Genomic DNA, 72,089 nt, shown 5'->3' on the forward strand with positions numbered 1-72,089 from the left:
ATCTTTAATATTGGCATATGAGAGTAGTGTATATGTGCATTATAGGGCCACAATATAGTTTGATGGCTATGATGTTTTGGATATGATGGTGGATATATGACCATCTCGAGCACTATGGAGATACCATCATTTGAACAATTGGTGATAAGTTCCATATACGACCTCGTGGGACTCTTTCAATACCGGATCACGTCGTGTTTGCTTCCTCATGGGGATACCTCTATTTATGGTTAATCTGGCCTGGTCTAAGTGGACCGTGTTGTCTATCTATTTTTTTTTTTTCTTTTGGTCCAATTTTATGTATTTTATACATCCAGCACACAACATTCTTCATATAATGGGCACATATTGGGCTCCTTACATGCTTCAGGCACTTTCACACATAGTTGTCATCATATTTTGCACTCCAGCACTTTACATCACAGTGGCACTTTATATGCAATTATTTTTATGAATTTAGCCATATATATATATATATATTTATCACTCATGTTTGAGCCTGCTGATATTTGGCCATATTTAACTTATTACTTACTCTCCATATTAATCATCAATGCCCAGTTCTATTGTCAGGCATTTCTTCCTGTCGATGGAACTCCTTGTTATGTATCATGATTCACATACACTATATTTATACATGTATTGGTATATTTTTATACCGATTGGGTTAATACACCAACATAGGGTATGGTAATTAAAAATTTATTATCTACTAAATATTATAATGATGTAATTATTATGTATCTCTCAATCACGTCACGGTGTTTATTTTGTTTCTTTTTGTCTTTCACCCATTTTTTTCACTGTTTGTCTTCACGAGCACTCCACTGTTTTACATATGGTGTAGTAAGCGCATCACGATCACTTATCCATTATTATTTAATATTATAGCATTATGGCATGTCAGAACATCATCTGTCTTGCCAGGGCTTCCCAAATATTCATGAGGTATACTTACCGAGGGTCCGTCTCCTGTTTTGCCCGATTCCAATATGGACGGCTGGAGCGCATTGCTCCGGCGCGCATGCGCGTTCCGAACTTCCGGTCCGTACTTCCGGTGAACGATGACGCGCTAGTGATGCGCGCCATGTGTTTTCCGGCGGTCTGGGCCTGATGTTTTTGGGACGCGCGTGGTGACCGGACCAATGCGCTCACACACGCTGCCGATCCAATCCCTATCCACCAAGGTAACTTTTACTAATTCTCATTAAATTTTACACAAAGTGTTTCTATTGGCCCTCGTACAATCTGTGGGTGTCTCCTTGGCCATATATAATCTCCTCTTGCCCTACTGCAGCACATCCCCTTGAGGAAGCGACGGCGAAACGTACGTCGGGGTGCTGCGGTGGTGGTCCTGTGAGTTGTTCTGGCAGAGTGGTAGGCCTTTGTATATGTAATGCCCTTTTTTCCTTTGGGCGAATTGACTATTGGGCCTGGGTACTCTAATAGATACGTGTACTGCAATCTTTATATTTACTTTCTTACCTACTTAGGTGAAATTGTGTATTTATCTACCACCACCGCCTTTGTGTGTTTGTTGTTATGTATTTTAGTGATGTTTTTAAATTGTATTGTCCCTTTTTGGTACCTTGTGGTGAATAAAATTTGATTAATGTATTTTTGTTGCTCTATTGTGACTTTTGTGATGAATTTAGTCCTGATTACTATTGTTGGTATTGTGTTTCGTGCTTAGTAGAGGGACACGTTACTTGTGTAATGGTTATATCTTCATTTTGGTATTGATAGTTTTATCCTCCAGAGCTGAATTCATAATTCTGCTGGTTACTATTAGCATCAGTCAATAGTTGTGCTCCTGTCTTAAAGGGGTTGGCCACTTTCAATAAATCTCTTTTATTAGACTCTGCATGTATATGTCCCAGTACCTTTGCCTTCTTTGATAGCTTAAGCCTTTGCCTGTTCTTACCATGATGCCTTCTGCGTACATACAGAACTTACTGTTTCTGACTCCTTCAGTCCGTCCTAATGGCTTCACTTATTGTGCCTCTTTCTCTCACATTCCGTCTAACTGACACAGGGAGGGGGAGGATGAGTCATAATCTCCTGCTGCAGCTCCCCCTATTCATCCTTGTTGAGACATGTAAACAAAGAGAGTTTGAAGACTAAGGTGATTAGCAGGACTGCTGAATCACTTGATGAACATTTAGGGATTATTTTTAAGGCAGTAAAGGCAATTTATGTAAAAGGGTGGCCAGCAGAGCTTCCAGACTCTTAATGATTCTATTGTGGCCTTTACATGTCAGAATTGAAAACAACGCCAGTACCGCACTGTCGTAGACTTCAGCTATAGTTGGCTACAGTTTTCTGGTGCAGGTTTTGTAAATTTGGTTAGCCAAGGTATCCTCATTTGTACCCACCTTGTTCCCTCCTCATTTGCTTTTTTGTAAAAGTGGCTCTTGTGGCATATAAGGGGCAAAAAGCACAATTTTAATGATTTTCAGTGAAAGTTTTTGAATTTCTCATGCATGGTTCCGTGTCGGCCCACTCGCCGCCAGTCTCGCCTATCCCCCAGTTGGGCGCACCCCTCCATTACGCACCTCCAAACTCCATGGAGGTGGCAGAAAGGGGGAAATACCGTAATTGATAAATATCCCCCATTGATTTCTATGAGCTCATGCACATGGCTCTGGTTTCAATGCATTCAGGTTCCAGTCAATTTTCTGAGCAAAACTTGGGCAGTCTTGATTGCCATCATTGGTGTGAGACTTAAGGAGGGTACTTTACACGTCGAGACCCATGGGCCACAATGAATCACAGATCTATTGTGTTCTGTGGTCAAACCGACACGGGTGCTGTAATTATAGTGCCATGACATTAATGGGGAGGGGGGGAAGGGGTGTCAATTGGTTGTGCTGAAAACCTCTCAGAGACAACCACGGCTGGCATAAGACAGTGGTTTCTAGTATATTGTAGGAGTTCTCAGACTCTTTTGGATCCATACACCCTATGAGTGACTGAAAAAGCAGTAACAAAAAGTAAAACAAAAAAAGTATAGAAAAAAATTTAAATTCTGATCACCTCCCTTTCCCTAGAATGTATATAAAAATAAATGAAGATAAACATGTTGTGCTGACTAGTCAGCAGGGGAACCACAATAGGGGGTGTGGGGGTAGCAGCAGAGTAAGTGTAAGACCCAAATACCACAGCACAGACGCACCGGCATTATAAATGACACATAATGGTGGGGGGTCGATTACAGATTTGGGTTGGTGCATAGAAGCTTCAATTATGCCAACAACCGGATTGATTATCTTAATTTTCTAAGAGAGAACATACGCATTTATGTAAAATGCAAATGTCTTGTGTTCGGCTGCAGTTTGATTACACAGTCATATAGTCAGAACTATCACCCGGTATATACAATGATAGTCTCACGCAGAAGCTCTGCCCCCGGCCATACGGCACATCGGGTGTGAAGTTACATTACATACACGTCCTCTATACTTTGATCACAGACATCACTAATTTTAACAGCGCATATTAAACAGGATAATAACTAAAGCCAGTAAAGCATTACAATAAAACAGCGGCTGCTGGGAACCTGTCTGACACCAGGCGGTGGAGAAGTAGCTCAGGTGCTGAGTGAAACGGAGCATGGACCAGATGGCATCCTACAGGGTCTCCTTGGTGTATACAGGCCGTCCCCGGGTTACATATAAGATGGGTTCTGTGGGATGTTACTTTTCAATTTGGTACCAAACCCAGACCCAAACAGAATTTGTAAAATTTGCTAATTTTAATGGGTCTGCAGATCACTAGTAATGAGCTTATAGGACCGATCACAGCTGCCATTCACCAAAGTTAGGTGTTGTTCTGGACAACTGAAGAAAACTAGCGTGAAGATTGGCGCAGCAGCTTGTGACACGTGTGATTAATCCCAGGCTTCTGCACAAGGGTGTAACTACAAGGGTAGCAGTCATAGCGGCCAGTATGGGGCCTAGCTGTGTCAGGGGGCCCGGCCTCCCAACTTGGCACAAATCTAAATAATTGAGCACAGCACAGCACACAATTTATGTGTGTATAAGGTTGTATAATGTGCCATTTGTGTGTTTATGGGTGTATAATGTACTACATGGATATATAATGTATTATGTATTTGGGTTAATAATATACTGTATGCATGGGTATGGGTGTATAAAGTACTGTTTGTGTGGGTATGGGTGTATAATCAGTCACACGGCCATGATCAGTTAGTAGCTCGGTTTCAAGGACCGACCATAGTACAGAGGATGGGATGCTCATATGAGATATGGAGTCCCTGCTTCCCTGATTGGTCACCGTTTGGAGTTGCTTTTCTTCATGGATCTCTTGCAACATATATCACTTTGATGTTAGGAGTTCCATCTTATGTACTGCAGTACTGTGCCATCTGTGAAATGCTTATGGCATGTGTAAGGGGAATGAGGACCCCATTCAGAAGTATACTATGGGGCACGGGCATAACTTTAGGTGGTGAAGAGGTTACGATCGCACCGGGGCCCAAGAGGTTTAGGGGGCCCTTATGGTGTCACTTTCCCATATGAGAAGACTATTACTATAAACCATACATTATAGTCGGGTGCCTGGCACAGACTTTGCACTGGGGCCCATCAGCTTCTAGTTACGCCACTGCTATGGGGCCCAGACTTTCCTAGTTACTTCACTGCTACTAAAAATGAAGATTCTACTTATTTGTCACATTGGTCCCATTTACAGGCAATTCCCTGCCTCAGCCCTGGTAAAATAACTGCATCAGCATCTTTCCCAAATCCCTGAGACCTGATATATCACTGCTGCCAATTTTTCTACATAGACGTTAAGACTTCATTTTTTACTAGAACATGGACTGAACAATCCCATATTCCCGGGTAAGGAATGAGAGAGTATAACAATAGCCGTGTATAAATGAGCCGTGGTTACTGGTGCGTGGCTTCATTTGTTGTGTAACTAGCGCTTACATTGATCACTCCGTACGCTTTGATCAACTTTCTACATGTGGAGGTCAACTTTTCACTCGTCTCTTTGTCAGGATCAATAGCTTCTTACTGATCACTCCTTCACTCACCCAGAACTAATACTTTTGTTGGAATGTTTTACTACACCGGTCACATTCAAGCACTTCATTATTGGGCGAGATTTTCTATAGTTTCACTACATAAAAACGATTCTAGTCAGTTTCTCAATTTCCAATGATCAGGTCAGTAAGGTCAAAGGATATGTTACCTCTCCAATAATGTTTAGTTTTTTTATGGCACAAAATTAGGCAATTTTTCAAATAGTCTTGATAACAATTTCCCTTTGTATCTGTGTATAGTTTGTGTCTCCATGGTTACAGACTACATTCAAAGCCTGTGCTGTCAAATCTTAAATCTCTCCCTTGGCATTGTGGAAGGCTGGACCCTTTAAAGATGAACACTGAAAAAGTTTTTTTATACCAACCAGATAGATCCTTTACTGTTACGTTTCAAAGAACACCATCCAGCAGGTTGGAGCCTGGGCCCACCGGAGGATCCTCTGGTGCTCTGGTGGGCCAGTCCGACACTGGCGTCCAATACACATTTCAGAATATAGACTTTGATAGATGCTTGGAAATAAGGAAGCAAGAGACATGGTCCCAGGAAAACCATGCCTCTTTTAGCAACCTTGTAAGGCACCACCCTTGGAGCGTCAATGGCTATGAGTCTCCACAAGTGTACATGGCAGCCTTAATTCTCAGTGTCTGTAAGGAGAACTCTAACTTCCAAACAAGTTCCCTACACTGTACTGAGGAGACCCAATCAAGTTGAAACAGTGCTGTCTACAGTTGGAAATGTGTTCCTTCTGGAATAGATATACTGATTTGGTCCTAATCCTGCATCATGTCATTAGGCCTCCTGAAGGTCATGCTTGATGTTAAGGGAGCTGCCTCACAAGGTAGCTTAAAGAGGTGTTTGTTGAAATTAACCAGGGATGAATTCTCAATAAATCTTTGTTTCTTAATTTCTTCCTCATAAAAACAGTAACAGACAAATTGTTAACATCAGAGACTAGTAGATCCACACATCTTACGTGTTTCAAGTCCTTACGACTCTTAATCATAGAGTTGTTGTTTTCCTTATCCTATCCTGGAAAACCTGTATGCATATTTTCCAATTCCTTAGGCAGACGAGCAGATTGCCGCATCCTGACGAGTGCCATGGACTTCTATTGTGGCCGTGATCTGGCCGCACCAATTGTGGCCTTCCGAATGAACCCTAAGGGTGTTAAACTTTACTGCAAAAACATTGCCTCTGACTAATTCAATTCTTTGACTCATCTCTAATAGTAGCGAATAGAGATGAGCGAGCACTAAAATGCTTGAGTGCTCGTTATTCGAGACGAACTTTTCCTGATGCTTGAGTGCTCGTCTCGAATAACGAGCCCCATTGAAGTCAATGGGAGATTCGAACATTTTTCCAAGGGACCATGGTTCGGGAATAAAATGTGTTATTTAATTGAAAAAGAATGTCTTCTGATAAGTTAGCAGATGTATGCAAACATCTGCGATCTATTCTTCACTGTTCCGTGCGTATATTATTCTCCCGACAAGTTAGCAGATGTGAAGAACAGTGAAGAATAGAATAAAAACAGTGAACACAGTGAACACCGGATCATTTAAGTGAAAAACACACTGAAAAACACAGTGAAGAATAGATTGCAGATGTTCGGCACATCTGCTTACTTGTCGGGAGATACGCTGTCCCGGGATCCGCTCCTCTTCTTCCACTGAAGTCTCCCTGATCTCTCTGCCCTTCCAGATGTCTCTGTTCTGGCTCCCCGGTGTCTCTGTTCTGGCTCCCCTATGTCTCCGTCCTGGCTCCCTGATGTCTATGTCCTGGCTCCTCAATGTCCATGTCCTGGCTCCCTGATGTCTATGTCCTGGCTCCCAAATGTCTATGTCCTGGCTCCCCGATGTCTCCGTTCTGGCTCCCCGATGTCTCCGTTCTGGCTCCCCGGTGTCTCCGTTCTGGCTCCCCGGTGTCTCCGTTCTGGCTCCCCGGTGTCTCCGTTCTGGCTCCCCAGTGTCTCCGTTCTGGCTCCCCGATGTCTATGTCCTGGCTACCTGATGTCTATGTCCTGGCTCCCCGATGTCTCCGTTCTGGCTCCCCGATGTCTATTTCCTGGCTCCCCGATGTCTATGTCCTGGCTCTCCGATGTCTCCGTTCTGGCTCCCCGATGTCTCCGTTCTGGCTCCCCGATGTCTATGTCCTGGCTCCCTGATGTCTCTGTTCTGGCTCCCCGATGTCTCTGTCCTGGCTCCCCGATGTCTCTGTCCTGTCTCCCCGATGTCTCTGTCCTGGCTCCCCGATGTCTCCATTCTTGCTCCCCGATGTCTCCGTTCTGGCTCCCCGATGTCTCCGTTCTGGCTCCCCGATGTCTCCGTTCTGGCTCCCCGATGTCTCCGTTCTGGTTCCCCGATGTCTCTGTGCTGCTCACCGTGTTCTTCAATTTGTTCTTCACACATATATATTGTTCTTCACATACTATTTATACATCTGTAATCTATTCTTCACTGTGTTTTTCACTGTGTTTTTCACTTAAATGATCCTGTGTTCACTGTGTTCACTGTTTTTACTCTGTTCTTCATTGTTCTTCACTGTGTTTTTTAATTAAATGCTCGATCTCGAGCAGGGGAAATACTCATCCGAGCAACGAGCCATTTCGAGTACCTTAATACTCGAACGAGCATCAAGCTCGGACGAGTATACTCGCTCATCTCTAGTAGCGAACTCTTAATTGTTGGATGTCTCCAACACAGGGCAGCTTGGAGGGCCTTGTGTTCTCAAGGGGGTCTCAGCAGTGGAACCCACTACATTTAGAAATTGATTCCCAACTTAAAGGGGTTGTCAGAGAGTGTATTAAAATATATTTGTAACTTGGGGGGGGGCTGTAAAAAACTTAGGCTTACCTCCTCCTCTGCCCTGTTGCCGCCACGAGTCCGGGCCGTGCCTCTGTTTGTTTACAGGGGCAGACACATATTGTTACGACAACTTCCGCCCAACTGGCACATCCCCCCATCCACTACCACCTCGCCCGATACAGAATTAGTTTCAATACATTTCAAAATACTTATTGAAATAGATTTGTAAGTGAGATGATTTCACCTTATGAGTTTTTCTTCTAATTTGCACATTCTCGTCATAATAATAATTGATTGTAGCAGCTGCGCTTTCTCTTATTACATCTTCTTCACATATAAAAGCAAAGGAGTATTGGATTTTGGCAGGGTAGCACATAGTTTATCAATGCACAATTACTGTGTAAGCAGCAGCAGCAAAACAACAGAAGTGATCAGCTATATTTAACCTTTTAATGACTGGGCGTGTAAAGGTCTTGAAGGATCTTCTTTTACCTTTCAACTAACTTTGTAGAAATCAGTAATGCACTTTGTGTACATAAGGGGTAACACTGTTTCTGGTCATTATATGACTTGATGTGATCTTTTTCCAGGAGATCTAATTTCCACTGACTATTTCTAAGCTATTTTGTCTGACAGCTACTGGGTGGACTAGCTGCTGGGTGGACCTTGCTGCTGTGGACCTTGCTGCTGTGGACCTAGCTGCTGTGGACCTAGCTGCTGTGGACCAAGCTGCTGTGGACCTTGCTGCTGTGGACCAAGCTGCTGTGGACCTAGCTGCTGTGGACCCAGTTGCTGTGACTCACAGCTCCCCCGGCATACTCTATAGACTGTATAAATGGTCTGATACGTCAGAGAGCTTCTCGATGCTTATTAGCAGGATGGAATTCAGCAGAGATTTCAGATTTGAAGGCAGGTTAGGAATGAAGGAGGGAGAATCAGAAGAGCCAAAGTAAGTTAACAACAAAAACTTTGCTTTGATAAGATTTAATTAATAATTAATAATAATTCCTTTATTTTTATAGCACTTGTGTACCAGTCTTAAATGAAACCTGTCACCACAAGCCTTCTTTTTTGGTTCCTCCATGTTCCCTTGGAGAATATTATAGACATACCCAAACAGAACAACTCCGATCTCCTGTATAGCTCCCCCCCCCATCCCTTCCTCCCATGGATGTCATACACACAATGCCCACCCCGCCTTCTCTTCTCTCTGACCACATCAGGCAATTTTCGCTTCTGCACGGTCGGCATCTGTTGATATCTGCAGTCGGACATGTGCAGATGAAGTGGAGTCGGTCTCACTCCATCCGTCTGCGCATGCGCCACTCTACGCTTGGGGTTGCTAGGCAGTGACTGGCAAAACCAGAATGGGAAATCTTGAAATTAACAGATCCAACGTTTTAGTAATTCCTGCACTGCCCTTGCATCCCAGAATTGATAAGCCAGTAAGGGCTATGTTGTGCCCATCTTGGCCCAACTCCTTCCTGGTTTTGGGCGCGCATAGCGGAAAAAACTCTTTAAGTCACTGGTTCACATCAAAAGTTCTACTTTTTCATAACTTGTTCAACAAAAAACTGGTGCACAGGAAATGGCATATTGGGGGCCACTTAATATTGTATTACAGCCAGGTTTTTGGTGGCCATTTTTGTTCTATTTGCATCAGGTGCTCCTTATTATGAGTCAGCATCACAATTGAACTTCTTTTCCAACAATCACAACAGTTTTTATTTTTGTCTCTGAATTCTCTACTCGTTTTTCCTCTTCTCGTTACTCCGACAATTTTTGTGGCACGATTTTTGCCGCAAAATAAGACCAACCAAAAGCAAGTCTACCAAAGTTCTATGTCACCTTCATGTATGACACTTTCGGCCATGTGCCAATTTATTAAGCCCTCGTAACACAATATAAAATCAGTCTAAAAGACCACATAATCCGTGCACCACAAAAACAGACCTTGAAAAGCGAATAATGAATGCCCCTCATTGGTGCCATGAAAAAATTGGCTCGGAATACTTCTTGCCTCGTGCTCTGGCACATGACAGCCCCGCCTGCTCAGGAACAACGAAATACAGGCAGTCCCCGGGTTACATACAAGATAGGGTCTTTAGGTTTGTTCTTAAGTTGAATTTGTATGTAAGTTGAAACTGTATATTTTATCATTGTAATCCCAGCCAGAACTTTTTTGCTCTCTGTGACAATTGGATTTAAAAATGTTGGATTGTCATAAGAATCAGGAGTAACAATAAAGCTTCATTACAGACACCTGTGATAACTGTTACAGCTGTTTATTGTAGCCTAGGACTAAAGTACAGTAAATTACCGACATCCAGAGGTCCGTTTGTAACTAGGGTCGTATGTAAGTCGAGTGTTCTTAAGTAGGGGACCGCCTATACATCAAGAGGCTCTGACCTCTTGACATATTCGGCAGGGTCCTGCACAGCAATTATTTCTACGTCAGCTGAAAATTTACCGGCTGCAGTGAGTGCGCAGGCGCGGGGACAGGAACGGCCCACTCCGGCCCACTGCTCACCGGTTGCTAGAAACCCCAGAAAAGTGTCAGATTCACAAGCAGCAGCACCATTTTGTGCCAAAAAAGAACAAGCCGTGAGTCTCGAAAATCCACAAAAATTGTGTTGCCAACACTTAATAAATAAGGTTCAAGAGGCACAGCGAGGGGAATAAATACAAATTAAGGCAGTTTTCTGTTTGAAAGGCGATGATAAGTGCTCCCCATACAGTCTAGACAATAGACATAACAAAGTCATTACGTTTTAAGGAAAAAACGTTCAACTTTTCTCTAATTGGATTTTTTGTTTATTCCTCAGACCAGATATAATAATAAGTAGAATAATCAGTCTTGTTTGCCGCTGTTGCATATGGCAGGTGTCTCCGCTCTCTCGCCCTTTACACCTCCTATCACTAGTTACATTGGACGTAAGACCTTATATCAAGTAATTATTCTCATCCTTCTCTCCTTTCCTTCCATTCGGCTATAAAGAGGACAATTTCCTATGCAAAATCTATATCATCAGTCGGACACTGATAACTGGCAATTGTTTCCAGAAACTTGTCTCAAAGAACAGAAAATACAACTATGATATTGACTGAGTAGGAGACATATTCTTAAAGGGAACCTGCCACCAGGGACCTCACTAAAGAAAGGTTACAGAAGCCCATTACAGCTGCAGTGCAAATATGTCTTTCTGCTTTCTATAAGCATTTGGATTACTATATAATTATGTGTTATAACTTACATTGCACCCTGACAGAATCCTCTGTGTAGTCCCAGGGGTTGGGCTTTGGTTTGGATGGATTTTAAAAAACAACATGTGAATTGTCTGTGCTGCTCACTCCTCAGCTCTCAGCCCCCAACTTTGTGCTCCTGTCCAGCTCCTTCCTCCAGCTCCTTCACAGAGGTCACAGCCCGGTGAGCTGACATCAGTCCCTTTAAATAGTCCCTACCTGTTCTACAATAACCTCATAGCACTGTGTAAGACACTGTGAAAGCTTCCCTGCAATAACTTCCCTGTTTCCTACTGATCTGTCATTTGAGGAAAACATTGTATTTTAATGTTTATGCAAATTAGCTTGGTGCACCAGGAGCGGTGTTGTGATTGCTGGTTCACCTGTTTTCTGCTTATCAATGGGGGTCATCTGTCTTTAGTCTGGGCATTTTTTCACAAGTTTTGGACTTGTGTGATTTATCAAGGAGAGTGATTTTTATCTGGCAGCTCAACCTGTTGGTTTTGTGAGACTTTTTTATAAAAAAAGAGTTGCATAAAAGTTGCAAATTCTTCTGCAAACCCTTCTAAACTTTTCCCTATAGCTGCTTGGGAGTGCAGTTTAATTGTGCAAAGATTTGCGACTTCATAGTACAAATGTGGAAATAACGCAGCTTTTTTATGCGTCCACTTCTGGATTGTAAAGATATATCAGATGCAACACTGAAAAACTCACAGCAAACTGCTGAGCAAGAGGAAATGTCTCTAAATTTTAAGCAAGTTCTCAAAAATGTTGTAAAGGAAAGTGAAAAAGAAAAAAACCAAGGTAATTGACCCCCAATGATTAACAAGTTATATAGAAATAAGAGGGGAATTGATCATGCACTGGCTCTCCATAGATGGCGTATAATGGAAGCCCCACCCCCCTGTCATGGCGGATGCATCAGGAGGCTTATACCCTACTGAAGTAATAAGAGGGCGGCTACGTCATGCAGGGCCAGGCCTAGATTTGCGCAAAAGCTTGTGAACGTACAATTTTAAACGTTTGCATGTTATAGCGAGGACATAGGCGGAATATCCAGTGCCGACCCACTACTCAGCAAGGGCCACGCAATTACTGGTGGTGTAACAAAAAGTGCGCGTACAAGTCCTGATAAATGCCCCCCAAGGTGTGGAAAGAATAAATCATGTGCACCAGCAGTTATAGCCCCGCCCTTAGTGCACCAAGGGTCTGCTCTGCATGAAGAACAATAGAATTCTTTCTTTCACTTTTTTCTTTCTTTCTTTCTTTCTTTCTTTCGTTGGGTCTTCGTTAGTTCTTTCTTTCTCTTTCTTTCTTTCCATCATTCTTTCTTTCTTTCTCTTTCTCTTCATGAATCCTTCCTTTCTCTCTCTCCTTCTTTCTTTCTTTCTTTCTTTCTTTCTTTCTTTCTTTCTTTCTTTCTTTCTTTCTTTCTTTCTTTCGTTTGTTCTCTTTCTTTTTCTTTCTTTCTTTCCTTCTTTCTTTCTTTCTTTCTTTCCTTCTTTCTTTCTTTCTTTCTTTCTTTCTTTCTTTCTTTCTTTCCTTCTTTCTTTCCTTCTTTCTTTCTTTCTTTCTTTCTTTCTTTCTTTCTTTCGTTCTCTTTCTTTCTTTTTCTTTCTCTTTCCTTCTTTCTTTCTTTCTTTCTTTCTTTCTCTCTTTCTTTCTTTCTTTCTCAATTTTGTTTGTTCTCTTTTTTTAATCCTTCCTTCCTTCCTTCCTTTCTAGCTTTCTTTCTTTATTCCATTCATTTGTTCATCCTACCTACCTTCCTCCCTCCCTTCTTCACTCCCTCCCTCCTCCCAACCTTCCTTCCTCCCTCTCTCCCTCCCTTCCTTCCTTCCTTCCTTCCTTCCTTCCTTCCTTTCTTCTTTTCCATGTAGCATTTCTCAATTATCCCTTCAGGAAATCTGTGAATGACAATTGGCCAAAGCATCTGTCCATGTTATGAGCACAAATGACCGAGCATTAGACTGTGTCCCTGACTAGTGGAGTAATAATTTATTCTCACATCTCCAAGAGGAATAACACAAACAGATTCCATAATCCGGGCTCCAGCGTTATTATGTACAGGGGAAAGTACTTGGTAAAACAGACACATCAGGAGAGCGGACAGATCCTTGTATAATTCCCCATGAATTACAGGACTTTGTGTTTTCATAGTTTTCTGGTGTCACGAGCTTCAGTTTCGTCACGTCCCCTGCAGTCCACAAGAACCATTATTCAGCTTATATGTAGAAAGATGGAACCGTATAAATGTATTTTTCGGAGTAAGGCAATTTTATTTTGTTTACCGTCTAACAAAGCACAAATTCTAAGCCTCTGAATCACTTCTGACTCTACCATATAATTATAACCCATAGAGAAGAAGTCTAAGTCTGCCGGAAATCAGAGCTTACAAATACCAGGACCTGGAGGAGCTATAATACACAATGATAATGTACTGTACCCGATAGAATTACCATTGTAATAGCACTTTATACTGTGCACATTATAACTGTCCTGCTCTACAGCTCTGTACTGTATACTACAAATTAACAATTGTTCCATCTTGTCCCTGTACTGTGACATTACTGTGTGTATTATCCCTGTACTGTGACATTACTGTGTGTATTATCCCTGTACTGTGATATCACTGAGTGTATTATCCCTGTACTGTGACATCACTGTGTGTATTATCCCTGTACTGTGACATCACTGTGTATTATCCCTGTACTGTGACATCACTGTGTGTATTATCCCTGCACTGTGACATCACTGTGTGTATTATCCCTGTACTGTGACATCACTGTGTGTATTATCCCTGCAATGTGACATCACTGTGTGTATTATCTCTGTACTGTGACATCCCTGTGTGTATTATCCCTGTACTGTGACATCACTGTGTGTATTATCCCTGTACTGTAACATCACTGTGTGCATTATCTCTGTACTGTGACATCACTGTGTGTATTATCCCTGTACTGTGACATCACTGTGTGCATTATCCCTGTACTGTGACATCACTGTGTGTATTATCCTGTACTGTGACATCACTGTGTGTATTATCCCTGTACTGTGACATCACTGTGTATTATCCCTGTACTGCAACATCTCTGTGTGTATTAGCCCTCTACTGTGACATCACTGTGTGTATTATCCCTGTACTGTGACATCACTGTGTGTACTATCCCTGTACTGTGACATCACTGTGTGTATTATCTCTGTACTGTGACATTACTGTGTGTATTATCCCTGTACTATGACATTACTGTGTGTATTATTCTGTACTGTAACATCACTATGTGTATTATCCCTGTACTGTGACATCACTGTGTGTATTATCTCTGTACTGTGACATCACTGTGTGTATTATCCCTGTACTGGGACATCACTGAGTATTATCCCTGTACTGTGACATCACTGTGTGTATTATCTCTGTACTGTGACATCAGTGTGTATATTATCCCTGTACTGTGACATAACTGTGTGTATTATCCCTGTACTGTGACATCACTGAGTGTATTATCTCTGTACTGTGACATCACTGTGTGTATTATCTCTGTACTGTGACATCACTGTGTGTATTATCCCTGTACTGTGACATCACTGTGTGTATTATCACTGTGCTGTGACATCACCGTGAGTATTGTGACATCACAGTGTGTGTTATCCCTGTACTAAGACATCACTGTGTGTATTATCCCTGTATTGAGACATCACTGTGTGTATTATCCCTGTACTGTGACATCACTGTGTGTATTATCCCTGTACTGTGACATCGCTGTGTGTATTATCCCTGTACTGTGACATCACTGTGTGTATTATACATGTACTGTGACATCACTGTGTTTGTTATCCCTGTACTGTGACATCACTGTGTGTATTATCTCTGTACTGTGACATCACTGTGTGTATTATCTCTGTACTGTGACATCACTGTGTGTATTATCCCAGTACTGTGACATCACCGTGAGCATTATCCCTGTACTGAGACATCACTGTGTGTATTATCCCTGTACTGTGACATAACTGTGTGTATTATACATGTACTGTGACATCACTGTGTGTGTTATCCCTGTACTGTGACATCACTGTGTGTATTATCTCTGTACTGTGACATCACTGTGTGTATTATCTCTGTACTGTGACATCACTGTGTGTATTATCCCTGTACTGTGACATCACTGTGTGTATTATCCCTGTACTGTGACATCACTGTGTATTATCCCTTAACTGAGACATCACTGTGTGTGTTATCCCTGTACTGTGACATCACTGTGTGTATTATCTCTGTACTGTGACATCACTGTGTGTCTTATCCCTGTACTGTGACATCACTGTGTGTATTACCCTGTACTGTGGCATCACTGTGTGTATTATCCCTGTACTGTGACATCACTGTGTGTATTATCCCTGTACTGTGACATCGCTGTGTGTATTATCCCTGCAATGTGACATCACTGTGTGTATTATCTCTGTACTGTGACATCCCTGTGTGTATTATCCCTGTACTGTGACATCACTGTGTGTATTATCCCTGTACTGTGACATCACTGTGTGCATTATCTCTGTACTGTGACATCACTGTGTGTATTATCCCTCTACTGTGACATCACTGTGTGCATTATCCCTGTACTGTGACATCACTGTGTGTATTATCCTGTACTGTGACATCACTGTGTGAATTATCCCTGTACTGTGACATCACTGTGTATTATCCCTGTACTGCAACATCTCTGTGTGTATTAGCCCTCTACTGTGACATCACTGTGTGTATTATCCCTGTACTGTGACATCACTGTGTGTACTATCCCTGTACTGTGACATCACTGTGTGTATTATCTCTGTACTGTGACATTACTGTGTGTATTATCCCTGTACTATGACATTACTGTGTGTATTATTCTGTACTGTAACATCACTATGTGTATTATCCCTGTACTGTGACATCACTGTGTGTATTATCTCTGTACTGTGACATCACTGTGTGTATTATCCCTGTACTGGGACATCACTGAGTATTATCCCTGTACTGTGACATCACTGTGTGTATTATCCCTGTACTGTGACATCACTGTGTGTATTATCTCTGTACTGTGACATCAGTGTGTATATTATCCCTGTACTGTGACATAACTGTGTGTATTATCCCTGTACTGTGACATCACTGAGTGTGTGATCTCTGTACTGTGACATCACTGTGTGTATTATCTCTGTACTGTGACATCACTGTGTGTATTATCCATGTACTGTGACATCACTGTGTGTATTATCCCTGTACTGTGACATCACCGTGAGTATTGTGACATCACAGTGTGTGTTATCCCTGTACTAAGACATCACTGTGTGTATTATCCCTGTATTGAGACATCACTGTGTGTATTATCCCTGTACTGTGACATCACTGTGTGTACTATCCCTGTACTGTGACATCACTGTGTGTATTATCTCTGTACTGTGACATTACTGTGTGTATTATCCCTGTACTATGACATTACTGTGTGTATTATTCTGTACTGTAACATCACTGAGTATTATCCCTGTACTGTGACATCACTGTGTGTATTATCCCTGTACTGTGACATCACTGTGTGTATTATCCCTGTATTGAGACATCACTGTGTGTATTATCCCTGTACTGTGACATCACTGTGTGTATTATACATGTACTGTGACATCACTGTGTTTGTTATCCCTGTACGGTGACCTCACTGTGTGTATTATCTCTGTACTGTGACATCACTGTGTGTATTATCTCTGTACTGTGACATCACTGTGTGTATTATCCCTGTACTGTGACATCACTGTGTGTATTATCCCTGTACTGTGACATCACTGTGTATTATCCCTGTACTGTGACATCACTGTGTGTGTTATCCCTGTACTGAGACATCACTATGTGTATTATCCCTGTACTGAGACATCACTGTGTGTGTTATCCCTGTACTGTGACATCACTGTGTGTATTATTCCTGTACTGTGACATCACTGTGTGTATTATCTCTGTACTGTGACATCACTGTGTGTATTATCCCTGTACTGTGACATCACTGTGTGTATTACCCTGTACTGTGACATCACTGTGTGTATTATCCCTGTACTGTGACATCACTGTGTGTATTACCCTGTACTGTGATATCACTGTGTGTATTATCCCTGTACTGTGACATCACTGTGTATATTTTCCCTGTACTGTGACATCACTGTGTGTATTATCCCTGTACTGTGACATCACAGTGTGTATTATCCCCGTACTATGACATCACTGTTCTGTACTGTGACATCACTGTGTGTATTATCCCTGTACTGTGACATCACTGTGCATATTATCCCTGTACTGTGACATCACTGTGCATATTATCCCTGTACTGTGACATCACTGTGTGTATTATCCCTGTACTGTGACATCACTGTGTGTATTATTCCTGTACTGTGACATCACTGTGTGTATTATTCCTGTACTGTGACATCACTGTGTGTATTATTCCTGTACTGTGACATTATTTTGAGTATGATTTCTTTCCTGTGACATAATTTTTATCCGCTTGGAGCCAGGGGGTGGAGTCACCATGTTAGGCTGGTGTACTGAGTGCGAACTTCTGATACATGTGCTACATAGAACTGTAGCAATAATTTAATGTTCAAAGGGATTCTGCCCGCACTGTGTTGGGTACATGGACCCTGGAGAAAAATATAATGTGATAGATCTCCAGCAGATAAACCAGGGCAGCCCTAAAAAAACTGGGACAGATGATATAATAATGTTTGAGCATCACACAGCCTGGTGATATAATAATGTAGGAGCATCACACAGCCTGGTGATATAATAATGTAGGGACATCACACAGCCTGGTGATATAATAATGTAGGAGCATCACACAGCCTGGTGATATAATAATGTAGGGGCATCACACAGCCTGGTGATATAATAATGTAGGGGCATCACACAGCCTGGTGATATAATAATGTAAGGGCATCACACAGCCTGGTGATATAATAATGTAGGGGCATCACACAGCCTGGTGATATAATAATGTAGGGGCATCACACAGCCTGGTGATATAATAATGTAGGGGCATCACACAGCCTGGTGATATAATAATGTAGGGACATCACACAGCCTGGTGATATAATAATGTAGGGACATCACACAGCCTGGTGATATAATAATGTAGGGACATCACACAGCCTGGTGATATAATAATGTAGGGACATCACACAGCCTGGTGATATAATAATGTAGGGACATCACACAGCCTGGTGATATAATAATGTAGGGACATCACACAGCCTGGTGATATAATAATGTAGGGACATCACACAGCCTGGTGATATAATAATGTAGAAGCATCACACAGCCTGGTGATATAATAATGTAGGGGCATCACACAGCCTGGTGATATAATAATGTAGGGGCATCACACAGCCTGGTGATATAATAATGTAGAGGCATCACACAGCCTGGTGATATAATAATGTAGGGGACATCACACAGCCTGGTGATATAATAATGTAGGGGCATCATGCAGCCTGGTGATATAATAATGTAGGGGCATCACACAGCCTGGTGATATAATAATGTAGAGGCATCACACAGCCTGGTGATATAATAATGTAGGGGACATCACACAGCCTGGTGATATAATAATGTAGGGGCATCACACAGCCTGGTGATATAATAATGTAGGGACATCACACAGCCTGGTGATATAATAATGTAGGGGCATCACACAGCCTGGTGATATAATAATGTAGGGGCATCACACAGCCTGGTGATATAATAATGTAGGGGCATCACACAGCCTGGTGATATAATAATGTAGAGGCATCACACAGCCTGGTGATATAATAATGTAGGGACATCACACAGCCTGGTGATATAATAATGTAGGAGCATCACACAGCCCAGTGATATAATAATGTAGGGGCATCACACAGCCTGGTGATATAATAATGTAGGGACATCACACAGCCTGGTGATATAATAATGTAGGGGAATTACACAGCCTGGTAATATAATAATGTAGGGGCATCACACAGCCTGGTGATATAATAATGTAGGGACATCACACAGCCTGGTGCTATAATAATGTAGGGGCATCACACAGCCTGGTGATATAATAATGTAGGGGCATCACACAGACTGGTGATATAATAATGTAGGGGCATCACACAGCCTGGTATTATAATAATGTAGGGGCATCACACAGCCTGGTGATATAATAATGTAGGGGCATCACACAGCCTGTTGATATAATAATGTAGGGGCATCACGCACCCTGGTGATATAATAATGTAGGGGGCATCACATAGCCTGGTGATTAGAGATGAGCGAACATGCTCGTCCGAGCTTGATGCTCGGTCGAGCATTAGGGTACTCGAAACTGCTCGTTACTCGGACGAATACTTCGCCCGCTCGAGAAAATGGCAGCTCCCGCCGTTTTGCTTTTTGGCGGCCAGAAACAGAGCCAATCACAAGCCAGGAGACTCTGCACTCCACCCAGCATGACGTGGTACCCTTACACGTCGATAGCAGTGGTTGGCTGGCCAGATCAGGTGACCCTGGGATAGACTAGCCGCTGGCCGCGCTGCTCGGATCATTCTGTCTCTGGATGCCGCTAGGGAGAGAGCTGCTGCTGGTCAGGGAAAGCGTTAGGGTGTTCTATTAGCTTACTGTTAGGCAGGAGTGATTCTCAAAGAACCCAACAGCCCTTCTTAGGGCTACAATAACGTTCTACTTTTTTTATTTTAATTTGCATATTTTACCATTTTGTGAGGAATTAGCAGGGGGACTTGCTACCGTTGTGTTTAGCTCTTAGTGGCACACATATCCACCTCAAACACCGAAGTGGGAAAATTCAGTAGGGGTTGGATTTCTATTAGGCAATAACTCAGTGTCATCTCATCTGGCATAGTAGTGTGCTTCCTTTGATACTTGGCTAGAAAATAGCCATAGGAGAATACAAACAGCTTCTTGAAGCCTACAGTAGCGTTCTATATATTTGATTTCTGGTTGATCTGCTGGTGGCTGTAGTTTCTGCAGTGCATGTACTTGCCAATTCTGAGCAATTTGTAGTGAGACTTGCGACCGCTGTGTTCTGCGCTTAGTGGCGCACATATCCATAGCAAAGGCTGAAGTGGCAAAATTCAGTAGGGGTTGGATTTCTATTAGGCAATAACTCAGTGTCATCTCATCCGGCATAGTACTGTGCTTCCTTTGATACTTGGCTAGAAAATAGCCATAGGAGAATACAAACAGCTTCTTGATCTTGAAGCCTACAGTAGCGTTCTATATATTTGATTTCTGGTTGATCTGCTGGTGGCTGTAGTTTCTGCAGTGCATGTACTTGCCAATTCTGAGCAATTTGTAGTGGGACTTGCGACCGCTGTGTTCGGCGCTTAGTGGCGCACATATCCATAGCAAAGGCCGAAGTGGCAAAATTCAGTAGGGGTTGGATTTCTATTAGGCAATAACTCAGTGTCATCTCATCCGGCATAGTACTGTGCTTCCTTTGATACTTGGCTAGAAAATAGCCATAGGAGAATACAAACAGCTTCTTGAAGCCTACAGTAGCGTTCTATATATTTGATTTCTGGTTGATCTGCTGGTGGCTGTAGTTTCTGCAGTGCATGTACTTGCCAATTCTGAGCAATTTGTAGTGAGACTTGCGACCGCTGTGTTCTGCGCTTAGTGGCGCACATATCCATAGCAAAGGCTGAAGTGGCAAAATTCAGTAGGGGTTGGATTTCTATTAGGCAATAACTCAGTGTCATCTCATCTGGCATAGTACTGTGCTTCCTTTGATACTTGGCTAGAAAATAGCCATAGGAGAATACAAACAGCTTCTTGATCTTGAAGCCTACAGTAGCGTTCTATATATTTGATTTCTGGTTGATCTGCTGGTGGCTGTAGTTTCTGCAGTGCATGTACTTGCCAATTCTGAGCAATTTGTAGTGGGACTTGCGACCGCTGTGTTCTGCGCTTAGTGGCACACATATCCATAGCAAAGGCCGAAGTGGCAAAATTCAGTAGGGGTTGGATTTCTATTAGGCAATAACTCAGTGTCATCTCATCCGGCATAGTACTGTGCTTCCTTTGATACTTGGCTAGAAAATAGCCATAGGAGAATACAAACAGCTTCTTGAAGCCTACAGTAGCGTTCTATATATTTGATTTCTGGTTGATCTGCTGGTGACTGTAGTTTCTGCAGTGCATGTACTTGCCAATTCTGAGCAATTTGTAGTGGGACTTGCGACCGCTGTGTTCTGCGCTTAGTGGCGCACATATCCATAGCAAAGGCCGAAGTGGCAAAATTCAGTAGGGGTTGGATTTCTATTAGGCAATAACTCAGTGTCATCTCATCTGGCATAGTACTGTGCTTCCTTTGATACTTGGCTAGAAAATAGCCATAGGAGAATACAAACAGCTTCTTGATCTTGAAGCCTACAGTAGCGTTCTATATATTTGATTTCTGGTTGATCTGCTGGTGGCTGTAGTTTCTGCAGTGCATGTACTTGCCAATTCTGAGCAATTTGTAGGGGGACTTGCGACCGCTGTGTTCTGCGCTTAGTGGCGCACATATCCATAGCAAAGGCCGAAGTGGCAAAATTCAGTAGGGGTTGGATTTCTATTAGGCAATAACTCAGTGTCATCTCATCTGGCATAGTACTGTGCTTCCTTTGATACTTGGCTAGAAAATAGCCATAGCAATAGGATAGCATTGTTTGGTTTTAAAAACTCAAAAAAAAAAAAAAAACACAAAAAAAAAAAAAAAAACACAAAAAAAACCAAAAAAAAGTAAAAAAAAAAATAAAGTTATAACTCTCATTTTAAAAATGTTTAACCCGAGGGCTAGGGGTAGAGGACGAGGGCGGGGACGTGGGCGTCCAACTACTGCAGGGGTCAGAGGCCGTGGTCCTGGGCGGGGTGAGACACCACCTGCTGATGAGGGAGCAGGGGAACGCCGCAGAGCTACACTCCCTAGGTTCATGTCTGAAGTTACTGGGACTCGTGGTAGAGCACTGTTGAGGCCAGAACAGTGCGAACAGGTGATGTCGTGGATTGCTGACAATGCTTCGAGCAATTTGTCCACCACCAGTCAGTCTTCCACGCAGTCCACCCATGTCACCGAAATCGCCACTCCTCCAGCTCCTGCACCTCAGCCTCCTCCCCCCCAGTCTGCCCCCTCCCAGGAAAATTTGGCATTTGAACCGGCATACTCTGAGGAACTGTTTTCTGGACCCTTCCCACAGTCACAAACCACTTGTCCGGTTGCTGCTGAGCAATTTTCCGATGCCCAGGTTTTCCACCAGTCACAGTCTGTGGGTGATGATGACCTTCTTGACGTAGTGGAAGTGTGTAAAGAGGTGTCCGACGATGAGGAGACACGGTTGTCAGACAGTGGGGAAGTTGTTGTCAGGGCAGGAAGTCCGAGGGGGGAGCAGACTGAGGGATCGGAGGATGATGAGGTGACAGACCCAAGCTGGGTTGAGAGGCCGGGTGAACACAGTGCTTCTGAGACGGAGGAGAGTCCTCGACCTGAACAGGTTGGAAGAGGCAGTGGTGGGGCCAGACGGAGAGGCAGGGCCAGAGCTGGTGCATCAGCGCCACTGTCAACTAGTGAAGCTCCCGTGGTGAGGGCTCTTGCGGCGAGGGCTAGATCTTCAGAAGTGTGGAGGTTCTTTAAGGAAACACCGGATGACCGACGGACTGTGGTGTGCAACATTTGCCAAACCAGGCTCAGCAGGGGTTCCACCACTACTAGCTTAACTACCACCAGTATGCGCAGGCATATGAATGCTAAGCACCCCACTCAGTGGCAACAAGCCCGTTCACCTCCGGCCGTGCACACCACTGCTCCTTCCCCTGTGTCAGCTGCTAGTCAGCCCCCTGCCCAGGACCCTGGCACAAAAACCCCATCGTCGCCTCCACGATCCTCCACAGCATCCACCAGCGTTCAGCTCTCCATACCCCAGACGCTGGAGCGGAAACGCAAATATAGTGCAACCCACCCGCACGCCCAAGCCCTTAATGTGCACATCTCCAGATTGCTTAGCCTGGAGATGCTGCCCTATAGGCTAGTAGAGACCGAGGCCTTTCGCAACCTCATGGCGGCGGCCGCCCCTCGGTATTCGGTCCCCAGCCGCCACTACTTTTCCCGATGTGCCGTCCCAGCCCTGCACCAGCACGTGTCAGACAACATCATCCGTGCCCTGACCAACGCCGTTTCTGACAAGGTCCACCTGACCACGGACACGTGGACGAGTGCTGCCGGGCAGGGCCACTATATATCGCTGACGGCACATTGGGTTAACTTGGTGGAGGCTGGGACCGAGTCTGACCCTGGGGCTGCTCATATACTGCCGACGCCGAGGATTGCGGGGCCTACCTCGGTCCAGGTGTTTCAGGCCTACTATGCCTCCTCCTCCTCCCACCCCTCCTCCACCTCCTCCTCCGAACTACCATCCGTGGGCACGGCGCCATCAGTCGGTAGCTCTAGGCACAGCAGCAGTGCCGTCGCTAAGCGACAGCAGGCGGTGCTCAAACTGCTGAGCCTAGGCGACAAAAGGCACACCGCCCAAGAGCTATTACAGGGCATCACGGCGCAGACTGATCTGTGGCTGGCACCGCTGAACCTCAAGCCGGGAATGGTTGTGTGTGACAACGGCCGTAACCTGGTGGCGGCTCTGCAACTCGGCAGACTGACACATGTGCCATGCCTGGCCCATGTGTTAAATCTGATAGTGCAGCGTTTCCTCAAGACATACCCCAATCTGTCTGATTTGCTCACGAAGGTGCGCCGCATCTGTGCGCATTTCAGGAAGTCCAGCCCAGATGCTGCCACTCTCAGGGCAGCGCAGCGCCGCCTCCAACTGCCCGCTCACCGACTGTTGTGCGACGTGCCCACGAGGTGGAATTCAACACTGACCATGTTATCCAGAGTTTACCAGCAGCGCAGAGCGATTGTAGACTGCCAGATGTCAACTTCCACCAGAACTGGTAGTCAGGTCAGTCAGCTTCCTCAAGTCTACAATGAGGAGTGGACGTGGATGTCTGATATCTGTCAGGTGCTGAGTAACTTTGAGGAGTCAACACAGATGGTCAGTGGCGATGCCGCCATCATCAGCCTCACCATCCCGCTGCTTGGCCTGTTGAAAAACTCTCTGGTCAGCATGAAGTCGGAAGCTTTGCGCTCGTCACAAGAGACGGGGGAAGAATATTCCCTTGTTGATAGCCAAAGCACCCTGAGGTCTGTTTCTCAGCGCATATCGGAGGAGGTGGAGGTGGAGGAGGATGAGGAGGAAGAGGAGGAGAATGTTGGCGAGACACAAGAGGGGACCATTGTTGAGTCCTTCACTGTTCAGCGTGTATGGGCAGAAGAAGAGGAGTTGGAGGAGTTGGAGGAGGAGGAAATGGACAGTCAGGCCAGTGAGGGGAGTGAATTCTTACGCGTTGGTACTCTGGCGCATATGGCAGATTTCATGCTAGGCTGCCTATCCCGTGACCCTCGCGTTCAAAGAATTTATTCCAGCACCGATTACTGGGTGTTCACTCTCCTGGACCCACGGTACAAGCAAAATCTTCCCACTCTCATCCCTGGAGAGGAAAGGAGTGTGAGAATGCATGAATACCAGCAGGCCCTGGTGCACAAGCTGAAACAGTATTTCCCTTCTGACAGCGCTAGCGGCAGAGTGCGTAGTTCTGCGGGACAAGTAGCGAGGGAGAGTAGGCGAGCAGGCAGCTTGTCCAGCACTGGCAAGGGTACGCTTTACAAGGCTTTTGCCAGCTTTATGTCACCCCAGCAAGACACTGTCACCTGTCCCCAGTCTCGGCAGAGTAGGGCTGATCTTTACAGAAAGATGGTGAGGGAGTACGTAGCTGACCATACCATCGTCCTAAATGATCACACAGCTCCCTACAACTACTGGGTTTCAAAGCTGGACATGTGGCACGAACTGGCGCTGTACGCCTTGGAGGTTCTTGCCTGCCCTGCCGCTAGCGTCTTGTCCGAGCGGGTTTTCAGTGCAGCTGGTGGCATCATCACCGATAAGCGTACACGCCTGTCGACTGACAGCGCTGACAGGCTGACGCTTATTAAAATGAATAAAGGCTGGATTTCTCAGAATTTCCAATCTCCACCAGGTGAAGGAAGCTCAACCTGAATAATTGATCCACTCCTCCTCCTCCTCCTCATTTTCCTCCTTCTCCTCCTCTTTGTACAGTAAAGCAGAGGAAAATGGCTATTTTTTGACAGGGCCCACTGGCTCTTGCTATAGTACTTCATGCATTTAATTTTTCTGGAGGGCCACCTACCCGGTCCTCTGTTTGAAACAATTTTTGTGAGTGCCACATACAGGCACTCAATCTATTCCATTTTTCTGGAGGGCCACCTACCCGGTCCTCTGTTTTAAAAAATTTTTGGGACTGCCACATACAGGCACTCAATCTATTCCATTTTACTGCAGGGCCACCTACCTGCTCCTCTGGTTTGAACAATTTTTGGGACTGCCACATACAGGCACTCAATCTATTCCATTTTACTGGAGGGCCACCTACCTGCTCCTCTGGTTTGAACAATTTTTGGGACTGCCACATACAGGCACTCAATCTATTCCATTTTACTGCAGGGCCACCTACCTGCTCCTCTGGTTTGAACAATTTTTGGGACTGCCACATACAGGCACTCAATCTATTCCATTTTACTGGAGGGCCACCTACCTGCTCCTCTGGTTTGAAACATTTTTGGGACTGCCACATACAGGCACTCAATCTATTCCATTTTACTGCAGGGCCACCTACCTGCTCCTCTGGTTTGAACAATTTTTGGGACTGCCACATACAGGCACTCAATCTATTCCATTTTACTGCAGGGCCACCTACCTGCTCCTCTGGTTTGAACAATTTTTGGGACTGCCACATACAGGCACTCAATCTATTCCATTTTACTGCAGGGCCACCTACCTGCTCCTCTGGTTTGAACAATTTTTGGGACTGCCACATACAGGCACTCAATCTATTCCATTTTACTGCAGGGCCACCTACCTGCTCCTCTGGTTTGAACAATTTTTGGGACTGCCACATACAGGCACTCAATCTATTCCATTTTACTGCAGGGCCACCTACCTGCTCCTCTGGTTTGAACAATTTTTGGGACTGCCACATACAGGCACTCAATCTATTCCATTTTACTGGAGGGCCACCTACCTGCTCCTCTGGTTTGAACAATTTTTGGGACTGCCACATACAGGCACTCAATCTATTCCATTTTACTGCAGGGCCACCTACCTGCTCCTCTGGTTTGAACAATTTTTGGGACTGCCACATACAGGCACTCAATCTATTCCATTTTACTGCAGGGCCACCTACCTGCTCCTCTGGTTTGAACAATTTTTGGGACTGCCACATACAGGCACTCAATCTATTCCATTTTACTGCAGGGCCACCTACCTGCTCCTCTGGTTTGAACAATTTTTGGGACTGCCACATACAGGCACTCAATCTATTCCATTTTACTGGAGGGCCACCTACCTGCTCCTCTGGTTTGAAACATTTTTGGGACTGCCACATACAGGCACTCAATCTATCCCATTTTACTGGAGGGCCACCTACCTGCTCCTCTGGTTTGAAAAATGTTTGGGACTGCCACATACAGGCACTATCCAAATTAAATTGTCTCCATAGCAGCCTCCACACGTTGTCTCCATTGCTACCTCCAAAAGTCGTCCATATAGCTGCCTCCATACATCGTCCCTTTATCAAACGAGGTGTGTCAGGCAGAAATTTGGGTTGTTTTCATGGATTCCACATCAAAGTTGTTAACTTTGTCGCCACCCTGCTGTGTAATCCCCAAAATATACTGGCAAACTTTTACCATTTAGGGATATTATTTCAGCGCTTCTTGCGCATCTGTTTACATTCCCCTCACCCGGCATATCCTAAACTTATAAGAACGCTACTACACTTGATCTTATACAAAAGGTTCTTAGAAGTGCTGTTTGGGGAGTAGCCTAGAGACAGGGGCTTGGATTGGCGAAAGCTCGCCTGGCAGCGGAACGCCAGCTCCATGCGCATCATGCGCTTCTTGCGCATCTGTTTACATTCCCCTCACCCGCCATATCCCAAACTTATAAGAACGCTACTACACTTAACTTGGTGCAGGCTGGGACCGAGTCTGACCCTGGGGCTGGTCATATACTGCCGACGCAGAGAATTGCGGGGCCTACCTCGGTCCAGGTCTCAAAGGCCTACTATACCTCCTCCCACCCCTCCTCCACCTCCTCCTCCTCCGAATTACCATCCGTGGGCATGGCGCCATCAGTCGGTAGCTCTAGGCACAGCAGCAGTGCCGTCGCTAAGCGACAGCAGGCGGTGCTGAAACTGCTGAGCCTAGGCGATAAAAGGCACACCGCCCAAGAGCTATTACAGGGCATTCCACATCAAAGTTGTTAACTTTGTCGCCACCCTGCTGTGTAATCCCCAAAATATACTTGCAAACTTTTACCATTTAGGGATATTATTTCAGCGCTTCTTGCGCATCTGTTTACATTCCCCTCACCCGGCATATCCTAAACTTATAAGAACGCTACTACACTTGATCTTATACAAAAGGTTCTTAGAAGTGCTGTTTGGGGAGTAGCCTAGAGACAGGGGCTTGGATTGGCGAAAGCTCGCCTGGCAGCGGAGCGCCAGCTCCATCCCAAGATCCAACTAACATAGTTTTAACTGCAGCACCTTTAATCTACTACTAGTTCACTGCCTCCATACATGGTCCCCTTATCAAACGAGCTGTGTCAGGCAGAATTTTGGGTTGTTTTCATGGCTTCCATGTTAACTTTGTCGCCACCCTGCTGTGTAATCCACAAAATATACTGGCAAACTTTTATCATGTACCGATATTATTTGAGCGCTTCTTGCTCACCTCCTTTGGTTCCTCTCTGCCACCCATTGGTTTGAAGCCTGAGTCCATTTAGGGTATGTCGCCATGCCACTCTCTAGCCTGCCGCTGCTGCCGCTGCCTCTGCATGAAGTCCCCTATAGTGTCAGGGTCAATTATTGGATGTTTTAGATGCTATCTAGCTTCATTCTGTCACTCTGTCATGGCCATGCTGTTGCCCATAATTTTGGCATAATGGTGCGATTATGCAGCCTCAGAGGCATCCATGCATGCTGCCCCTGCTGTTTCCTGTCCATTTCCGTGGTGTTTCCATCCTTTTCTGAGGTTCCCAGGTGTTTGGCCAAGCTTCCCTGTGCAGAGCCTTGGTCCCCTTGAAAAATGCTCGAGTCTCCCATTGACTTCAATGGGGTTCGTTATTCGAGACGAGCACTCGAGCATCGGGAAAAGTTCGTCTCGAATAACGAGTACCCGAGCATTTTAGTGTTCGCTCATCTCTACTGGTGATATAATAATGTAGGGGCATCACACAGCCTGGTGATATAATAATGTAGGGGCATCACACAGCCTGGTGATATAATAATGTAGGGGCATCACACAGCCTGGTGATATAATAATGTAGGGGACATCACACAGCCTGGTGATATAATAATGTAGGGACATCACACAGCCTGGTGATATAATAATGTAGGGACATCACACAGCCTGGTGATATAATAATGTAGGGACATCACACAGCCTGGTGATATAATAATGTAGAGGCATCACACAGCCTGGTGATATAATAATGTAGGGACATCACACAGCCTGGTGATATAATAATGTAGGGGCATCACACAGCCTGGTGATATAATAATGTAGGGGCATCACACAGCCTGGTGATATAATAATGTAGGGGCATCACACAGCCTGGTGATATAATAATGTAGGGGCATCACACAGCCTGGTGATATAATAATGTAGGGGGCATCACGCAGCCTGGTGATATAATAATGTAGGGGCATCACACAGCCTGGTGATAAAATAATGTAGGGGCATCATGCAGCCTGGTGATATAATAATGTAGGGACATCACACAGCCTGGTGATATAATAATGTAGGGGGCATCACGCAGCCTGGTGATATAATAATGTAGGGGCATCACACAGCCTGGTGATATAATAATGTAGGGGCATCGCACAGCCTGGTGATATAATAATGTAGGGGCATCACACAGCCTGGTGATATAATAATGTAGGGGCATCATGCAGCCTGGTGATATAATAATGTATAGACATCACACAGCCTGGTGATATAATAATGTAGGGACATCACACAGCCTGGTGATATAATAATGTAGGGGCATCATGCAGCCTGGTGATATAATAATGTATAGACATCACACAGCCTGGTGATATAATAATGTAGGAGTAGAGGAAGGAAAAGAGCAGCTCACGAGGTGCTGAAGCTGAGTTTGTCACTAATCTCTCACCGACAAACTCCAGATGAAAGCGAGGAGGGGACATGTCGGAGATGCCCTTCCTTCCCCCTGGGTGAGTGACAGCAGAGGGGCAGGGGCATTGTTCACAAGCCTCGCTCACCACCTCCTCGCACTTACAAGCCAATGGAAACCTCGCTGGGCGTTCACTGAAAAGTCCTAGCCCATTGTAGTTGCACTCACAAGGGCTGCGAGCCCAGTAGCTGCTTCTTGTCGCAGGTGAAGCTCGCCTCTAAAAGCTGCAGGAGAAGTGGCCGGGGGGGATATTCCCTACACCTCTGCTGCAGCCCATGGAGAGGAAAAGGAACCTATAGGAGTTTTATATCCTCCGCTGGAGACAGATCCACAAGGGTAAGACCGGATTTGCTCCTTATTAGTTTTCCTCGCAGCCTTTGCTTCTCTCTCATCGCACTTACAAATTTATATAGCACCAACATATTCCGCAGCGCCGTACAGAGATGATCCTCACCCACGTTATGGCAGTAACTAGATAACTTTGATTTGTTACACGTCTCTGATACAATTCCCTGGGGCGACGCAATCTGCTCCCAGGATTGATCGCAGGTAATAACTGCTGCGTATTGGGAATCGCATTGAACGGATGACCCGGGTTGTAACCTTTCGCATCGGATTTGTCAGGAGACGCTTTGCAGACCCTTCATGGTTTTTTTTTTTCATGTGGATGGAATAAACGGATGGATGGGGATGTCTGGGAGCGGGCACGGAGCTCCTGGGGATGGCATTAGATGCCTTAGGATCTTAGAAGGAAAGTTGTAGTGCGGCGATGAGAAGGATCCAGCAGCAGCAGCAGCAGCGAGGGTGCAGCATCCCCCAGGGCCAGCTCAGGCTTGTAGCTAGGTAGATCACAGATACCGGGAGGGGAAGGGGGGTAGGAATTGCGCTCTTTTTACCATATAGGCAAACTAGGCTGTTACATAGGTCAGCAGCACAGATACAGACAAGCTCATTTAACCCTTCGTTGCAATTTTGTCTTTCATTACAAAACAATAGAGTGTATAAGGCGTAGCATACCCCCCCCCCCCCGCTGGGATGTAGTCACACAGTCCCAAATGGCAATACAAGCACCCAACAGGGGGCAACTAAGTCAGCAAGGAGCAAAGGACTACAAGTGCCAGAAGTCCTTGGAGATGTCGTCTTCTTCTTTGTCTTTAACTTTAGTAGTTCTGATTCTGTACAACGTAGTCTCCTTCGTGCCTGGATTGGGGATGGATTTGTAATATTAATGTAGATTTCTAAATACATTGTAAGAAGGATACAATGTAACACAGACCTTATGCCTGACATTTATACATACATTGTAACACTCTGTATAATGGACACAATGTAACACAGACCTTATACCTGACATTTATACATACATTGTAACACTCTGTATAATGGACACAATGTAACACAGACCTTATGCATGACATTTATATATACATTGTAGCACTCTGTATAATGGACACAATGTAACACAGACCATGTATAAAAGCATTGTAACACGCAAGGATATAGTGAAACACAAACCTCATACATTATATTGATAAATACATTGTAACACTCTGTATATAAAATACAATGTAACACAGACCTAATACATGATATCTATAAACACATTGTAACATGCTGTTTGTATGAAGGATACAATGTAACACAAACCTCATATAAGACATGCTAAAATACATTGTAACATCCTGTATAATAGATACAATGTAACACAGACCTCAACTACATCACTCTGTATAATATATACAATAATAGATACAACTATATCATGTATCAGTACATTGTAACACTCTGTATAATATGTAGAATAACAGATACAACTATATCTATGTATCAATACATTGTAACACTGTATAATATATAGAATAATACATACAACTATATCATGTAGAAATACATTGTGACACTCAAGTATACAATGTACCACAGACCTCATATCATATACGACATGTAAAAATCCATTGTAACACTCTGTATATAAGATACAATGTAACACAGACCTCATACATGACATATGTTATCATCCGGGCAGATGTGGAGTAGCACATCCCATACATTATATATGTGTCTGTATGGGATCGGATGGATGTGGTGCATGTTAATGCTATCTTTGTAGACTGGCAGGGATTCTAGCTGTAACCTTTATTAGAAGATTATTGATGTATGACAATGCCTCCCCCTCATAGGACGCATATATTATATACACAGATTATAAGGTGATGTTTGCAGGTTTATATCATCATTTAATATGGAGAATTTTTTTTACCAATATTGGACATTTAGTGCTGGTAGTTGCCTATTGGACCTGTGTGTTCCCCCTGTGTTGTGCTGCCCTCACTTGGGGGCTTATCAAATAACATCTGAGAAAGAACATTTTGAGGGACATGAATAACTGCAGTGGGTGGCAGGGCTGGTGTCGTCTCCAGTGTACACGTGGATGTGTAGGAGCCCCTGAGGCTGTGTGTCCTGGATTATTTGGCTTGTGGAGATATCTAGGACGTCGTGGTGACCTCAGCCTTTGTAATTTTCTTGTGATGCTTCATTGGGGCCGGAATGAATGGAAATTGGCCGATTCGGATGTAATGTTTTGATAGAATTTTCATACACTGATTTCATACATGTCTGTAGGGCCTCAGGGCTTCGTCACATTGAAATGGAAATAGAAATTTGCTAAAACCTCGTGATCATGGGGTTTCTTTTAGATTTTTGTGCATTTCAATTTGTTTCACATTACTTTTTGCATCTAGTGATCTATAACTTCATGGTCATGTAAATAATACTGGGAAGTAAAATTGTATTGTACCTCTGTCCGTGCCCTTACGGTTTTCCTTATTTAAGAATGCATTCAATCTGCTGGCAGCATGTTATAGAGCAGGAGGAGCTGAGCAGATTGTACACAGTGTCCTATCTGCAGGCAGCATGTTATAGAGCAGGAGGAGCTGAGCAGATTGCATACAGTGTGCTATCTGCAGGCAGCATGTTGTAGACCAGGAGGAGCTGAGCACATTGTACATAGTGTCCTATCTGCAGGCAGCATGTTATAGAGCAAGTAGAGCTGAGCACATTGTACATAGTGTCCTATATGCAGGCAGCATGTTATAGAGCAGGAGGAGCTGAGCACATTGTACATAGTGTCCTATCTGCATGTAGCATGTTATAGAGCAGGAGGAGCAGAGAAGATTCTAAAATGTTTCTATAAAAAGCATGTTATAGAGCAAGATGACCTTTATTTATATTGCATTATAATATTCCGTAGCACTTTCTATCTGAACCTATAGTGCTTTTCTTCCGATCTGCATGAACCATGTCTCCAAAAAGGAAGAGCTAGGGCTTATATACAATCTGGGCATCTTAAGGCAGCATGTTATAGAGCAGAGGGAGCTGAGCATACGAAGGAATTGTTTAAGTAGAAATGTCAATTTACTATAACATGTCATTTATACATTTCAATCTCTGCACATTCTACGTCCAAGTGTCCAGTGAGCGTTCCTGCTCAACTATTTAAAGATATCTTTGTACACTTATTATGGACAGTAATTAATGAACAGAAACACACATTGGACTGAATAGCAATCGCTATATATCTCTTCTTAGCTTTTTCTGCTCTATAAAGTGATGCTGCAGATAGGACCCTATGTACAATCTGCTCGATTCCTCCTGCTCTATAACATGCCACCTGCAGGTAGGACACTTTGGAGGGATGTATCATATGCTGGTGCATTTTTGTTCCCTCTGCCCTCTGCATGAGAGAGATCTATCAGGAAGCTCTGGTATAGACTGTACACAGTTGTAGTTTGCTCAGCTCTTCCTGCTCTATAACATTCTGAATGTAGATTGGGCACTATGTACAAGCTGTTTAGCTCCTCCTGCTCTATAACATGCTGTCTACAGATAGGACACTATGTACAAGCTGCTCAGCTCCTCCTGCTCTATAACATGCTGCCTGCAGATAGGACACTATGTACAATCTGCTCAGCTCCTCCTTCTCTATAAAATGCTGCCTGCAGATAGGACACTTTGTACAAGCTGCTCAGCTCCTCCTGCTCTGTAACATGCTGCCTGCAGATAGGACACTGTACAATTTGCTCAGCTCCTCCTGCTCTATAACATGCTGTCTGCAGATAGGACACTTTGTACAAGCTGCTCAGCTCCTCCTGCTCTGTAACATGCTGCCTGCTTACAGAACACTACTTACAATTTGCTCAGCTCCTCCTGCTCTATAACATGCTGCCTGTAGATAGGACACTATGTACAATCTTCTCTGCTCCAACTGCTCTATAACATGCTGTCTGCAGAAAGGACAATATGTACAATCTTCTCTGCTGCTCCTGCTCTATAACATGCTGCCTGCAGATAGGACACGATGTACAAGCTTCTCAGCTCCTCCTTCTCTATAACATGCTGCCTGCAGATAGAAAATTATGTGTTATGTCTGCTACTTCTGTTCTATACCATACTGCCAGTTGATGTCGATTAATGATTGTTAGCAAATTTACATCTTTTTACTTTCCCATGATACTAATGGTGTTATTTCCCTTACAGAACTGGCGTTCCCACTGCCTTTACCTCGTCCTGTCATTGATGGGAAATCAACTGGATCGCATCACCCACCTGAATTACAGCGAGCTGCCAACAGGGGACCCTTCTGGCATAGAAAAGGACGAGCTACGAGTTGGGGTGGCCTACTTTTTCTCTGATGAGGAGGAGGACCTGGACGATAGAGGGCAATCTGACCGGTACACTGTGAGGGACCCCAGTCCTACCGAAACTGAGGGACATATCCTACTCAATGAGATTGAGTTTTCTGCCTTTAGTTGCCAGGAATGCATCTTTTCCAAGCTCAGGGGCAGCCAGGACCTCAGTGTCTATCCTATGCAAGGCTTGCTGACCTTTTGCAAACCAGGAGACCTCCTGGAATTGATCTTTATTTGCCCCACCGCAGACCATACTCTTCCCCCATCTCCTCACTGGGCAGTTTACATCGGGCAGGGACAGATTATTCACTTGCACCATGGGGAGATCCGCAAAGACAATGTTTTTGAGGTAGGAGGAGGGTGTATGGGCAGGGTGGTAAGTAGTTGGTATCGATACAGACCCCTGACTGCCGAGCTGGTCCTCCAAAACGCATGTGGACACCTTGGCTTGAGAAGCGATGAGATCTGCTGGACTAACTCGGAAAGTTTCGCAGCCTGGTGTAGGTTTGGCAACAGAGAATTCAAAGCCGGTGGAGAAGTCCATTCTGGTAACCTTCAGTATTTCTTGAAGCTTCACCTGGAAGAAAACCACATTCATACCATGAGGTTTCACAGTCTGGAGGAACTTATACGTGAAAAACGTAACTTGGACGCTAGTGGAAAACTAAGGGTCATCAAGGAACTCTCCATGATGGAGAACAAGGGGTGAGGACATGTAAGACCTCTCCATGGTGGAGAGCAATGGATGGGGGGGGGGGGGACTGGGATGGAGACCATTCCATGATTTGCCAAACGAGGCTGCACCTTTTTGGACACCTTTTTAAGGATCATGTCAACATTCCTAAAACCAGCATTACACCATAGCCACTATTTATTTTTTGGCTTTTACAACATGGTTATCACCACGTATCTAAAAAAGAAAACATCCAAAATTTTAAAAAAAAGCAACAACGAATCCCGAGTATGTTGGCTGTAGTGTTGATGTCTTATTAAGCATTTAGCGACATGCTAAATAAAATTTCAAATTGAAATTTTTATTTTCATGGCTTTACTCCATGACTGTTTAACCACAGAGGCCAATAAATTGAATTTCTCTATTTGCATATTTAGTCTCCCTCTTTTTACTGTTTCTGTCTTTTCTAATCAATCACTTGCAATCACCCCTGAACGCTGGTTATTTATAGCTTGTATTAACACTTTGTTTTCAATTTCGGGGTCGGTCTCAGATAAAACATTTGTGTATCGGGGGGGAAGGGGGAGTAGGAGGAATCGCCATCTTCAATTTCATCATATTAAGTCCAACTGTATGGTCGTTGTGATAGCGGAGACCATGTTATCGAGTCCAGAGAACCCGTTTTCTGGAGGGCAGGTCTTTGATTACAGTATTTTTTCCTGGTCAATAGACGTTCTTGGATAGTGTAAGTGATGACACCTTCACCGATTTTATTAATGGGGGGGTGTAGAAGGAACCGCCATCTTCAATTTCATCATACTAAGTCCAACTGTATGGTCGTTGTGATAGAGAAGACTATCTTATCAAGTCCAGAGAACTCGTTTTCTCAAAGGCAGGTTTTTGGTTACAGTATTTTGTCCTGGTCAATAGACGTTCTTGGATAGTGTAAGTGATGACACTTTCACTGATTATATTAAGGGGGGTGGGGGTAGGAGAAATCGCTATCTTCAATTTCATCATACTAAGTCCAACTGTATGGTTGTTGTGATAGAGAAGACCATGTTATCGAGTCCAGAGAACCTGTTTTCTCGAGGGCAGGTCTTTGATTACAGTATTTTGTCCTGGTCTTTAGACGTTCTTGGATAGTGTAAGTGATGAGGCCTTCACCGATTTTATGATTTGTAACATTATGTACGTCCATGAATAGACTTTTATTCCGATTGGCTGTATAGCATGAGCAGATAATATTTAGACAACAAAACAAGGATTTTTTTTTTCCTGGGGTTTTACTATTTTCTGTAAATAAGGCACTTTCAGCTTTGGAGAACCTTCGCAGACTTGTGTTGTTTAAATGGGTTAAAAAAGATTTATATCTAAAATCCTTAATCTTGTGTGTGCACATGAGGATTAACACTGTGGTGTCATTATTTGACTTGTGTCTATAGGCTTTTCTGTCTCTATCAGTGCCGGTGGGTGGAGACCTAGCTGCTGTGACTCACTGCTCCCCCTCCCTCTCCATAGACTTCTATGTAATCTCACATCTCAGTGAGTTTCTGTCTGTCTTCCTAGCAAAATTGAATTCAGTAGATTTTTTTTAGAGTAAAAGCAATATAGAGAATTACATTGTTTCTTGTACTTACTAATACCATTGATTCTCACATAGTTTATAAAAGCAGAGAATTACTAACCTTATAACTTTCTAACAAGTTGATAATAGCTGACAGGTAGCATGTAATTATGGATCTGGAGACCCAGATCCATATAAAAAGTTTTATGACTTGCCTTGCCAAAGGGGCGGGTCCTTACACAGTCAATGCTGATTGGACAGTTTTTAACTGTGCAGGGACACACCCCTGACTGGTAAAAAATCCAGTTAATTCTAAAATAAAATTGTAGGAGGAATAACAGAGGAACAAAACAATGTACAGTTTCTATATTGTTATAGGGGTCTCCACTGTGTCTCATGTTTTTTGTTATATTTTTTCTTTCATTCCCCCACCCATTGACACCCAGAGTGACCATCCATTGTTCCTCCACTTAAAGTAGACGATTCTTTGTGTCTTTTGAGAGCAGGGAGGGGGTTCTGCTTCATTTACTGCATTACAGCTGGAGGCCATTCATTTATCATGTGTCCTGGCTTGAGGATAGTCACATAAAAAATGCAGTTTCCCCTCTTTATAGTCTCAATGATATTTTTATGTTATAAAGACTAATAGAAAATATGCAATCTGAGAGAGTAATTACCTTTTACCTTTTTTAATTTTCCCAAATATTATGAAATACTGTCTCTTCTCCTGACATTTCTATTATAGTATATACTTGGAATATTACAAAGCAGTAATTCTGCATCATCCTTATTGTAGAGCTTTGTGCGATACTATACTGTATACACAGGGGTGGATTATCACTGCCATGGGCCCTGGGTTGTATGAATGTTATAGAACCTACAAGTCTGGAAAATGCTTCCTACATCTGGTGCTAGAATCAGCTTCTTGGGGAATGGAGGATGTGTCCCTTCTGCCTGCTTTCTATCTGCAGGTTTTAGGACTATTGGAGGACCTTGAAAGGTCCTGAAATGGCTCTTGTAAACATGTGTATTGAGAGCAGGAACAAATGTATGAAGATTTCATGGGTGAAGACCCTTCTCAGTATAAAATTTGATGGGTGTTTTGGGTGGCCATGAGCCCCCTAGAAGGCTTGAGCCCCGGGCTACTGCCCAAACCGCCTATATTATAATGATCTACTGTATATACACGATTCCTGCAATTGTATAGTTAAGCTGACAACTGGGTGTTAAACTTTCAGAGAAATCCCCCCTTGTCTTTATAACATCTTTACACTCTCCATTCAAGTATTCTTACAATGTAATAAGACCAACCTGTGAGCGTCTTTATTCCAAATCCGTCCTTGTACTCTAATCCACCTGCTCCCCCTATCGATTGTCTTTGCACCCCTTCTTTTATGCAATATTCCACCTGTGATCTGACCAGTAACATGTCTTATCCTTGTTTGTGGTGATGATGATGATGATTATGCATGTTTATGGGGTGTGTGCAACTAAACATGTGCTTTAATTGTTTAACTAAAGTATCTGTGTGCAAAGATCTGTTGCGAAGAGTTTGATAGAGGCAGCGGCTCCCGTCTGTGTTTGGATGGATTTTCTAGTTACTATATAGTTTATGTCCCTGTTGTAGCCGTTATATGGTAATATTTTAGTTGCCCTCTTTGTACTTCTATGGTATTAATACATAGTAGGGATGAGCGGGACCAAATGGCAAAGCTCAGGTCTGGACACGAATTTGGATGTCATTAGTGATCTGGGACCAAGTTTTTGTCCGTCTGAGCTACCCCACTGGTAATGCGCACGGTCGGTGCTGACACAGATAGCGTTAACTGTTTAAAAGCCAGCTACATTGAAATTGATCTGGTGAGTGCATGCCACCATTTTGGGGTGGACCAGCTGTCTCCAATGATGTCATGTGGAGCACCAATCCTCCCCAAAATGGCAGCATGCCCTGCCACATTCGTGGTGCCAACTACACACAACATCAATTTAAATGCTACTGCCAATTTGCTGTGTTAGCACCCATTGTGGCCATTACTGGGCGTTGTGCTAGATTCGGAACCGGAACCCAGGCCTGAACAGGATTTTGGTCGGACCCAAACTGAAGTGGATTCTAATCTCTATAATCCTAATGGATAGTATTATACATGGAATGGAAATATTGCACACTTTACTTTTATCTTCCCAAAATGGTAATGACTAGAGATGAGCGAGCACTAAAATGCTCGAGTGCTCGTTACTCGAGTCGAACTTTTCCCGATGCTCGAGTGCTCGTATCAAATAACGAGCCCCATTGAAGTCAATGGGAGACTCGAGCATTTTAAGCGGACCAAGGCTCTGCAATAAAATGTGTCATTTTATTGAGAAATAAGGAAGTCAGTCCCGTTTTTTTTTCTCCATGGAATATTCATGGAACATCAAAAAGGAGAATGACCCGTGTTAAACATCTGCAATGTGTTCTTCACATACTATTGTGAAGAACACCTTTCTGTACTAATGTCTTCTGATACGTTAGCAGATGTATGGAAACATCTGCAATGTGTTCTTCAGTGAAGAACACATTGCAGATGTTTCCATACATCTGCTAACTTATCTGAAGACACAAGTGCAGAAAGGTGTCACTGTTCTTCACTGTTCTTCACTGTGTTTTCTTAAGTAAAAGCTCGATCTCGAGCAGGCGAAATACTCGTCCGAGCAACGAGCCGTTTTGAGTATGCTAATACTCGAACAAGCATCAAGCTCGGACGAGTATACTCGCTCATCTCTAGTAATGACCCTTTCCCAAACAGTATAAGAAGTGATTGGACCAAGGTCTTCCAGGAATTCTAAACTTTGAATGTAGTTTTAGTTTCAACAAGGTTTTTTTGTTTGAAAAACAAAAATGTCTTAGAATAGGTCAGGGCGCAATGTATACATCACGCAGGGGGAATAGTAATGAAAAGAGGATTCTCTTGATGCATGGGCAGCTTCTGACTTTGAACGTAGGTTTGATAACCTTCTTTGTTGTTTCTGTTGGGCCCTTACAGCTTTGGGGCACTATCTCCAGGTGTTTCCCAGACAATACTATCACTACATGGAGTCTGCAAGTAATTGCTTGTCTATAGAAAATCAATATATTTAGTGAAGATGTTTGTTGCATAATTCATTGGCTCTGCATTAGTGTTCATTGAGTTGTTTCTTGAAGACAATCCCTTGGTACAGTAACATGGCTTCCTCCTGCTGTTGTTATGTAGTCAGGAATGTAGTCGGTGGGGGAGGAGGTCAGCAGACAATAGCAGCAGATTGCAGATAAATGGAGGGATTACAGATAATTGAAGATAAATAACCCTCTTCTGCTGCTGTTTTCTTCCTGGATGTGGTCTGACTATCTGATGTAATTTATCAGAGGGTATATACTGTACATGTGTAATATACACATACATAAATAATGTGTAGGTCCTAGTGAATGTGTATGTGTAGTGCATCCTTTTTTGTATAAAGCTTGTGTTTGCTTTCTTTACTTGTGTGTGTACAGGTTTAATGTGTGGGATGAATGTATACACACATACTTTTGTTTTGTGTACAGTTTGGGCATATTTTATAGATGATCATATGTATGTATACACAATGTAGTAATATGTGTGTAGTGAATATTCATTACATTATTTATGTTATATATATATATATATATATATATATATATATATTTATATATATATATAAATATGTGTGTGTATATATGTATATATATATATATATATGTATGTGTAAAATATGTATGAGGCATAGGAGCAGAATAATGAAATTGACACATGTTCCAGTTTGTTATATGCCAAACACCAACAATGCAACATTATTGCATCCATTATTCTAGTTGTGAACACATCCCAATGATATACAGTATCTCTGCAGACAGGGGTGTAACTACAGCGGTAGCAGCCATAGCAGCTGCTATGGGGTCTTCGGTGTCAGGGGGCCCACTGGACACACTGAAGAAAAAGTCTGCTATGGGGTCCTGCCTCTCCTAGTTACGCCCCTGTTTGCAGAAAATGTATAACCCTGAGCGTGCATTGTATATGCTGTATGTAGAATATCCCTGGGGGGCTACAGTATAATAATACTATATTCACTAATACTAATATGGTTATAATATATTATCCTAATATATTATACTGGGAGCTTTTTCTGGAAAACGAAACTGATTTCCAGGGGTTTGTGAGGTTGGATTTGTCTGACTTCAGTCTGAAAACAGATTTCAGGAATAGCGCTGTTTCTGGTCATTATGTGACTTGTATTTTTAGCAGTTTTCTACTTTGCAGCTTCTATCTGTAGTTTGCAGTTGTCTCTGAGATTGTTTAAAACTATCTGTTGTGACTCATCTTCCGCTCCCTTCCCCCCTCCCCCTCTTTATAGCACCCGTTTTGGTATGACTGAATCTCCCATATTTGTATTGAGCTCCTTACCCCTGTCAAATAACAGATAACAGACAGGGGTTGTCCAGTTTCAGCAAATAAATGATGTACTTTTTGTGTAAGGAAGAGTTATCCAATTTATACCATACAATATACATTCTGTATCAATTCTTCACAGTTTTCTAGATCTCTGCTTGCTGCCATTCTATAGAAAGCTTCATTGTTTACTTCCACTGGATAGAAATCTGTCCATGGTCATGTGATGTCACACAGGTGCACGAGCCGTTATATCCCTGGTCATGTGATGTCAAACAGGTGCACGGCTCATTATATCCCTGGTCATGTGATGTCACACAGGTGCACGAGCCGTTATATACCTGGTCATGTGATGTCACACAGGTGCACAAGCCGTTATATCCCTGGTCATGTGATGTCAAACAGGTGCACGGCTCATTATATCCCTGGTCATGTGATGTCACACAGGTGCACAACCGTTATTAACTTGTAGCTCTGTTTACTCTCCGTGACAATAACGGCTTGTGCACCTGTGTGACATCACATGACCAAGAACAGATTTCTATCCAGCGGAAATAAACATTGAAGATTTCTATAGAATGACAGCAAGCAGAGATCTAAAAAAACTGTGAGGAATTGATGCATAAAGTATATTGGAAAATTGTATATACTTTTACCATATAAATTTTATGCTGAAAGTGGACAACCCCTTTAAGTGTCAATAATCCCTATAATGGCACACAACATGTCACGGATCTGACTCTTAGCAATTCCAATGCAGCGCTTGTGCGCCGGAATGAAATCCGTGTGAGGTTGACCTGGCATAGATTTAGACTATAACTTATGCCACTATCTTGGTCCAAATTTTAAAAAAAAGTGGCGTCCAGGGTGTACATCTAGCAAAAAGTACCAATATCCTAGCCTTACGCCAGGAATTGTGTCCCTTTCATTCCTTGAACACCGGAGAAACGGCGCAAAAGGCATGAAACATTCCCCGCTAAGGAATAGCTGAAGTTGTAGGATCACCATGACCGAGCTATAAAATGTTTAACAAAACGTCCATCAATGAAGGGTAAAAGTAAATACATGAACCTATCTACAATATTTATACAGTTTATGAGATTAAATTGCTTCTCTCTCCTCTTACTTTGGCTTTTACCTTCTCTGCAAATCTACTTTTCTCTCTGTAATCTTAGTCGAAATTCCTCGAAGGGGGAGGTTCACTGTGGTGGGAGGAGGGGCTGAGGGAGGAGCAGGAGTCACAGCTAAGTCTCCACCCACCAGGTTTGAGACAACTGCAAATTCACAGACAGAGACAGCAGAGAGAGGGGCAGGCGAAAGATCAAACATACAAAATTGCTTTATTCCTCATGTATACCCTGTAGACTCCTGATTTCTGCATAGTGTGATGAGCGGTGAGGTGCACTTTAAGAACGCTTTTAGTACATCGTGAATGAATGGGTTCATTGTGCCATTGTACGGTCAGGAGAGCTCGGCAGCGTGTTCCTTTAAAAGCGCGTTTTGTCTGTGCAGCCCTACATAAAGGCTTTGGCAGTGTACTGTACTATGAAGTAACATCGTGCATTGCTTAAAACCAGGAGCCGAACAAAGGAACATGATTGTTCCCTTGAAACAACCCAGATATGTAGGAGAGACGTCAAAAAAACCTCGTGCCAACATCCTGTGACCTTGAACCAGCTGCCACCATCTCCGGGCAGCCATTGGCTCCTCTCTCTATATAATACACATTATACAAAAGAGGACAAAAAAAAGCATTTACTGCTCGTAGGGATAAAAACCTTACAACGAGCCGGACTTTCCTTGACAACGCTTTTATTGGATTTGCGGAGCGGACGCGTGCACATTTTCCAGGGAATCCTTCATCATTTATTTATTTTGCTCCAGTACTTATGATGCTGCTGTATGTTATACACACGAGGGTTATACAGCAAGGACACTATATATGTATATATCCTGCACTTAGAGGGATAATTATACCGCTATTTCCCGCCATGTATAATACATTACTATACACAACGTGCCGGGGGGGGGGGGCAGCAGTAGTTTAACTCATGTTCCATATAGAGATTATATTGTGACATTACATTTGAGGTTAACCTCTGATGTGTGGGATGAGGCTTGCGTTTCACCTAAATACAGCATTGGGTGTCATGTTGGCACATGGGGTCCTCATTGTACAACAGTAGGCATTATATAGTGTCTGCAGGGCCAGCGCCAGCACTGGGCATACCTGGGCAAATGCCGGGGCCCAAAGCTGCTTGGGGGGCCATACAAGGATGTACATAAGGAATCCATGGGGGTGAGGGGGGCTGTATCTAATGTATCTATAAAATAACCATGAGGGGGCTGCGTATAAATTAACCATGAGGGGGTGGTTTGGGATGTTAAACAGGGAATATTTTAGGGAACAGGAGACTGTTTTAGTTTCTGAATTTGTAATGCCGCCATGTGAGTTCACTATAAAGGGGCCCACTGAGGAGCTGTCACCCAGGGGGCCTACTGAAACCTGGAGCTGTCCCTGAGTGTATGTGTATAGGCTGGTCTATATAAGAGGATATTTTTGAAATATAACCTACAATGGAGCAAGGTATAACCTGTAGGTGATGTATGAACATGCCTCTTATGCATTTGTATGAAGTGGTAATGTATAGTCTCATGTTGGGTATGGACATTATTTTCTTGATCAAGAAGCCAACAGAGTTTCCTGGCCCATGTCCCTTGTAGTAGCCAATATTATAGACTTTTATATAAATACAGTAGAATCATACAAAACATCATATTGACCCTAATATAAATATGTGAAACATAAGGCAAATCTATAATTCCCAATGAGTTTTCTACTGGGTGGACTGGACAAGTGAATTGGATCCTATAGGACCTTCTTCTCAGTTATATGTATTGTAAGAGCAGGAGCAGGAGCCAGGAATAGGACCTGCTTCATAATTTGCAACGCGACTGCCTCGGTCATGATATGGTGAGACGCGGTCACATTTACAAAGGGCCGTGCTCCAGTTTTCTGTTGGACTTTGCACGTTCTTTCTAGTGCGACACATGTATTTAAGAAAGTGCATGCACCACGTTTGTGTCGCAACCAATCATTTTTTTGGTGCGGCTGCACTATACCCGATGCGAAACAAATCTCTGCACTGAAGGGTGCGTTCCGGTGCTCAGTCGGACCACACACCACATTTATCATACAAAGTCTGACAGAAGAGTGTTGCACGTCCCATGTTATGGACCAAAAAAAAGTGGTGCACTCTGTTGGAGCAGTGCAGGGGGCGCCAGATTGTGCACCAGAAATTCTGAATCCAACGCCCTCTACACTATACAGAGGCACGTAATGCACACTGCTCTGCTCTTAGTAAATTGCCCCAGTATGTTTAGTGCACCATGATCGGGGGCGGTATGCATGGATCTTTTGGAAAAAAAAATATAATTCAGAGGTCTAGTCAAGATAATAAACCAATTTCCAGGACAATTGGAGCAAAATTGGTTTGGATCAAATCCTTAGACAATTTTGGTGAAGGTCTACGATAGTAAGAAGACCCCGGACCTAGATTGGTGAAGGTTTACAAGAATTAGTTGGAATCATTTGTCAATTTTCTCGTTTTACAAAGCTTTGCCTGAAAGAAACAAACTCCTCATTTGTTTGCTGCCTGAGCCGCCGGTATTTTAATAATATTCATGCAAGATTGATAAGCGGGGAGGTGTAACGCTGCTGCCAATATTTTATGTGGCTTAAAATAGCAGCCGCGTGCTAAACCGTAACTGTTTATGGAATAACACCAAGTGAATAATGTGCTTCCAGGAATGGGACATATTGATCAGCGAGCACTGGGTAAATATTTCACTCATTTGCAATAACGGAAAGAGGCTGCAGATTTAAAGGGATCTTTTAAAGCCGTCTCCGTATTGTTACATTCAATAAGTAATGGGCTGGTCGTGCTATCTCATTTATGGTGAGGTGAACATAGAGAAGTGAGAAGGTGGTGACATCAAATAATAAATCGAAGCAAATGCTGCACATCCGGGAATCGGTCCCTGGTTATACAATTCTCATTCCTATTAATTTAAATGGAACTGAGCTGCAATACCTGGAACAGTCACTACAACATCTATGGAGCTGTGTCACCATTGAAGGGGATGTTCAGCAAGTGTGTTGGGGGTCGGACCCATACTGATCTAATATTTTAACTAGTTATAAGAATTTGATACTAAAGTGGTTTCCAGCTTACATAGCCTATAGATGGGATTGGTGGGTCCGAGACACAACTTCCAATGATGGGAGCAATGGATATTAATAATTTTTTATTTATATAGCGCCTACAGATTTCGCAGTGCTGCACAGTGCTTGCCAAATTGATCCCTGTCCCCATGGGGCTCACAATCTAAACAACCTACCTGTATGTTTTGGAGTGTGGGAGGAAACTGGAGGAAACCCACACAAACACAGAGAGAACATGCAAACTCTTTGCAGATGTTGACCTGGGTGGGACTTGAACCCAGGACTCCAGCGCTGCAAAGTAGAAGTGCTAACCACTCAGCCACCGTGCTGTCCTACTTAGAGAACACATACGTTTTACTGGTGCTCAGTTCCTACTCACTTGAATGGGAGTTAAAGGGGTTTTCCGAAAGTTGAAAAACATGGCTGCTTTCTTCTAAAAACAGCTCCTCTCCTGATAATAGGTAGTGCGTAGTATTACAACATAGCACTCATCTCTATACAGCTGAGCTGCAGTACCAGCAAAAACCATGGTCAGGTGTTGGGTTGTTCCTTTCAGTTGCAATTACCTTACTTGGCCACTGCACAAAAAATAAAGCTCCATTTTCAGAACTATTTTCAGCACTTGTAGCAGTTGGTAATGGAGGAGATCCAAAGCCTCCCTACAATCTGACAATGAGGTCTTTCTATATAATTAATTAATGAATTAATTTATTATATTATATTAATGAATATATTTCAGTACTTTATATAATTAATGAATTAATTTATTATATTATATTAATGAATATATTTCAGTACTTTATAAAACTTTATTTCACATTACCTGGCTCTCTGACAGCAGTGTGTGTCTCCTCATGCATTTTTTCTCTCCTCTCCTTTCCTCCACACCACACCCCGTCCCTGCTCAATGTACATGACAGGAAGGGGTGGAGTGAGCTGGATGTGTGTGGAGGAGAGGAGAATGACTCAGGCACATACAGGCTGCAGCTGCCTACCTTTCCATCTACTCACCGTACACTGCTGGCAGGGAGCCAGGTAATGTGAAATAAAGTTTTATAAAGTACTGAAATAATTCAGAATCCTGATGGTTTTTAAAATCGGCAAAGCATAGGCTAGAGGTAAAGGTAGGCAGTTGCAGCCTGTATGCGCCTGTGTCAATCTCCTCTCCTCCACACACATCCAGCTCACTCCACCCCATCCCCTCTTCCTGCCATGTGCATTGAGCAGGGTAGGAGTGTGGTGTGGAGGAGAGGAGAGCAAGAATGCATGAGGAGACTGAGACACACCCTGCTGGCAGGGAGCCAGGTAATGTGAAATAAAGTTTTATAAAGTACTGAAATTGTACAGAATGCTGACAAAGACATTTTTAAATTCAGCATAGCATAAAGTATAGGAACCAGTCACAAGCTTAAAATGATAATCCTGGTGACAGGTTCACTATAAGGTGGAACATTTCCTTTTATATGAATGTCCCAAAAACCTCTGTTACAATCAAAAGATGTCAGGGTGCAATATATCTCTGTACATAGTGAACAGCCCCCAGAACCAAGTCTGCACGTTACATGTAAATGACCCCAATCACTGGAAATCTCACCAAAGAGCATTATGGAAATTACATTTTAATATCTGAGATTTCCACTTCAATATGTTACCACATAAAGGACCTTTATATATCTGACATTTCCAGTTGCTCTTATTCTTTGTAGGTTCACGGAAAGCAATTACATCCCTGGCAACCTCTCACTGCAATCAGGACGGTATTTCACGTGTGTCCTGGCGGTAATATATGATGAAAGCTTCCCTTTTACATGAGAAGGGTTTATACAGCCGACGAGTCAAGTGGAATTTTTATCTCTTTTTTTGCAGTTGACCTTCTGACTATTGACATATTGGGATTATAGAGGCTTCACCTTCCAATCACATCTATTGCTGTATCGTGTGTATGAACATTTAGTGGTGGTTGATGAAAAGGAGGTTGAGGTGTCATATATATATATATGGTGTAATAATAATAAGGTTGTGTTCACATGGGATAAAATGCTGATGTCTAATTTTGCTATTGAGATTGAGACAGGAACCTGAGGATAAGCAATGGGTTAGCATTGGCTATGAATTTGGTGAACATTGGGGACCCGAAACCAGGACTTCAGCCAGAAGTTTGGGTTTGGTGTTCAAGCTCACTCCCACACTCGGGTTTGGGTACATTTCAGCACACTTCAACCTGTAACCATGCAGTAACTTCTTCCTATTTTCAGCAGTGAACCGAGTTACTGCACCTGCATGGGCACAGTCTGAATATCTGAAGGCTGCGGGTCCACGTCGGGAGGTAAGACCTCAAACGCTACAGCAGCGTGATGCAGCCTTAGACCCCAACGCTCGGCCAGGCTACTCCACGCCCTAGTAGCCTTAGAAGTTTATTAGCATAAAAGTTTAAAGTTTTTAGTTAGTTAATTATGGTTAAAAGTTTAGGTAAAGGCAGCGTAGGGCTTAGTAGACAGCAATGTATCTACCGTCAGTCATACATCAGTGAGTATATTCCTGGTGGTAGGTTTTCTTTACAACACTGATTGGCCAATAAGGACTAAGATGGGTTTGGTTTCATCTGTGAACTTTTCCAACACCCAAAATATCCTTGTTCAAAGTTCGGACAACCAACAGCCCATTGATTACTACTGATCACTTCTGTGTTTGGTCACCTACAAGTAAATGTGATTTCCTCTGCTTTCATGTAGTCCCAGTGCTCCTGTTATCTCTCTGGTTATAATGAGATCAGAGTACGGCTCTATTCTCACTAATACATTCAGTATGTAGGCTGAGACCCAGGAGAGGTCTGTCTCCTACTATACAGTGGTAACACAGAGACGATCAAGCTTGCTCCAAATGAGTAGACAACTAAATAGATCACATATACTGGATGAAAATCACAATAATTGGTGTCAGTTGCAATCTAGATTTATGTATATATTGTAGAGAACACTGTTTAGGCCACAAATATCACTAAAATAATGTGGATTTTGACCGTTTTTTAACTTACCCTTCTACAATTCCTACACAAATTGCAGTGACCCAAGTATGGCCGACCTTAAATTGTGAGGACCCCAGTCTCCTGCGAGTAAAAGCCTTTTGTTCCACACACTGTCCTCTGTTACTCAAGACTGGTGATTCTTAAGTGAATTCAATGGTATTGGTATTCTTAAAGGGGTTGTACCAAGTTTTATTTTCATCCCCCATCAACTCCGACTACTGGGACCACCACTGTTCGGAAGAGCAGGAGTCCAGTTCTCGTGAATCGGATGCCAGAAATTGTTGAACTCAACACTCTTCACTATTTATGGGGCTGCCAGATATAGCCGATCTCTGAACTGGGCAATTTCCGATGCTCCCATAGTATTGAATAGATCCATACTCAATTGGCCGCTTCATTCACAACCTGTGAGAAAGGGTTCCCTGATTTTCATGAATGGTGAGGTCCAGAGACCAGACCATTATCCACCATCCTGTAGGTATTTGCTATCAAAATTGGAACACCGTTTTTTAATACATATTTAATCAGGAGTACATTTCTCTAAATAATATCCCATGCGACTGTGTGGGACTCCAGAGACGGGGTGGGTCCACAAAGGAATGCATTTTTGGGACACGGGGAGTAGCTGGATGAAGACCCGTATCCTCCTTGTCCATCACATGTGTGTAGCCTTGCACTGCTATCCCTTCACTTATGAAATGTTCTTTGTAAGATTCCACTGTTTTTCTATACGCATCATTGGGACCTATTCACATTAAGGGAACCAGAGCACCACATTGCCTTCGATGTCAGATTTGATGTTTGAATTTGGATTCGTTGACGCAAATATGATGATTATAGAGTAGTGCCACCCAACCTAATATCCCTCACTGTCTCGCAATTGCACTGCTATCCACCTCCACTGGCGCTCATTCGAGTTTCTTTCCCTCTAGCTTAGCTGAAAGGAAGGAAACAATACGGAGAGGTGGAGAAGGAAAATGCCCAAAGAAGCAGAGTTTAGAATAATGGAGTCCAATAACATAAATTTACTTGGGACCCCCAAAATTCCAAATCTACCCCTGTATACAATTTTAATATAGTGGTTGTACTGGCCCATGTTACAGGGGAGCCTTATTAGGATTCTTGTTATGCTTGTGAGTGCACTGTCTTTGGAGGTCTATAGAAGTCATTCACATGAAGACTGCAAAAATGTCTTTGGCAAGTAAAGTATCTTAGCTAAGCTGCCAGGAACTTACTTTTATAATTCAGGGGCATAGACAAAGATATTTTCTAACTCAAGAACCATATTTTTTTAGAATCAGGGGCATAGTGTGGGCTTTTAACAAAAAATAGGAGCACAGTGGGGACATGACCTTGACCTTGTCAACAAATCAACAGAAGCAAATTAATTAATTACGGTCTAAACCTCCAAAAGGCCAAAAAATGCCAATAATTCCACAATAAGCATTGTAGAGCAAAGGTCACAAATGGAATACCTTCTGGAATTCAGTGATAGATACTGTTTGTTTAAAGATTCCCACAATACCCATGGTATGTTTGTCACATCTACCATTCTGGAAGGATTCTGGAAGGATTCTCTAATTATAGGTCGTTCCATTGACTTTTTAATGCAATCAATGTGATTGATATAGATATGTCTCCCAGAGCAATGGATGGGCTTAATAAGATCAAAGTCCATGACTCTGGTGGCCCAGGAGACCGGCCGATCGGGCAACTGACAATATTGTAATTTACATCTCAAATGTCCTTATGCAAAATCTGTGAAAAAAATTAATATGGTTTGCCGAATACAAGCTTTTATTCACCAAATTTTAGCAATTTTAATATAAAACATCAAATACAAAGCCATTGTGAATAAAATTCACGTTTTCTCAGTTCCTGATTGGCAATGACCAATGAGATTCTGAAATCTCATAGGGATATGGCTTATTCAGCCTTCTTCTATCTTCTAGGATGATGTGACCTCTAAATGAGTTCTCCGATTCCCCCCTACCGATGCATACTCGGTTTGGTAAAGCAAGCAAGTGTTCCCAAAAGATTGGAGGCAGACACCACCGGTAGCAGGTCCCTTTTTGTTCTTTCTCTTTTACAATTTTTTGACTTTCATTGACTTGAGCCATCGAGACAATTAGTAAAAGACAGTGGAAAACTGCTGCAGGGTGATAGTAGGATGATGGGTGCATTGGCATTGGCTTCACCCATGGTATGTCCGCCCATGAAGACAAGAGACAAAAACTCTTCCAGAAAGTTGTGTTTTTATTGTCTCATCTGGGTACAAAATTATTGTGTTGAATTTTAAAAAGGCAGATTCTTATGTCTCATAGACTGTAAGCTCTTGCGAGCAGGACCCTCAGTTTTATTGTTTGTACTCTGTAATGTAATATTATGGGGCACATTTACTTACCCATCCGGAGGAGTACATCAAAAGTGCATTGTTCGATGATAATGCACTGTGCCGATTCACTAAGATCGCGCGCCCGATATCCTGTATGTGTCGGTTCCCCGCTCAGGTCCGACGGTCCCCGCTTCTTCTTCCTGGTGCATGTGATCTTGCGACACAATTTGAAAGTTAAATTCCGCGCTCAGTCCGAATCAGTCAAATCCATCTGACGGCCCATCCCTCGATTTCTGTCACATGAAAGCCGGTGCAGCTGCGCCATAATCCGATCGCGTGCGACACAATCCCCAGTTAAATACCTGTCACAGCCATGCAAAACCCGAAAACGTCTGAAAGTCCAACGAAAGTGCATGCACGACCCTTAGTAAATAAGCCCCTGTATGTGTATATGTCTCCTGTGATTTCTAAAGCACTACCGAATATGATGGCGCTATATAAATCAAGATTATCATTATTTTAATGTCAGGGATGTTCTCGAGAAGGAACACCAACAAAGACAATGAGGTCCACTGGACCCAATGAAACTGGCAGATTTGCCATGCAGTGTTCTATTGTGTGCTTTATTGGTTCCGTTTGAGATAAATTAATATCTATAAGTTGAAAACGTGTTGGTTACACAGGGGACATGTGGACATGTGGATATTGCAGAACCATATCTATTTACATACATGGGTTGAATTGAATCTAGGCTTCCTGGATCGTGACATCATCACAGATCTTACCAATGTTGAGTTGGTTGAGTAAAAATTAAGTGACGATGAGGTTGTTAAGACCATAACACCATAATTGATCTAACCAATGTTGAGTGGTTGAGGAAATATGCAATAAGGTTGAGGTTGTGGATTGCTGGGAACATTATTCCATTATTGATCTAACCAATATTGAAGATGTGGTGGGCTGACACAACCATCACTCCATCATTGATCTAAACGTTGTTAAGGAGGTTGAGGAAATGGCCTGGTAAGTGCTGCAGCATGCCATGTAAGGTCATGTAAGGTCCAGCAGAAGACAACCCTACTTGACTGGTCACTATGGTCTAAAACAAGGTAGAACATGTTGTTCTACATAGAATAATATCATTTGAGTACTTGGTGTAAATGGATTGACTTGATTACGGATTCCACAGTTATGTTAGATTTTGTCCTCCTACATCTACAGACAACACACTACAAATATGCTAACATATATTATGAAACAATCTCTTGGAATTAGTATCTGGATTGCCTACCTATAATTAGTATTTGGAAAATGAATTGAGACTTTGAATAGATCACCAAATTAAAATCACATTTTTGCAGGGTAGACAAACAATGATGTAATTAGACTAACAGATTTCAGGTCAATATCGGGACTTGCTTGGCTACGGTAATAAGCTACATGGGATGTTTGAGGCTCTATGAGCAATCAGAGCAATGTCTGCTGGGAGGGATAATGGGCTACTAGCAAAATGCTTGTGAAAAGGTAATTAGAACTAATTACGACTCCGCCCGACAATCAATACTATGGGACAATGAGATTTTACTGGACATCCTCTTCATCCTGATTGCACCATGTAAAGTGTTCATCTGTAGGAATGGGTAACATTAAACAATTTCATCTTTCAGATAAAAAAATTTGATGTTCAGGGATGATAAAATAATTTAGAATAAGACAAATAACTGTACATAAATTTACATCTAAGGAAAAGGAGATCCAGAACGATGTTGGATGGTGTGGTAGGACAATTTTTATGGATAATATCTAGATGCATCATCCCAGTGAGTCCAGCATTCATAAACTCCATAGATATCTGTATTATATATCGAAGCATCCATAGTTTTGGAGAAAATCATGCAATCCATAAATGTGGACCTCAAAAGGTCCTTGACAAGACCAACCCTGTTAGCGTCAAAAGCCCTGTTGCTCTTAAAGGCCTTGTAAAATGTCAAACATGTCAGAATGTCAAGTGGAAAGAATGCCAATAAGTTTTCCAAGGTGTTAGATGGAAAACAATGCCTCCTTTTTCTACCTTGAAAGGCAGCCCCCTTAACACCAAGTATGATCTACAAGAAGTCTAAAAACATGGTGTGGGATTAAGCCAAACCAGTAAATCTATTCCAGAAGAAACAGACTCCCAACTGTAGACAGCACTGTTTTGACCTGGTTGGGTCTCCTCAGTACAGTGTAGGGAGAATGTCAAGTGGTAAGATAGTGGTTTTCCATGTAATGGAAACATAAGGGACCAAAGTTTAGTGCTGAATGGAAGGTGTGAGATGTGTGGTCCATACTCATCTGTCTTCCTTGTTTTATATGTGTAACATACAATATTATTTACAATATTTTATAGGGCATGGGATATGGTCTACTGGTATTTGTCTCCTGCTTCAGTTGACAAATCTTGGGAAGCCAAAACCTTTATCGTAATGCTGTGTTTTGACAGTGGTCCCCTATATAAAAAAACATTGAGAGTAGACAAATAGGGAGAATTGATACAATTAGTTTGAGGTCTTTTTTAACTTTCAATTGTCATTAGGTTACAATCGCCTAAACAATTTCGAGTCACAGTCATAAAATGTCAAGTAAGCCAATAACCCTTAGATGAGTGGGACAACTACCTGGCTTTGATCTTCTACGAGTCATCACCAAGGTCTCAAAGATCTTTCAAGTGATATGTGATCCGTGAAGCACGAACTTTGCCTTTACTGAGCAAGAAGAAGATCATTTTCATCAGACGGAGATTTTCTAAAGCCATGTTAAACTGTTGTGTTTGCATAGAACTGGATTAATAGTGGTATAAGGTCATCGGAGGAAAGCAAACAAAAACATCAGTTTTTTTCTGCAATGGTTGGCTCGGATAATCCATAGTTGTGATCTCCAGCCTGTGAGTCTCCAACTGTTTCAAAGCTACAATTCCCAGCATGTCCAGTATGTCGGGAGGTACAGTTTTACAACAGCCAGCTATCCACATGGTGGAGATCTCTAGTCTACACTATACTCGCACTTTGATGTAGAATTCAGGTCAGAATCTGGTGACTTCTAAACCGACCTACAGTTACAAGATACTGCATTTGAGCAACTGATCTAGCTCAGCATATATTTCTAAGGGTTTGATACTGAATAGCTTTTCTTCTAGTTTATGTGATACTACCCAAGGGATCACTCCCTTTCCTCTTTATATTGAGTTTGCAGCTGTGATAAAAGGAATTTATGATGGTCAGATGTGTTCATTAATTTCTATTCTTCTCAGATCATTGGGTCAGTTTAATTGACGACTCCAATTTATCTGTGGCCAGATATACATTTTTATCTGTATTGATCATCATTGATGCGTTGCGAGCCCTGTTGCTGTCGGCATTGACATTGTGCAGTAACTCAATTTTTATGCATGTTCTATATGTTGGTCTCTTCTTAGACCAAAACAGAGAAGTTTACCATCATTTTAATATACAATTTCTGTCCAAATTAGCAGAAGCTTGCAGCAGAGATAAGACGAACAGTCAATCGGGCAAATTGATGCCCCAAATCCAGTGGTGTTCCCAAGCCAATCATAGCCATGTCAAGTTAGTAGGAGTGCCAAATTGCCTGATTGGCTGTTCGGCCTCTGATCCAGCAATACGTCCAGGTTGCATGGGCAACTCGAGCCTGAACGTGAAAATACAAATAGTGTTTTGGGTGGCTTAGTCTCCCAAAATCTAAGAACCTCACAAATAAATACAAACTCCAAATGGTGGACATAATACAATAAAATATAATGTTTATTAAGTATACAATAAAAAGATTTTAAAACCATGGTAGTAAGTATACGGTCCACCACCCAACTTACTACATGGTCACCAATGTATTGATCCCATTGCTGTAATAGGTAAGTATACACAAGGGGATGAACACCGTGTTTCTGTCTCGTACTCCTTGTGCAGTTCATTGTGATCTATAGTTATCCACATTAAAGCCATTTTCTGCCATACTAAAGCATTGCCTATTGCATTTATCCAGGTTCTTGCCTTGAAGTATTCCAAGGGGAGCCATCTCCTTGGGATGTATGGACCCCCTATGTCACGATCCAAGGTGAGAGGCCAATTCACAGATTCTGGTGGGCTATTCCACCCCGTGTTTGTAATTACCCCATAATTGCCTTTTTCTGCTGTTTTGTAACTGTTGCTGTTTCCCCACATTGTGGATGTTGCATTAACTTTGCACGAATGACTTCGAACGTATTGCCTGGAGCCTGGCTGAGCCGTCATTTTGTTCATCCTGGATACTTCACCCCAGCAGAGGGGAGGTCCGTGCCTCGCTTGGCATGTCCTAAACGAGAGGTGAGCTGGTTTTCTTGCTTGCCTTTTTGTGCTGTACCATTCTCCCATATTCTCCTTCCCTCCTACGGTTAACCCACTGGATCCTGCCATTTTCCCAGTGACTACACACAGGATCCTCACAGGATCTCCCTTACCAATTCAGTTTCTCTTAGCTCAAAGTATTCCAAGACAAAAGTGGGAAGAATATTTTTCTAGCTGAACTAATGTGTGTCCTAAAATTTATCCTGAATTCTGGCTGTGTTTCAACACCTCCCTCGCATGTGCTTGTTTTTCTTATTTTGATCAGTTATTTCCAGAAGATGATGTGACTGATGAGTTAATTTCTTGTATTTACTATCTGCCTACTTTTTCTTGATGTTTTTTTCCTGATCCAATAAAAATATGTTCAATCCTAAAATCAACCTTCCGGTCTCTAGAGATCAACAAATGAATATATGAGAAGAGGAGGATTATTGTCTGGTCTCCGGAGTCGTTAGATACTGGGGCTTATTTACTAAGGGTCCGCGGATCGCACTTTCATTGGATTTTAGAAGTTTTTCAGCTTTTGCGCCACTGGGACATGTATTTAATTGTGTCTCACGTGAACGGATTTTGGCGCAGCTGCGCCGGCTTTCATGCGACAGAAATGGGGGGACGGGCCGTCGGACGATCCGACTGATTCGGACTCAGGGCGGGATGTAAAGTTCAATTTGTGTCGCAAGCCATGCACTTACATGCACCAGGAAGAAGAAGGTGAACTCCGGCGGACCTGAGCGGGGAAGCGACACATGCAGGATATCGGGCACACAATCTTAGTGAATCGCGGCAGATGTGCATTCCGGTTGGACAATGCACTGTCGGGGATCGCGCAGGACAGGTAAGTAAATGTGCCCCTCAGTTCAACTTAGCACATGTGAATCTACAGAAAGTGTTTTTTCAACCACAGGTGTTTATTTTTTGGGTAGTGTTAGAGGCACAATGATAGTATAACCTCTTTAGCCCTCATTCCTACTATTTAGTGAACAATATCTGCTCACAGCAGTTTTAGAAAGTAGTGACCAAATTGCTACTTTTTTTGTAACAATACTTTTTTCTATGGTCCACGCCAATTTATGACCTCCAATGAAACAGTCTACAGTAGAATAATCGTACAACGAGCTTTTACAAATCTGAGCTTCCTGTTCCAAACTTTGGCCTGATTTTTGACTACACAATAAGTGTTCTTGCTCTTAACTTGGCATGTTCCTAAACAGGACCACATTGGTTTCTCTTGATGCAGTTGGGGGTGAGGCCACCTGTCCCAGGACTATTCCAAGAGTTAGCATGATCTTTTTTGATGTAAGAAGTTGGAGTTGGTGGCAAAAGTTCTCTTTAACGGGACTGTCCATTTTAGAAGACGCTTTATGTTAAAGGTAGCCTTTCACCACATTTTTCACAAATACAGCTAGTTACTGTACATTTTGTAAAAAATGTAGTGACAGGTTCCCTTTAAAAAAGTTCTCCAGGTTATCTGATTTCAGGGTTTTCCCATGTATTTTGATCTCACAGAATCCGTATACATTAAGGGGATATTTTGGGAAATGAAATGAGGTTTCTAAAGTAGGTAAAATAGGCGGTGTTATTACCAAGATGGCCGCCACAGGAAACTACAAGTCCCATAATCTTTTAGTTCTCAGTAACTCCTCCTCCCTCTTATGCTCTGCTCCCAGTAATGATGTAACAGACTGTCCTGCTCTGTTACCATAGTAATGATGTGTAACTGCCATCCCTGCACATCACCACAACACCGGCCATACTGGATGCACTGCAACCAACCGACTACAGACAAACATAGTGGTGATCACATGACCTGCCCAGGTCGGTGAAGGACATGTGATCTGGACATGTGACCAGCGGCCATCTTCTGTCCAGTAGCATTTTAATTCACATAACAGTCTATGTCCACAGCATTTTTCTGCTAGGGGGAACAAAATTTTATATAACAAATAATTACATATCAGCTTATATTTTAAGGACCCATTTGTATATGAATTATGCAGATTCCTGGAATACCCCTTTAACTATTCATGACTTCTAAGAGAAAATATTTTTCATAATATGACCGGTGACGGAACATCCCCAGGGAATACAGTATTTTACTGAGGTGCCATATGGAATGCCTTTGGCTCCATGATAGAGGATATGAAGCAGTGCACTGTCATGCAGCTTTACTGTGAGCATGAGATAAGAAAGGATGGTTTGTCAAGTCCATGAGTTGCTCTTTAGACCAATTTTTCCCTAAACTTTTAAGAATAAATTTTGAAAACAGAAGCTCAGAACTGATGACCTGACATATGTGAACTTGAATCTATTCCGGTAAACTCTTTAAGATGTCAGAATGTAGCAAAGCTTTAAATAAACGGTGAAAACATATATATACACTCACCGGCCACTTTATTAGGTACACCATGCTAGTAACGGGTTGGTCCCCCTTTTGCCTTCAGAACTGCCTCAATTCTTCGTGGCATAGATTCAACAAGGTGCTGGAAGCTCCTCAGAGATTTTGGTCCATATTGACATGATGGCATCACACAGTTGCCGCAGATTTGTCGGCTGCACATCCATGATGCAAATCTCCCGTTCCACCGCATCCCAAAGATGCTCTATTGGATTGAGATCTGGTGACTGTGGAGGACATTTGAGTACAGTGACCTCATTGTCATGTTCAAGAAACCAGTCTGAGATGATTCCAGCTTTATGACAAGGCGCATTATCCTGCTGAAAGTAGCCATCAGATGTTGGATACATTGTGGTCATAAAGGGATGGACATGGTCAGCAACAATACTCAGGTAGGCTGTGGCGTTGCAACGATGCTCAATTGGTACCAAGGGGCCCAAAAAGTGCCAAGAAAATATTCCCCACACCATGACACCACCACCACCAGCCTGAACCGTTGATACAAGGCAGGATGGATCCATGCTTTCATGTTGTTGACGCCAAATTCTGACCCTACCATCCGAATGTCGCAGCAGAAATCGAGACTCATCAGACCAGTCAACGTTTTTCTAATCTTCTACTGTCCAATTTCGATGAGCTTGTGCAAATTGTAGCCTCAGTTTCCTGTTCTTAGCTGAAAGGAGTGGCACCCGGTGTGGTCTTCTGCTGCTGTAGCCCATCTGCCTCAAAGTTCGACCTACTGTGCGTTCAGAGATGCTCTTCTGCCTACCTTGGTTGTATCGGGTGGCGATTTGAGTCACTGTTGCTTTTCTATCAGCTCGAACCAGTCTGCCCATTCTCCTCTGGCCTCTGGCATCAACAAGGCATTTCCGCCCACAGAACTGCCGCTCACTGGATGTTATTTCTTTTTCGGACCATTCTCTGTAAACCCTAGAGATGGTTTTGCGTGAAAATCCCAGTAGATCAGCAGTTTCTAAAATACTCAGACCAGCCCTTCTGGCACCAACAACCATGCCACGTTCAAAAGGCACTCAAATCACCTTTCTTCCCCATACTGATGCTCGGTTTGAACTGCAGGAGATTGTCTTGACCATGTCTACATGCCTAAATGCACTGAGTTGCCGCCATGTGATTGGCTGATTAGAAATTAAGTGTTAACGAGCAGTTGGACAGGTGTACCTAATAAAGTGGCCGGTAAAGTGTATATCACAAGGTTAAGCTGAGGACTTGGATGTTATAGTGATAATTGTTTTTCATGAGGAAGTGAACACACAACTGTTAGAAGATTTCATGTATGGGACCACTGAGGTCAATTGCATTGATCTCCACTACCATCTAAGCTGCATACTGTGTAGATCCTCTTAGATGCTTATAAGTCTGTTCAGAGAATCGAACTGGCTCTTTTACATCTCCAAGAAAAGGTGGTAAAGGCCAAAGATGATCTCAGAACTGCCTGAGGGGTCTACGACCTATACTGTGCTATGTCATACAGTAAGCTCTCTGTAAGTAAGCTGATCACACCAGTCTCTCTTTAGAAATATGTATAGCAATTTGGTTTAGAAAAACAGCATTCACCCTTTGATTCTGGTGCCACAATATTCTCTGCTAAACAAGAAGGAGATAGAGTCCATGTGTCAAGCTGGGCATATTGCGCCTAAACCCAACTCCTTGCGTTGAGTGGTCCCAAACCGCAAAGCTCATGTTCGTACCAAACTTTCAAGGATTGTGTCCCCCAGACCTGACCCTGAACTCCCCCCACTCCCACAGTTAATGTCAGCATTCATTTCTCGTAGTGGTGTAGTGGTCTTTAAAACCGATATCGGCATCTGAATGGCTGTGGCTATGTGAGAGAACTATTTTGTGGAGAAACGGTGCACACAGCCTCGATAATTAAAATGCAGTTGGTGACTGTGCCAGCAGTATTTTAACAATAAACCCAAGAGATTAGAGCCAACACCATTAGTGCCAGCATTTTATAATTTGTGTATGGCCGAACTTGGCCAAACCCAAATTTTATTGGGTCTACTCATTACTAGTGAGGAGAACACCAAAGGGTCACCTTAGAAATTTGTTTCATGTTTGCGTATAGATATTAAGATTTTTCTTGTAGACTTGATATTGGAAGTTCATTTTTTTAATTCTTAGAGAATATTTGGAGTTAGTTTTGCCACTTTGCACTTGTTAATAAAAAAAAGTTTTTTAAAAAATTTTGTGTAGAAGTTCTGAAACCACTCATCATTCCTTTTTCAATGTGGAAAAGCTATGACATGAAATACTAGTCCATGTTGCCATAAAAATTCCAGCTTGTTGGCTATAAGAAGACATAGATTGAGTTGTAGAGAGGAGGAAGAGTGTGGAAATGTCATTGATGTGTCTGTATAGGCTAAATGGGTGGCCAGTAGTGAAGAGCGGCCCCATCAAAATTAACCCAGCAAACTTTAAACTCAATCAAGGGCGTTAACGATGGGGGGGGGGGGGTTTGAGCCAAATCAGAACTAGAGTTTGCGTCTGCTCATCATTAGTGACCAGAATAGCCAGTTGCACAGGAAACAAAATGGCTGACTGTGATTGCAATTTCCTGTTGTCAGTTATGGAGAGAACATCAGCTCTGGGGGTCCACACTTCTCCCTTTAGTAAAAAAATATGAGGTGATTTAAACAGGAACTTTGCTAAGCACATTCATAAAGGTGCATATGTTCACCTTGAGTTAATTTCTTGCCTGTCATCGAGACATGCCAGAAGATGTCATAAGTGGAGGCCCATAAGCCGGAACGTTTCTGACTGCAATAATAAAGGGAAAATCCTCTTGTGATGCCAGCTTCCAGTCCGCTACCAGTGACATCTCTGACATATCATAATGACATGTCAAAAATATCTGATGGGGCTTCATTTAAGAATCCTAATGACTTACATTATGTCCAACGGGTCAATAAATCATCGACATTCAATAATTCTTGAGTATTAAATTAATCTTAAAAGCGCATGCATCGTGATTAGGATTCTTTATATTAACCAACATTTGTCACAAATAATCTAATTATGTAATTTCATTATTTTCCTCAACATAAAATAAAACCTGAAATATAATTGCAGCCAAAAATCTGAACACTATGATATGGGGGAACTCATTAAAATTCACAGCACGTAGGGCTATATATAAATGTATTTCTTATGTTTCTGCTAGATCTCACTGGAAAAAAAAAAATCCAAAGCTGGTCTGGCCGACGCTGGGCTGCGAGTCTCTGCTTAGGAAATTAATTCACTTAGATTGCATTTGCTCTCTGTATAAAAAGCAAATATGGAGTCATATGGAAATTTACATGTGGACTGAGACTTAGAAGGGTAGTTAGTATTTCATATGCGAATAACAAAATATCCATTTAAATGTATAAAAATATTGCAGTAAAATTGACTAAAATGAATAAAAAATGCTTAACGCCAAAAGAATGTCATATACCGCTATATAGAAAATGCAGATAAAATAGAAATTCTCTCTTACTGTTCACTTTTCCTTTGATCCCACTTCCCTACTTTTCCTGTAATCCTAGTGAAATATAAAAGAAAAATGTTAAAATTAAAGGGGTTGTCTAGTAAGATAAAGTTATAATTAAAGGGGATAGAAAGTAGGCACTAAAATAACAAATGGTGACTTACTGTTCCCCATTCCTTTGCCTATTCACTACATTAGCTCTTATGTAGTTATGGAACTTACTAGATGAGCAGACCCAAACTTTGGGGTCAGCGTCCTCCATTCAGCAGCTTTACCTAACCCAACATGTTGCTTGATGGGCTGCATTGAGCAACCAATCAGGTAGCTTTTACACCCATAACAGCTAGGCATGAGTGTGATTGGGCAGGTGGATAGCTGGTGGACACCTGGCCAATCACAGTCATGCCTAGATGCTAGGGGCATAAAGCTGTAGGATGTCTGGGTTACGCGAAGCTGCCAAATGGACCTAAAGTTTGGGTTTGCTCATTTCAAGCTCCTACTTCCTGTTTTATCTCATCTGGGTGACGCCTTGAACAACAGGAAACATTGTTCAGCCAATCACTAGTTACAGTGCTGTCTTACTCACCAGTGATTGGCTTAGCACCCTCTCTGAGCATCACCCTCTCTTAGCATTATCTGTGTTATTTGGACTAGTAGGAAGTGGAGAGAGTCGTAACTATTTTCAATTTTAGTAGACCCCTGAATAACCCCATATAATTTTGTTTTACTGTACAACCCCCTTTACCCCAACACAACATTTTTACTACACCCCAAACTTTGAGCTATCGTTCATAGAACTGGAAAACAGACATCTTATGGGCCCATACAGTTCCTTGACCTAAAGGGAAACCCTCTACTCTTCTCCTTAAAATTAAATTATATATATGGTTGTATCCCATTTGGATGAAGGAGTTACCCTAATATTTCATCAGCGTTGAAAGACCATAAAATCTAAAGCCCATATACAGCCATACATGTTTAATGATGCTAAGTTTGGGTGATCCTTCGGGAAACACTCTGGAAAGGTTCTTAATCATAGTCTAGTGACCACCTGATAAATGGGTTAAGTTTATCTTCTCTCCTGATGATGACCATTTGCCATTGTTGAGCTAAAGTAGTTGTTCAATGTTCAATTCCCAACAAATTATTCAGATAAGGTTTTGATCAGCTTTAGATTCAGAGGTATCAGTACACATGTATGGTATGGACACAAACTGAAGATTAGGCTAGGGCTCATGCACACGTTTTATTTTTTTTTGGACGTTTCTTGGCTTTTCTGCTGGACAGATGTATCTTAGCGTTTTTTCCTTATTGATATATGCAGTGTTTAGTCTTGAAGTGAATTTTTTCAACAAAAGTCTCCAAAAGTCGCAATCAGTTCTAAGCTAATTTCTACGCCTGGTCAGGGGCGGCTGTAGATTGGCGCCAAAGTTTGCAACTTTTTCAGAAAGTTGCAACTTTCACATCTGTATTCAGGTGATAACTCAGAGAACACTGCAGAAAACTAGACAATGGCGACAAGCGAGACTGCCTTAAGCGCAAAAAAAGTCGCAAATGAGAATAAGCACCATGAAGAGTCTCAAAAATGTTAGGAAATGGCAAGCCAAAAGTTTGTTACATGAAATAATATACTTATAATGATTCAGTATGGACCCATAAGTGAACCAAAAGTTATTGCGATTATTTCCACCTTTACACCACGTCCATGCCAAGTGGGCATAGAGGGGAATGAAAGGGGTATTATCTGGCAGCAGGCCTGAAAATTTGCAGGTAGTAACACAACTGTACACTAGTACAGCCACTCGCCCGAATGGCGTAGGGGTGGGGCTTACATCATTGGACTGATTCCAAGAGCTCTGTACATCTATATACATGGCAAGCAGTATCAGTACTGGGCAAAACGATTGGTGCAGGTGACTGCGCGGGCCGCCAAAGATCACTGTGGTGAATAGAGACATAAGGAGTCAGAAAGTAAAAAAAGTATAAAGTTAAAATGAGTAATTATGTAAAAACAAGCAAAATGGCAGATTACACAAGGCTGAATGTGGAAATGAAAAGCACGGGAACACCACGTGAACACGGGAACACCACAACTCTCTGTGACATCACTGACTGTCACAGCCGCTATAAATACAGCGCCATTTCTGCCATTTCCTTACTGACTCCACATAGTGAAAGATGCTACTTGCGGGGAAAGAATAGCTTATAGGTGGAAGGATAGGAAGGCTGACTATGTAGTGGCCAGGGTGTAAGCCAGGGTATAAGCAGCAGGGTCAAGGGCTGCTGGAGCTGCTGGCCATGATTTTTGGGGTTTGTCCACCGGCTGCCTTTAGCTGGATTGTGTTCTCTTTCCCATAGTGCATTATTCAAATCTGGCATCTCAATTTTTTTCTGGTTGCTACAATTTTTAGGGGTCACAATATTTAGTTTAAAATATTCTGCATAATCTGCCAATTTCTGATTTTTCATGGTACTACAGCATATTGGGGTTTACCATGCTCCAAAATACAGTCCATACAATTTCTAAGTGTTTCTGAAATACGGTATATTGGGGTTGACTTACTTATTCCCTCAGTTTTTGCGAAATGTAGTCCAATTTAATGGGGGTCTGCTTAACTATTGGCTACTGGGGGCTGCACGACTATTGGTTATTGTGGGCTGCATGACTGTTGGCTACTGGTGGCTGCATGACTTGGCTGTTGGGTGCTGCATGACTATTGACGACTGCATGACTATTGGTTATTGTGGGCTGCATAACTATTGGCTATTGGGGGCAAAATGACTATTGGCTACTGGGGGCTTCATGACTTGGCTATTGGGGGCTGCATGACTATTGGCTGTTGGGGGTTTGCATTTGTATTGGTTATTGGAGGCTGCATGACTATTGGTTATTGGGGGCCGCGTAACTATTGGCTACTGGGGGATGCATAACGATTGGCTATTGGAGGCTGCATGACTATTGGTTATTTGGGGCTGTATGACTATTGGTTATTTGGGGTTGTATGACTATTGGTTATTGGAGGCTGCATGACTATTGGTTATTGGAGACAGCATGACTATTAATTACTTTGGACTCTGAGGACTAGGATCTCAATTTTTCATCAACAGTAATAGAAACACACATACTCTCTCCCATTGCTAAAAAATAGCGCTTTTAATGCGCACTTCAAGAAAAATAAATTTGGATTGAATTGAACTTTTACGAAAAATGTGGAAACCTGCCAAATCGAATTTTTAAATAAAAAAGGGGTTCATCTCTATCCATAAATAATAAAATATCTAGAATATTATGCAAATAATTTCATTTTAATTAAACAAAAACAACCGCACACCCAAAGGTGAAACATCGCCATGGTCGACTCCCTTACATATACATATTATCAAAATGCATGTTATACATCATGGAATACAATTTTTGACGTTATATTTGTGATATTTAAAAAATTAACAGGTAATTCTTTACATAGAATGTCATAGTTAACTAGTCCGATGTATCATGGACAAAAAAAATGGTTTTGTGGGAAGCCAGCGAAAAAAAAATGGGGCTTAGGCTTAACAATGGATTCCAAAAATGTTCAGTTATTTTCTGCAAGATACATGAAAACTGTATGTGTATTCAAAGTAAATTGAATGTTGAGCTCACACTGATCATGTTACCAACCCTGCAGGGAGATTTCTTATGCAACGCGATATACATGACGTGTAATGAAGGAGAACTGCTTGAAGACAAACATACCAGGGATCGGTGGAGGACAATGACTCATCTTGCCTATGGCAAACCCCACCCCTAAGTAGCTTGTGTCTACAAAAAGCAGGATCTTCCAGATTGTGAACCTTTACAAATATTACAGAGAGCAGAGCGTGATCCCTGAACTCCGACTTCTCCAAAATTCTGTTTCCTCAAACAGTTTCATAGAAATTGGAAGAACTGGTTTTGCTATATGTACAGTAGTAATATTGATTATAGGTAATGATTAATAATTCTAGCTCGTTAGAGGAATAATGGGGCAAATTTACTTACCTGGTTCTGTCGCGATCCCCGATCTGGACGGTCCAACGAAGATGAAGTCCGACACGATTCATGTATCTCGTGCGCCCGATTTCCTGCATCCGTTGCTCACCCACCGAGGTCCGCCAGAGTTCACCTGCTTCTTCCCGGTGCTTGTAAGTGCATGTCTTCCAACATAATTTCCGTTGTTAAATCCCGCACGTTGTTCGAATCCGTTGGATTGTCCGACGGCCGCCCTCCGATTTGAAAGCCGTCGCCGATGCGCCAAAATCCGATTGCGTGCGCCAAAATCCCTTCTTGAATGCGGCACAACTCGGAAATCTTTGGAAAACCTGACGAAAATGCGCCCGTGGACCCTTAGTAAATGAGCCCGATATCTCAACTGTAGAGGATAAGCTGTTGTGTACTGTTTTCCAAAACAGACCCACCTTTTTATGGGTAACATAGGACCCCTTAAGTGGGTTTTCCCACAAAACAAGTTAGCCAACTTGTTTCATGGAAAAACCCCTTTAAAATGAACCTCATTGTGCCTCATTGCAGGGTACACTATGCCCACGTTTACAGAAATATTTTATTGTTCCATTGTATGTTAATGCACTTTTTTATATGAATATGTCCTTGAGATTAAGCAGGGCTACAAGTATCCATAGCAACAGACTACATACCTGTGTAGTCTGATCCGGTAGTCAGACACCCTTCAAATTTTCCCCTATGTCTCACATATATTTTGAAGTTTTCTTTGTTAAATGTTACCATGGTGATAGGTTTCCAAAGTAGCTGTAGACACAAAATGCTAGACATTTTTTAGACACATCTGCTTTATTACAATATTTTAGAGTTTTCAGTAGCGACTCATAGGTTAACTCTTTAGAATGGCATATTGCACCTATTCGATGCTTGGAGGGCTTGTGTATAGAGAATGTTGGATACGTATGTCACATATCTCTTCATACAGGCATTGCCTACACAATCCCTATGGAAGGCCGGCTCTTATTGTAGCATCAAAGGGGTTTAACAGGGCAACTGACATTCCCATCACAACCAGACTGTTGTCATGTCAATGGGAGGAGCAACAATGGCTTCAATTGTTCCCAATTTAGCAATCCAAGTAGTCCATGCAAAGACTATATGCATGCTGGATAAATACTGATGAGGGGATCTGTTGAGGTTCAGGTTCACTGAGTTCGGAACCCAAAACCGAACAACAGCTGGTGACACCTGTGAGCAGTGCTGGCACCGATCGAGGGTGTTAAGCCTTTAAATGCCAGCAGCTTTTCCAGTGGCTTTAAATGGTAGACATCCGCTCACCACTATTACACACCTGGTTTACCCTTGTCCCTTAAGGCGTTAATGTGCAGCCGTTTTTCAGTAACTCCATAAGGGAATGATGATCCTGAGGAAAGTGCCACAGGTGGCTATACTGTGGGGCATTTAGAGGGTTAATACCTTCGATCAACAATTTAAATGCTGCCCTCTTCCCACCCACCAACATTACCCTGGTCCCCTGTATTATTCAGCCCTTTCAATTTATAGACAAATCTTTAAACAGCACCCACACCCTGATCCAAAAATTATGACATAGACTGACATTGACATAAGTAGGTAAATCAGTGACACAGACATTAGTGACACCTTGTACCTTATTGGTGACAAACAGTTCCATCAGGAAGAGAGCTTCAATACCATTTCTTGTGGCCATGGTTTATCACTGTTGCATTCATCGTCAGATGTCATCAACTCTGTGCAGCACATTTCCACACTGTGCCCATAAAAGTAACAACATGTCTTTTAATATTAACAATATTAATCAATGTAAAACACATTTTCCTACTTATATAATAAGTATGCGTTTGATGATGCGTTTCTATCAATGCATTCCAAAACACAATGGAAATGTAAAGGCAGCCTTTATAGTCTCTGGGGAATCTGTATATCTTCCCCACATAGTCTATATACAGTCCCCACACTGTTTATATACAGCCTCCACACAGTATATATACAGCCCCCACACAGTTTATATACAGCCCCACACAGTATATATACAGCCTCCACATAGTTTATATACAGCCCCCACACAGTTTATATACAGCCCTCGCAAACACACAGACTATATACAATCCTCACACAGTTTATATACAGCCCCCTTCAGTTTACATACAGCCTCCCCTACAAACAGACTATATACAGCCACCCACACACACAGACTTATACTAACCTCCCGGTTCCCACGCCAATGCAGTCTCACCTAACCCCCGGTTCTTCTGCTGGTTTTCATCTTTGTGCAGGGCATAGGTCTGGTTCATACAGAGCAGTGCAGGGTCTGTTCTGCACTGCTCTACACTTTAATGGTATGTGTTAGACACAGATGCCATTGGTACTTCTCACATAGTGCAGACTTGCCAGCGGCAGGTCCGTACTTGGGGTAGGTGATTCTGTCGCCTCTCTCGGGACTCGTTCATCTGCCGCCTGAAGCAGGATCTTCATCCTGACTCATGGCAGATGCACCCCGGGTTAGACCTGAATTGGTTGATTACTTGTGTTTGACCTTTGGCTTATTGCTTCAGGCACTCCATTAATCCTATGTGTATGACCCCTAGCTTGTTTCTGATCCTGTACTGCCTGCCTTTACCCTCTGCCCAGTTACAGACTTTGTTTGTTTCCTCCCATGACTATGGCCTGTTCTGTACCATTTTGTTGCTTGATCGATCTGTGTTATATACTGTTGTCTCTATGACTTGGGGGAGCTGCTATCCACAACTGAACCACCACAAGAGGTAGCAGCGCTTGGATGTCCATTCAGCAAAGGCCAGATCCTTAAACAAGAAAGGGTTAAAACCAGCGAGATTCAGTCATAATGCTCTTAGTGGTTTCCAAGAGTTAAGCCAGTTGGATAGCACAGTGGCCAATAATCATATACTTATCCCATATGCTGAGGTGTCCCCTATCCAACATTACCAGAACTGGTGGAAGGGGTCAGCAATGTCAAAAGTTTCCAGTTTCCTGTTGACCTGTCCACTGAATATATCTGACCCTTTGGATGGATTTGACTTTGGAGGAAAAAAATATCCCTCTTTGTGTTCTCCTTTAAATCTAAATGAAGCCAGAAGAGATTTTCGGATAATGAAGGAAACAAAAATGAATGATGAGTAAAACAGAAGCGTTAACACTTCATACCGAGCCATGAAGATACAGTATGTTCTGTTATCTCGTGTTGTGTTCTGGCTTCCAGCATCAGATTGATTTCATTGCATCGCTGAGCAGGCTCTAACCTCAATGACTGTTTCGACTCTTCCCAAAATGGAGAAATAATAAAGTAAAATAAAGCTTAGATTACTCCTTGTCAAACTAATATCTATAAGACATATATTGCTTCTGGCTTTTTACATAATTTCAAAATTTATTCAAAAGTTCTGATTTTTCTTTTGAAACTTTTATTAGTTATTTATATACTTCTATGCAGCACTTTGGACCATGTGCAGCCTTGGTGTCTCTGCGAGACTAAAGAAGGTGCTCAACTGTCTAATGACATGTGATATCCTGTGCTTACAGTGTGTTTACCAATATGTTGGTGTGCTTCTTATCTAATTCCACTGTACTCCCTACTAGTTTTTTACTGGGTGCCATGACAGTTGAAGGCCTAACATAGTCTCCCAGGTCTGCCGTTGCAATTGATCCCAGCATTGGATTGGCCCACAAGAAAAGTGAACCTAGACTCTAAGGCTTCATTCACACACATGTATGGGGCCGACATATATACGGCCAATCTACGTCCCCCATACACTTCTATGGGCGCACGACCCTGTACGGGAGCAGTGAGGCATCGTAACGCTCCATAGCCCGTAGAAAGATAGGACATGTCCTATCTTTCTACGTGATACGGCGCCATGCGCTGTATACTCCTATGGAGAGGGGGGGTGAGCTGCGCTCATCCCCTGCTCCTCTCCGCAGTGCCAATGTATGCCCGCTGTACCACGGTATGGCGGGCATACATCGTCTGAATGTAGTAATGAGTCCTAGAAGTCCAGTAAAAAAACAAAAAAGTAAGACCCTTCTATGGTCTACTTCCTAAGTGCTAATGGAGAGTGTTTCCAAAAACTATTTTATCTGCTGGGCCCAGAAACCCAACCCTGAGTCTAAGAAGTCTTTAGGTAAATGCATGTCCAAATGAATTCCCATAATGGGACATAAAACTATCTAATTAAAATTATTTTTTTAAAAACAGCCAAAATGATTTCATTTAATGAAAATATATAGAAAAACAAAAGGACAGTTAAAACAGTATGGGGGAGATTTATTGGAAGTGTCTTAGAGCAAATCTGTTCTAGTGGCTCATGGCAACCAATCAGAACTCAGCTTTTATTTTATAAACTGCTGTTGGAAAATGGAAGCTGGGCTCTAATTGGTGCCATGATCAACCAGAACAGTTTTGCTCTCAGACACGTCTCATAAATCTCATCCATAGTATGAGCTTTGTCAAAAATGTTGTGTCCTAAAATAGATAAAATAAGGAGTCAACCCTAAGCCTATTGGCAGGATAGTCCATCAATGTCAATGTCTGATCGGTGGAAGATCGACAAGCAGCCCAACAGGTCAACAGATAAGGAGTTTGATCCGGCTAAAACTTAGGGCATGTAGCCATATGGAGTTGGCTCCTTGCTCTGTGCAGTAGCCAAAAGTAACAACTACATCCCAGGCTCTAACAAGCAGATAGGTGATCAGTGTTAATTTCTAAACAACCCCTTTAAGCAGGTTTTCACTAAGTCATATCCTTTTCAGTAAGTACACACTAATATATTATAATCGGCAAATCAAAATGTCCCTTTGAGGCTTCCATAGGACTCTTTGAAATATTGGGGCAAATTTACTAAGGCCCTCACACTGGTTTTCTGTCGGACTTTGCACATTCTTATAGGGGCAAACGGCTTGCACAGGTATTTCAGAAGTGTCTGCACCACAATTTGAGTGAATTGAACAGTGAAACTAGAGTTTCACCATTTCAAATATATTGTGATGCTGTCCATTCTATCTTTATCTTAATATCTACCACTATTTGCACATGGCACTTTAGTTACGCTATCTTAGATTAGCTCCTCCCTGTGATTGACCCGTGAGAACCGTTATGGAGATATGGGGTTAAAACAAGGGAGCTCTGTTTTACACATTTTATTACACTTTTGATGTATATAATGTTTATCACTAGCAGACCACGTCTTTAATATAGTGACTTTTTGTGTATTATGTAATTATACATCTTTGTACTTTGTATCCTCTGTGAACGTCACTTTACACAACTGTTGTTAATCAATGCACTACTATTTAAGTCAGCTCACTTCCTGACTCAATATGCTTGATAATGCCTTGATTGAATTGGCGAAACGTCGCACACTTTTTGGTGGAATAAACTTCTTTCTTCAGAGTTACCGGAGTGCTGCTTCTCAATCGTATTCTTATATGCACCACAATTGTGTCGCACACATCTATTTTGTGGTGTCGTTCCGGTGCTCAGTCGGACCGTGTGCCAGATTTAACATACAGTATCCGAAAGATTGTGTTGCATGCCTCATGTTAAAGGTGCACCAAAAAAAAAGTTGTGCACTCTCTCAGGGCAGTGCAGGGGGCACCAGATTCATGAAGATTCAGCACCGGAAATCCTGAATCTGGCGCCCCCTGCACTATACACAGACAAACTGCATATAGTACAGACTTTAATGTTCTTAGTAAATGTGCCCCATTGTGTCCTGATACAAAAAAAACAATCCTTATCAACTGTTTTTTCTTCAAGGATATACCCCCCACCCCTTCCCCCTTGAGAAGTTTCCAGGAGCCCCCTGCGATATTCTAAGAAGCAGAGTGTAGAACTATTTTGGTTCTTCCATGTATTCATTACCCAGAGGGCCTTGACTATATAATAGTATATAGTATAGTATATAGTATAGTATAGTATATTCACAAATGGCTTTATTCATAAAACATAGAAATTCAGCGGCATCCATCAGACTCTATATGTATCATCGGAGGATAACTTTTATTTTCCTACGGTGAACAGCTGTGGCTTCATATTAATGAAATATGAGCGGAGCGCATTGAGTTTGTTTATTGCCGAGGCGTTCGGGTGGCTGCTTAATTGGAACCTGTATTGTGGTTGGAAAATATTCAATTAACATGATATCACCATGGTCCTTTCTCATAGAGGAGGTAATTTCACCTGTTACAATGAATCTGTCAGCGATGCTTTGTGGGGAGCAGAGTAAATCATCTATAGAACGTATAGTCACATAGCTCCCCCATACTCCTTCATATGGAAATGATTTGCTCTTTAGCACTAAGCTCTTTATATGTTAAGTTGATCAATTATATTTCCAATAAAGGGATTCTGGACTTGATGTACATTGGGAAAAAAATCGTCCTACAAAAGAGAATTTTAATAACCTTGTTGGTTCATATATAACGTAAAATCGAGAGGCAGGAGCTAAATGATCTGTTCCGGTGAAAAAGTGGTCCAATCAACCTCATGGTAGGAAGAGGCGTTGGTGTCCAATGCAATCTTTATCAATAGAGTAGTCAATGGGGTATCAAAGGGGTATTCCCGGCCAAACATTACTGATGACTTACTGTATTTGTAAGGTGAGTGATCAAATTGTTGGGGGTCCAACATCAAGCACACCAACTGATCAACGAAGAATAGAACTGGACTAAAGAGCTCTGTTATCTGAGTAGTGGCTGAACTGAGTCACTGAAACTTAGTTCCCATTCAAATAATTGGGAGCTGACATGCAGTAACCTGGTCCAACCACTATGAGGACAATGGAGCCTTCTGCTTCCTTCTTGTTGGATTGAAAACCCCTTAGTAACCATCCCTCATCCACCATCAACATAGATATCTATCTACATCTGTAACAGCGGTAGTCCATGCTAGCTGCCATGTTACCTACTGTAGCCTCTGTCCTATTGCTGTTTCTGCTTCTTCCCGTGCTCCTTTGATGTCACTTCATGGGATCTAAGGTGCAGATGCTTGTCTGTTTCTTAAATTAAAACGAAATTTACCATCACCAGGGACCGTGGCTTAATCTTCTTCATTTTGTTATAAATGGTCTTCTTCTTTCTAAAATCAACTTTTATAACTATTCTAATTAGCCAATAGGCTTCTGGTGGGTGTTTCCAGAGCCCCTCAGTGCTACAGCTTTACAGGCTGTTACATAGAGTAATTAACTCACTTTCAGACGGCCACATACAGGCTTGAGAAAGAGGAAAGTCCTCCGAAACGCTGTCTCCACGCCAGAAGACTTCTGCGCTCTACAGGATGAACGCTTAAAGTTATTAGTTACAAAATGGACTGAGATAAGTCTTGGAGTGCTAATTGTTTATGACATTTGGATCATGGCAATAAAATGTTCAAGTTT

At 42.6% G+C, this 72,089-nt stretch overlaps 1 protein-coding gene across 1 annotated transcript; it reads left to right on the forward strand.

Moving 5' to 3' along the window:
* Positions 1-29,630: 29,630 nt before the first annotated feature.
* Positions 29,631-35,273, forward strand: LRATD1 (LRAT domain containing 1). Its single transcript, XM_072143604.1, has 2 exons — positions 29,631-29,818; positions 34,019-35,273. Exon 2 carries the CDS (start codon positions 34,058-34,060, stop codon positions 34,877-34,879), a length of 822 nt encoding a protein of 273 aa, XP_071999705.1. The 5' UTR covers positions 29,631-29,818; positions 34,019-34,057; the 3' UTR covers positions 34,880-35,273.
* Positions 35,274-72,089: the final 36,816 nt, after the last annotated feature.

Source organism: Engystomops pustulosus, chromosome 3 (genome assembly GCF_040894005.1).
Source record: "Engystomops pustulosus chromosome 3, aEngPut4.maternal, whole genome shotgun sequence".
Classification (NCBI taxonomy): domain Eukaryota; kingdom Metazoa; phylum Chordata; class Amphibia; order Anura; family Leptodactylidae; genus Engystomops; species Engystomops pustulosus.

Excerpts from the sequence above, each read along its gene's own strand:
- LRATD1 (XM_072143604.1), top strand. The coding sequence starts at position 34,058 with ATGGGAAATCAACTGGATCGCATCACCCACCTGAATTACAGCGAGCTG.